General features: G+C 42.8%; 4 protein-coding genes and 2 pseudogenes across 6 annotated transcripts; 3 read left to right on the top strand and 3 right to left on the bottom strand.

Annotated features, from left to right (window-relative positions):
* Positions 1-28,027: 28,027 nt before the first annotated feature.
* On the top strand, positions 28,028-31,415 carry LOC147462699 (aquaporin PIP2-1-like). Its single transcript, XM_086484987.1, has 4 exons — positions 28,028-28,421; positions 29,998-30,293; positions 30,447-30,587; positions 31,021-31,415. Exons 1-4 carry the CDS (start codon positions 28,157-28,159, stop codon positions 31,138-31,140), a joined length of 822 nt encoding a protein of 273 aa, XP_086341113.1. The 5' UTR covers positions 28,028-28,156; the 3' UTR covers positions 31,141-31,415.
* A 528-nt stretch (positions 31,416-31,943) lies between these two features.
* On the bottom strand, positions 31,944-33,349 carry LOC147462698 (PRA1 family protein B5 pseudogene; annotated as a pseudogene). 2 transcript variants are annotated; one of them, XR_015184545.1, is made up of 2 exons: positions 33,210-33,349; positions 31,944-32,746 (listed from the first exon to the last, which is right to left on the bottom strand). The product of XR_015184545.1 is annotated as a PRA1 family protein B5 pseudogene, transcript variant X1 (transcript). The 2 variants fall into 2 exon arrangements; XR_015184547.1 differs by lacking the exon at positions 33,210-33,349 and adding an exon at positions 32,853-33,126.
* Positions 33,350-33,638: 289 nt separating this feature from the next.
* On the top strand, positions 33,639-35,616 carry LOC147462697 (uncharacterized). Its single transcript, XM_086485013.1, has one exon. It carries the CDS (start codon positions 33,948-33,950, stop codon positions 34,314-34,316), a length of 369 nt encoding a protein of 122 aa, XP_086341139.1. The 5' UTR covers positions 33,639-33,947; the 3' UTR covers positions 34,317-35,616.
* A 17-nt stretch (positions 35,617-35,633) lies between these two features.
* Positions 35,634-37,513, top strand: LOC147462696 (uncharacterized). Its single transcript, XM_086485025.1, has 4 exons — positions 35,634-35,955; positions 36,395-36,811; positions 36,923-37,062; positions 37,112-37,513. Exons 1-4 carry the CDS (start codon positions 35,953-35,955, stop codon positions 37,440-37,442), a joined length of 891 nt encoding a protein of 296 aa, XP_086341151.1. The 5' UTR covers positions 35,634-35,952; the 3' UTR covers positions 37,443-37,513.
* A 4,157-nt stretch (positions 37,514-41,670) lies between these two features.
* Positions 41,671-43,005, bottom strand: LOC147462695 (uncharacterized). Its single transcript, XM_086494454.1, has one exon. It carries the CDS (start codon positions 42,736-42,738, stop codon positions 41,671-41,673), a length of 1,068 nt encoding a protein of 355 aa, XP_086350580.1. The 5' UTR covers positions 42,739-43,005.
* A 17,546-nt stretch (positions 43,006-60,551) lies between these two features.
* LOC147462694 (uncharacterized) lies at positions 60,552-62,276 on the bottom strand (annotated as a pseudogene).
* Positions 62,277-71,692: the final 9,416 nt, after the last annotated feature.

Raw genomic sequence — 71,692 nt, 5'->3', positions numbered from 1 at the left:
GGAATTCCCCCCCTTAGAAATCCAACAACGTGCACTAGTCCCACTTTAGAATGCCTAGTCCTTCTCATTGAAAAGGGGAGACCCACCGGTCCCCACAATGTAAAACCACCCTAGATAGGGTGCCAATAGTCTCCCAGAGAGTGCCACCAAACCACCCACATGCCAGCCATTTGTGAATGCCAATTGTGCAATCACATTCACATTGTGTGTCCACGTGCACATGTAAGCAACGCCCGCCATGGGGAGGGAGGGAGGGGGGGAGGACGCCATGGCTCCTCCCTCTCTCCATGTGGATACTAACACAATGTTCATAATGTTTTAAATATACCCCTACTTATTAGGTTACTTTACTCCATGTGGGATAATAGGCTACCACGTGGCGTATCCTTGTGTCTTGAACCCCCAAGGGGTTTGAAAACCTCAAAAAAACTTTTTTACCTTGCCACTTTCAATAACTCCCATTCTCTGCTCGAGTGTTGGATGGTTAACTTGCAAAGCCCCATCAAAAGTTCATATTCTTCACTTCAAACACCTAGGCTCCTACTGACACAAACTCTCGATCCAAAAAACAAGGAAAATCATCTTGCACCACCCCGGTTACAACTGCTCCCAACTTCCAATGGACATATCTTCTCACTTTGAGCTTTGATTGATGCTTTGTAACTTTTTGTAGGCTTCATGCACTGGACACCATCTGCCAATCGATATTGTGATATCTAGGTAGATGCCAATGGAGGCCTCATGAGTAGAGAGGAAAAGAGTGACCTGTGGAGTGGTGGGCCACGGTGTGTTCAACGAGGCACTATAAATGGATGTGTACCTAAGGGTGGATAGAACAGTAGAATAGTCAGACGGGGGTGCGATGGCTACAATGTGGGTGATCGTGTCTTCATGGATTGCCACACATCACAAAAATTTAGAGTTGACCCAAGCTCATGAAAAATCTGCTGCTATGGAAACACGCATGCTCTAAGAACATTCCGCTATCACTCGACAATGATGCATTGCCATACTAGACTTTTACACTCCATTGCGGCCAACAATATAGTCAAGGACTACATCACCAACCCACATGAATTTCCATAAATGGCACCTTAAGAATGACACATACATCATTGGATATTGTATCGACAACTATAGTTCGTAGTTTGAATAACTCCATGACTTAATAAGGCAAGAACTTGCTCTTCTCCACACCGTGCCAAAAGGGTGATCCACAATGAGTGTCCATGGCACCTCTCATAAATAATTTTTGAATTATATCACTATCAGCATCAAAACCATCACAGTTAATTGAAATATCTTTGGAATGATGATCATAGAATAGAACCACTAGGAGCCCGTCACAATCGCGTACAAACATGGTTAGAACCAAAGTCTCAATATGGGATATGGTTTGGGGTCACAAAGAAAACAAAAATATAACTATCATTAGACACATAAAGAAATGATTTAGGGCTTACTGAATTCTTGAGATCATTGATAATAGCATATGCAGGTGAGAACATCCAAAGGAAAATGGTGTAGAGATAGCAAAAGTGGCACTTGTGAGCCTCTTGGATTTTCATCCACATTGTTGGAGGAGCACCCAATTCATAGCCTCTCTAGCACATTCAATGCTATACATGCGAATATTGGAGCAACTATTTTTTCACACCTTTGCCCAACCAAATTGGTTCAATGAAGAGTTTTCTTCTATTCTCACTCCTATACTGTGACTACTTGTACACAAGGGTATGGGAAGCTTGAACCCATCAAAGTATCTTCCTTATTAATTATGGAGTGGCCACAACCATATTTGTGGTTGATAGCATCTTTCAAGCAAAAGATGATAATAGATGTCCAAAACTCCTTGAAATTCTAAAGCCTTTAGGTCTGTGGACTTGAGTTGGTTTTTTCCTACTCACTGTTTCGTGCATATCTTCAAAGAGTTTGGATTTGTGGAGGCTACCACAATGCTTGTATGTAAAGATGTGCATTATGAGGATTTAGGGAGGCTTTTAGAAGAGGGCTAGGGTTTTGTGGAGGGAATGCACAATAGGGATAGGTATCTTGTAAGGTTGGAGCATCATGTGTTTGAATGTGCTATTTAAAATCCCACACCTCCTTGTACATACGATTTCACTATTATCATTGGATGTGCAAGCTTCGAGTGTGGACTCCCTTACAGAGTGTAGATGGCACTATTGCAAGCTTTGACATTGTAGTGAGGATGCCCAATGATGCTTTGGAGGCTATCCAAGTGAACAAGCAATAGACTCTCAGTAATGTGCGAGAAAATTTGGCTATTATGGGTTTTGAGCACCTTCAACAAGCACAATTCTGTCTACAAGGTGACAAAGTGAGAATCCTTCCACCAAATTTTCACTCCATCAGAGTTTGACGATCATTGCCTACTTATTGTTAAGAATGTATGCAGATTGGAAAGAGAATGGAAGATAAAATGAAGGTCTAGGAGGATTGGGGTATGGATGGAACTATGATATCATTGTTATAGCTTTGTAACTCTTGCATTTTTGGAAACAATCCCCTCTATAATCAATTTGCTTTTCTTCGGCAAATTTAAGACTTTGACTATAATTTTTCATTCTACAATAGTTGTCTTGTGTACAACTTGTTTTAGAACTAATTTTAGTTATTATTGAAATCTACCCATCACATTGAGAGGAAATTTCATTTTTGGTAATAGTGCCCTTTTTTTATATATAAAATTTGGGAAAAGTGCCTTCTTTAAAATAGCACCATTATAAAAGGGGGGCTGCATAATCATTCTAACCTTTCACTTTTGCAACCCTTCAGCTCTTCCACTCTCTGTATACACCCCGAACTAGATATGGGTGCCTCCACAGCCTCTACATCTGCATCCACGTCCACCCCTTTGTCACGTTTCACCCTCTTCCTCAAGGACACCAACTACAAGGGGAAGTTGGATCTCTACACCTTCTTCACTCGTCTCTCCGACCTTGACACCATAGTTTCCCTCCACATGGATGCATTTGCCAAGATTTTAGTGTTCATGGAGGAGCACATCATAAATTATGTCATATCTATCCCCCCACATGTAGGGATCTAGGTGCCTTGCAATCTCTTTTTCTACATACACAAAGGTGATCACCCATTCTCCAAGTGATTGAGACAGTTCCAAGAAATTGACACCAATGCAGGTCATTTCTTGGACAAGCACGCGCTAGGGGTGCAAGCTCTTAAGAAGCGCAAATTGGGAGTGGAGTACCTTTTTTGGCTACCAACATTCATCTTCTTTGTAAGCAAGGAACTTGATTTGGAGGAGCTCCACCTTCCACACCTTTAGGTTGGGTTCATCATCAAGGACGCCAAGGAGAAGGACGATGTCCCCATGAACCCTGCAGCGGCAGAACGCCATGCACTTCGCCTTGAGTACCCTAGGGGGCTCAGATAGGTGGTTGAAAAATCCGTCATTGTGGCTGGCACTAGTGATTCTTTAGACGATGCACCACTAATAGATAAGGCTATCCCAAAAGTAGAAATTAGCTGCTTTTCCTTAGTGGTAGTGGATGGGGAGGAGTATGTCTTTTTGCATGACTTGGAGAAAGCATTTGGCATGCGCATGGATGAGTGCCTGAGCATGCTATGCACCAATGCCCAATTCTTCTTAGATAGTGTGTCAGATGCCCTTGAAAGCAAGCTCTTGCCACTTGGTAACTGTGTTATTGACACTATTGCATTTGTGTGTGCGATGTCCTAGCAGTAGAACAGTTGCATGTGGTCAAGGAAGATTTCTAGGCCACGCAACCTAAGGTTGTGGTAGCTAGGATGCCTAATCCACTGCATAACCCCCCTCTGATGAGCCAAATCTTGTGGATGCAATGAAATCAAACATTGACTTGGATGGCAAGGGCAATAGGGAGGAGGAGGACAAAGAGCAAGAGGTAAACTCTACTTCACTTTGAAGGTTGTTTTTACTAACCTTAACTGTCGTTTTCTTACCCTTGATTGGTTTATGAAAGGATTTCTTGGAGCTTGATGAGTTTGCAGCACGGATGGGCGGCAAGCGGACGGCCTTTGGACCTCAGAGAAAACTCCCCCCTAGCGATGTTTCCATTGTACACAATGAGTTTACTCCCCAAGGCCATTTCATGACATGGTCATTGAAAGCTCTAACCAAGGTTTTATGTTTATGCACCATTGCCTATACTGCGCATCTTGTGTTCCTAGTGCATAGATCCCTTGTATGCACAGTATTTGGCACTAGCTTCCGTGGAAAAGTGCTTGCCCAGATATGGATACATGCTTCCATTGGCTCAATTGACCCTCAAGCGATAGCACACACCCTCCTGGCCAAGGAGTTTCCTTACGTACAAGAGAGGCTCCAGGAAATGACAAAGAAAATTATGGGCTCCTCAGACGTATGATGTAAATTACTATCTTTCAAAAGTAACAAAATATATGGAATTGCCTCACATTATTTTCAATGTGGTCTCTCTGTCTTGTAAATTACTAATATTAGTGTTGTAATTTAATAAGTGGTGTCCTTTTTGCTTTAAGCAACAACTCAGTGTAAGTGGAGCCATTGTCAAGGGGGTGGGGGGGTGGGGGGGAGGGGTCAAAACTAGCTCCTTGAAATACCCTTGTCCCCTTAATCCTACAAAACATTAGCCTTAATCCCTAAAAATTAGGATTCCTTGCAAGGCCCATGCAAAGTTCATATTTCTCCTAACGGATCATGTTAGGAGTACATTGAGCAACAACAAGTACCATGTACAATCTCTCCAAGCATCTTTACCATGGAGCTTATCTATCCACTCATTTGAATAGATCCTAGCCTCCTCTTTCTCAGGCTCGACCTACAAATTACTGGGATACTTAGGGTTCATATACTGGAGATATTTTTGAGAAATCTTGATCAACCTTAAGATAGCACATGACATCATGCATAATATTGATGTAGCGACATGTCATAAGATATTAGAGAGTTTCACATGGTCACAACGATCTCGGTTATCCAACAAGTCTATATATGTGTACCCTTTCGGGTCCTTTGATGCCTTATGGACATGCATACCAAATCAGGCCATGATACTCTTGCATGTGTGATGTGAGATGTGTTGCTCTCTTGAGGTGATTCCTATTGATTCTTCTTATTTGTTATTAAGAAGATAGTTGCTATTGACCATGGCTTTTTTTCATACTCTATTTATGTGTGATTACAACAATTTGATGCTATGGTCATTTTTGTCGGTTTATGGTATGGTTATGATGATTGTGGTATGTTTATGCTTCCGACATGAGATGGTTGTCCTTTCCTTTTGTGTGCCAATTTATGGCAAGTTGTGCCACCATATGGAAGTGAGGTTTTTTGAAGCCGAAAATTGGGGGATGGGTTACCCAGTGTGAGTTGGATTAGGTCAGCGGGGATCCCCTATTGAAGCCTCATCATAGGACATGTATAGATGGGAATAGATGCTCGATACTTGAGTTGGCTTGACACAGGTTTTGAGGTTATAATTAATTCAAATTAAGTCCAAATATTGATACTATCTACTCACTATTTATGGCGGTCATAATTTGAGGTCTATGTCAACACACTGTTACAATTTTTCCGAAATCTTTTCATAGTTTTGATTCAGTTTATGTGTCTTTTTTTCATTTTTGTTTGCCAAATTATTGTCTACTTTATGTCAAAACTCTGTCCAATTTTAGCCAGGCTATCTTACCATAGTTTTGACATTGGTTTATGAGTTTTCTTTTGCAATTTTTTGTTTGAAATATTGCCCAATTATTATTGAAATTCTCTCAAAAATTACTTGTGAGTTCTTCATAGTATCGTACCGATAATGATAGCCTCCACATCAAACAAAGGGCTTTACAATATACGTAAGTTTGATGGTAGCAACAAGTTATCTTTATGGAAAGAGCAAATTCAAAATTTTCTTGTCCAAAAGAAGTAGCTAAAGCCATTTTTTGGCATTGAGTCCAAGCTTGCTACTATGTTCGGATTGAGTTATATGCATTGGTTAATTCTACAATTACAATTCAATTGGTAGATTCTTTCACTTTATTGTGATCAATCAAAAGACTACTGCGTCTTTATGAATAAAGTTATGCAACTTATGAGAAGAAACTGCTGCAAATAAATATTTTCTTATGAAGAAACTCTTTGATATGAGTTTAAAGAAGGAACTTTGGTGTGCTTTTCATTTGAATGAATTCAATTTCATTTTTAGTCATTTATAGGCCAAAAATTGAACCTCGATGAGGAACTAAAAGCCATTTATATTTTACGTTCCTTGGCTTCATCATGGGACACATACGCATCTATTGTTAGTAATACTACTATGGCTACTAGTGCCCTAAAGCATTTTTAGTCAATTTCAGGCCAAAAATTGAACCTAGATGAGAACTAAAATCCATGGGACTCATATGCATCTATTGTTAGTAATTATACTATGGCTACTATTTGATGATGTAGTTGGTAGCTTGCTTTTTGAGGAGATAAGATGAAAGTATGTGTATCAAGTCAAGCAATGTACCACACTCACTATTGACAGAGGGACAAATCGGTTTAGGGGGAAGTCCCATGTAGCAATAAATCCCATGGAGTACTTTGCAAATCAATCTAGAGATAAGAAATATTTTGAATGCTATCATTGTGACAAGAAGGGTCACATCAAGAAAAACTATTGTTAAGTGGAAAGACAATTTAAGAAGGAAAAGTTTGAGGATGGCAAGAAAGAGAATAAGGGAAAACAAAGATAGAGGAGATCAATGCTAGCAGTAGTGATGACGGTGACATTTTATTTGCTTCTTCTTTACCTATATGTTATTTGACAAGCAAATATGGCTCATTTAGCTATGATTGGATCTTAAATTCTGGTGCATCCTTTCATGTTACTCCTTATAGTAGAGAGTAGTCTTCAACTTATGATGTTGTCAAACATAGATGCGCACATTTGGGCAATAACTTTGCTCATGATATTGCCAATAAGTGTGACATATATTTGAAGCTTGATATGGTTTCTCCATTTGTGCTGAAAAATTTGAGATGCATACAAATTTTCACCAAGAGCTTAATTTTCATTGGGATTGGACAAATAGATGATATATTGTGGCTATCATACATGCTTTGGCAATGGCACTCGGAAGATTTAGAACAGATTTTTGGTCCAAGCTAGAGGAGATAAATTTTGTGCTCTTTACCATTTATTTGTGTTTATAATCAAAGATACTTTTTCAAACATAACCAAGCAACCAAATACCTTTTTGTGGCATAGACCGGTAGGCCATTTGAGCCAAATGGAATGAAAGCTCTTTTTTGTTTGGAGTATTTACCTGCCTTCAAGTTTTCAAGTCTTGAACTTTTTTAATAGTGTACTAGATCTATTGCATTTGGATTTGTATGGGCCTATGCCTACCATTTCGGTGCGTATTTTATAACTTTCACACATAATGCAACTCGAAAGGTTTGGGTATATCCGGTGAAACATAAAGACATTGAGGCCTTTGTAACACGTAGGGATGGATCTCATTTAATCATCCAAACAAGAATATTTTAAGTGAATAAGGATTTATAACGGTGGAGAATATGTCTGTAATAATTTTTTAGGATTTTGTGATACACATTTGCTATGGAGAAAGTGGTAAGATGGTTTATCGCTTGTGAGATCTAGTTTATCATGAAATTATTTGTAGTAGTGACCTAGCAATGAAATATTCAATGGGAGAAACTCCTCCCAAAGAGGTGGTAGGTACACGGCCTATGATAGGTCATAGCATGGGACAACTATGGTAGGGAGAGAGAGAAATAGTAGAGAATGAGCAAGAGAGAGATCAAAGAAGTCGTTAAAAAAGAACACGCTTCTTTTATTCAATATAAGCTTCATACATAGATGTTATACTAGAATTAGCCATACTAATATTATTGGCCCCTTTACCATGCATGTACTAGACAAAAAAGGGTGGTGTGTGTCAGTCTTTGATAGAATAGTTTCCCACAGGATAGACTAAACCAAGCTTGATCCCAAAAAATACCCCCTCAAGCCCAACCACTGATAATATGTTGAGTTCAATCACTTGAAACAATGAATAGAAGCCTCCCCATTGAAAAAAACATCCGGGTGTGTGTACTTTCCTTGGACAACAATTAGAGCAAAGACAATAATAACTCAAACCAATAGACAAATATGGGAAGTCTTACCACCTTTTGTGTGGCACTGTTTATACCCGTACAATTTTGACACTATAATAATTGATAATTGACAAACTAAGACAAGGCTTTGACAAAAAAATAGATGATGGTGTTTATAACAAACTAGACCATAACAATCTTATGACCTAGAAAAGGTAAAAACAATTTTGAAATTTGTGTTGATGTACTGAGTGCTCAAAACAAATTGTCTAATGAGTCATAATTTTCTTTCTTTATTGATGAGCTTATGATTATGGAGTCATCCTTTTTCTCTTCTTTGGAATCACAAATAAAACATTGCATAGAAAAAGAATTTTCTACATAAGAAAATAAGCTTGACATTGTAGCCCAAATGAAAGAGGGGTCTGTGTGTATTTGCTCCACTTTCATAGCAAGCTTTGTTGAGCTTCGAGTTGGAATTGCCTCTTAGTAAGAGGAGGGCCAAAAACTTTCAAAAAACACCTTTTGGTCAAGTTTAATATGTAAACTAATAAAGCTTAAAGCCTAAGCTTTCATGGAAACCTTAAACTTGACAATCTACACACAGCACCGTAGATTTTTAGCTCGTAGCATTGCTTTGTACCACGAAGTGCGTTTTGATATGCTGCAAACATGCAAAGCTTGTGTACTTTTCCTAGATGGTGTTTCAAAATGCCCCTCTTGCCGATGCCACTAGTGCAATGTGGAAATTTCTTGCCACCTTGGGTGACTGCAGTGTTTTAAAACGCTAGAAGATGCTTTCTTGACCTCAACCCTTGCTATGCACTACAAACGGTAGACAACGTTTGAAAACGCTCTACAGGCTTTTTTCCGACGGGACCTAGTGACCTAGAGTGTTGCCTTCTTCTCTTGTATTTTGAAAATGCATTGACCAAAACTGCTTGTTTGTCTTTTCACATACTGATGACATCATGCCCACCACACATGTGCTTGCAATTTCATTTTGAGATGCCATCTAGAGACACCACCTGGGAGAATCTGGGGCTCTGATACCACTCTTAGGTACATGGCTATTCTCCTTCACCTTCTATCTCTTCCGACAAAAGCTATGGCTATTCTCCTAGAGAATACAAGAGGGGAGGACATCGTAAATCATACCCTGCATAGCGAATGTCACAAAATCTCAAGAAGTTCAAAGAGGGAGGAAAGAGGATCCCTTTTCTCACCTATGATGGCACCTTTGGTGCCACCGACAAAGTATTGGCCTTCATCCAACAATTTGATGTGGCCTTTGGAGATGAGGGCTTCATGGAATCCTCCAAGCTACACCATGTAGCTATGCACTTCCAAAAATTGGCTCCTCAATGGTGGGATAGCCTTCGTGACAATGACGAAGCCCCAAAGACATGGAAAACTCTACAAGTTTCCATCATGAAGCAACTCCCTTGATTGGGAAGTTGAGGCTTCATGTCCAAAGCTATGTTGACAAAGAAGACTTTTTCATCTCTCCTCTCCAACATGAGGATGCTATCCTAGGGGCACCATGGCTCAATCACATGGCTGCCAACATGAAGTTCCCTGAAAGGAGAATCTACTTCACCTATAGGGGAAAGAGCATGTACATAGATTCTAGTGAGTCTGGTCTTACTATACCACTTGTAAAAACTCCTGCTTTTGATAAATCAATGAAGGAGAATCTACTTCACCTATAGGGGAAAGAGCATGTACATAGATTCTAGTGAGTCTGGTCTTACTATACCACTTGTAAAAACTCCTGCTTTTGATAAATCAATGAAGAGCTACATTTTTGCAAACATGATTTTTATCAAAGAGTCCCTAAAAGGTCCAAATGTTTCATTAAATTTAAATGGTAGGAATCAAGAAGAGTTAGACTTGTCTAATTTTCTAAAAGGTTTCCAAGGTGTGTTTATCGATGATATCCCTAGGGACTTGCCTCCAAAACAAGGGGATGATGACCATCAAATTGAGCTCCTACCAAGAAGCTCACCACCTAACAAGCCTCCTTATTGAGGTTCCCAAGCTCAACAAGAGGAGATCATGAGGCAAGTATAAGAATTGGTAGACAAAGGGATGGTGAGGCTTAGCTCCTCTCCCTTTTGTTCTCTAGTCCTTTTAGTGAAAAAGAAAGATGGTACATAACATATGAGTGTGGATTATCGAGCACTAAACCATATCACTATCAAATAAAAATATCCCGTGCCTCACGTAGAAGATCTATTTGATAAGCTACAAGGCTCTACCTACTTCAGTAGGATTGACCTTAAAAGTGGCTATCATCAAATAAGGATAGAGGATGAAGATATCTTAAAGACCATGTTTCATACGACGTTCGGCTTGACTAATGCACCAGCCACGTCTAATAGTCTAGTGGAAAAAATCTTTAGACCCTACCACAAATTCACTGGAGTGTTCTTTGATGATATCATCATCTACTCCAAGTCCTTGGAGGAACAAAAGCAACATCTCCAAGTGATTTTTCAAGCATTGAGGGAGAACAAGCTTTTTCTCAACCAAAAGAAAAGTAAATTTTTCCTTCAAGAGATTCAATACTTATGTCATATTATCTCTCAAGATGGTATCTGTATGGATCCATCAAAGTTAGAGGTAATAAAAGCATGGCCTAATCCAAGGAATCTACATGAGCTAAGAAGCTTTATTGGTGTGTGTGAATACTATAAACGCTTCATAGCAAAATTTTCTCAAATAGCAAGACCATTACATGACTTAACAAAGAAGAACGTTAAGTATTCATGGACTGCTAAGGAGAAAAATGCATTTGACAAGCTCAACGAGAGTCTTAGCTCCCAACCAGTCTCCTCATGATTCCGTATCTCTCAAAGCCATTTGAGGTCCAATGTGATGCTTGCGGTGATTGCCTTGGAGCAGTTTTGCTTCAAGAAGGGCATGCCATAGCATATGAGAGCCAAAGGCTCAATTCGGATGAACAAGTCTTGGACATTTATGAGAAAGAGCTTTTAGCTTTTCTACATGCCCTAGACACATGGAAGCACTATTTATCAGAGACTCCATTCATTTTACAAACAGACCACCAAAGTCTCAAGTACTTCATGATGCAAACCAAGATTTCCGACAAACAAATGAGGTGGGCAAATTTTCTTTCGCAATTTAATTTTCATATTGCTCACATTGCTGGTAAGCACAATCAAGTGGCCGCTGCACTTTCACGACGGCCAAAAGTTAATGCCGTGTCTATAGCAACTCACAATGATCTATCTTCTATGATAGATGAGTATACTATTGACCCTAACTTTAGAGACATAATGTTAGCCCTTGCTTTGGGGAATAAAGACAAACCATTGACCTTGCAGGATGGCTATCTTCTCCACTGAAATAGGCTATATGTTACCCACTCCCTTCGTGAGAAATTCATGTACGAATCCCATGCTCCTCCCTATGCCAGGCATAGAGGCATTCAACCTCCTCTCCGAGGAGTATAAATGTACTTCTATTGGCCTACCATGAAAGTGGATATACAACCTCCTCTCCGAGGAGTATAAATGTACTTCTAGTGGCCTACCATGAAAGTGGATATACAAGAGTATGTTTCAAAATGTGTAGTATGCCAAAAGACCAAGTATGATAGAGGGAAGCAACCTAGATAATTCCAGCCATTGCCTATCCCACATTCACCATGGGAGAGTATATCCATGTATTTCATCTTTGGATTACCCAACTCTATCCATGGGAATACGGGAATATAGACAATAGTCGACAGGTTAAGCAAGCAAGCACACTTTATTCCTGTCAAAAAGACTATTAAGACGCAACTCTCTTCATATCTCAAATTTTCAAACACCATGGATTACCAACATCCATCATGTCAAGATAGAGATCCTAGAATGACTAGTAATTTTTGGAAAGGTCTCTTTGAAAATCTAGGTACAATATTGAATTTCTCTTTGGCCTATCACCCACAAACGGATGGCCAAAGTGAGATAGACAATCTTACAATTCTCGATCTACTAAAGGCTTATGCTACAGAAGTACATCAACACTCACAATGGGAAAAGCACTTACCTCTTTTAGAGTATGCATATAATAATATTGTACATACTTTTACAAGAAAAGTACAGTTTGAAATCTTTGAAGGAAGACCTAAAAGTCCCTTGCTACTTAAATTACATGAGAAGATCTTTGTTGCCGATGAGTATAGCTATGACCTACAAGAATCTTTTCAAAAGATTAAGGAGACTATATCCATCTCTCAACAAAGGCAAAAAGCTGCTGTTGACAAGCACAGAAGGTCTTTAACGTTCAAAGAAAATGATTGGGTCCTACTTAAGTTTCCCGAGGCTCGATTGAGGCAAACAACGGGCAAAAATCTTACGGACCATCATAAGTATTATGCTAAACTAGAAAAAAGATACTATGGTCCTTTTCAAAAGCTCCTCTTGGATCTTCTTCTCATGCTCTTGGAGCGAGTTGATGACATCCTCCAAGTTTGGTACAAACTCTTTTTCTTTCAACACTGTGACAATCTAACCATAGTCTGCATCTGGTACCACTTTGAGTAGAATGGCTACTTGGTCTTCTTTCTCCATCGCGCATTTAATGTATGCCGACTGAGTGTATATGCTCTTCAGTTGGTTGATAAGAGAAGAAATATCTTCTTCTAGTTCCATGGTAAGTCCATAGAGCTATACTTTGAGAGAGATTTTGGAGTGTTTGGCTATAGCTCCAAAGTGTCTCTCAAGCGTGGCCCATGCATCATATGAAGTAGTGCATTCGTCTAGGTAGTGGATGTGATTATCCCCTATAGCAGTGAGAAGGATCCCCAATGCTCGCTCATCCCATGCTATGAATTGTGCATGAGAACCTCTAGTCTTGATTCTTTATCCCTCTCCCAATGGCTTGATCGTGGACGATAGTTGTTTTTTCATTGGGTAGCCCTTGGTCTTTATCTGCCATGTATGGAAGCCTTGGCCATCAGAAATCATGAGATTATCCTAGCCCATAGTGCACCCCAAGTGTCGTGTGGGAAAGCTCTTCCCCTTGGTGTAGGGCAGTGTCTAATTTCCTTGTGAATTTACGAAAGACTTTGTGAAGTCATTCTCCACTTTATGGATCACCTCTTCAAAAATTACAAAGACTTTGAAGACCGTGGTTTACAAAAAAGAGTGTTACAAAATGAAAAAGGATATAATTATGAGCAAGTGTTGTTGTGAAATATCCACCACGAGAAGCCTTGAAATTTTGGGGGTTTTTAAGCCTTAATAAGGGAGATACAAAAGAGAGGCTTGAGTGGCCGTGGAAAAACCTTCTTGTGTGAGGTTTTTGGGATCACTTGAAGAGAGTGTGTATGAGTCTCTGTTCTACAAGCCTGCGAGAAAGTCACCTGAGTTGAGCTAAGGCTAGGTTTGCATAGGCCAAGTTTCAAGCCATGGGAATGGGCTCTTAATGTGAGGTTGGTTTGGAGTTCGAGCGCGAGGCTAGGAGCACATGAGCAGCCTCTTGTAGATCCAACAACGGCTATGAATGGAGCTAAATGCAGTGCGGCATTCAGATGCAAGAGGAAGCAGCAAAATGACGTGGGATCTTTTGCTTCCGGACCCGACCATGCATAGACAGCTTTGAAGAGATCACTCACGTCTGCCATCAAATTCCACCCAAACTAAGGCGTGCACATTGACCTTGCGACCCCATCGCGACAAATATAGTTCATTACCTGTAAGCCAAGGGACCTTGGGAGTTTGCTTGTCCATCTCTCCAATCTCGCAGGTGATAAGCCTTTTGCAGCAAAAAAGCGAGGGCTAAAAGCCTCCAAAAATCTCCAAATTGAGAATAATTGGGCTCATTTGAGAGCTATGGTTGAGAGGCCAGCAGACACACATCAATTGAGGAACCTTGAGACTATAATGAGTTCAAATGTGAAGTGCAAAAGCGGGATTTGTGCTAACACACGTACACATACAAGTGAACTAACAATCCAAGTTTATTGTGCAATAAAATGGGGTATAGGAGGGCCTCTTTATTTGGCAGTTTAAGGGAATGCTTAAATCTTAAGCCAAGTTTGACCAAGCCTAAAAGAGAGGGCAAAAAGGCCTATGCTGAGATTTTAAAAAAATCCATTTCCATATTTTGAATTTGAAAATAGTTTATTTAGTAATCCAAAAGACAGGGGGGTAAATGAATTTTCAAATGTCTTTTTCCCACCCCTCTTCTCTCTCTAACATATAAATCACTCTCTCTCACTTAGAACTCACTAAAGGAGGCACTTTTTAGCCCCCCTGCTAGAAAAAGCAAATTTTTCACATTGTCTCTCTAAAACGTGAGCCAACTCTCTCTCTCTGTCTCTCTCTCTCTCTCTTTCTCTCTCTCTCTCTCTCTCTCTCTCTCTCTCTCTCTCTCTCTCTCTCTCTCTCTCTCTCTCTCTCTCCCCTTTTCTCTCATGTCACTTTCTCTTCCAATCATTAAGGAACATTCTTGGCTGTCTCTTTCTGAAAAAGTGCAGATCCTCCAAGGTTGCAGATCTGTCCTCTCTCCCACTCTCTCTTCCTCTCTCTCTCTCTCTCTCTCTCTCTCTCTCTCTCTCTCTCTCATGCTTCTCCCACTCTAGCTCCAGCTGAGTACAATGGAAAACTCCATTACCTCTCTGTACTACAGCATTTCTCTCTTTATAGTCATGATCAACAATTCGAATTCAAAGGAGATTGAGCTGCACTCCCTCTCTTTCTTCCCTCCACAACATAATCTTTTTCTCTTAACTCTGAGTACTCTCCACTTATTTCCTCCATAGCCACCTTCACCTGCTTGTAGCAGTCACCATTACACATTCTCACTAATTTGCTTGATTAACTAACACAATGTCCTTCAATTCCCCACCACTGCAAGACATTACTAACAAATCAAAACGATATTGATTAAACACTAATTTAAAGCAGGAGTATGCAACTGTGTGACTTGGCACATTTAATCCCAATGTTGGAGACCAGCTACGGAACCATGGATGCAAGGCAATCAACTTATTGTGATCCAATGACCAATGCATCACCGCCTTTGTGTAATGTCACTCAGCTACTGCGATTTATTGGAGATGGGAGAGACGGACTGTTTGGCTACTGCTCGAGATTACATTCAACTTTTTCCAATGAAAGGAAAGCAAAAAAACATCTCTGTACTGCCTATTCTTCATTGTAAGAGAAGTACGTGAAAGACATTCAGCAAGTCAGAGAGGAAGCCAATGAGAAGACGAAGAAGCTTAATGACGATATGTCAAAGCTTATTACAAAGGCAAAGCATCAAAAAATGGAGCAAGAGCGTCGTCTAGACAATTATGTTCAGCTACAACACAGTGCACGTAATATGCGCCGGCGAACCAATCATCTCACACACATTCCATTGGGCTATCACATTCACAACCGCAAGAGACATGCGATGTCTATACTATCTTCAAGAGGTGGAGCTCAAAAGAAACGTATCCATCAAACTCGGTAGGAATACAAACGCAAGCTTCTAATTTCGTACATTTTTTGTAGGTTGTTGTAATATTATTTCAATATGTAGGAACTTGGCTCGGACGATGATGGGAATCGAGTCCAATGCTGAAACGATCGGACATACTCTGCTGTAGCATATCATCAAACCAAAGGGGTTGGTGGAGCTATTGGATGAGCCATCTAATGCTGGCATTGCTAAAGTTTTGCACCATAAGTATTTCAGTGAGCTGAAGAACATTGTTTCACCTCAGGAGATGATGCAGGTGTGTGACAGCGCAAGAATAATTTTCAAGGCCTACAAAGCTTTGTATAGGCTTGTCAAACTAGGTCACAAAGAAAAAGGTTTGTTTAGGTTGCTGACAACACCTTACAGTGTTAGCGTCGCAAAAAGGTGCGCCAATAATGATGTTGCAAGCTTGTTGGGTGGATTTCAATATGTGGAGGATGTCCTGCCACTAGAAGAGAACAAATATTTTCGTTACAACGAGTTCAATAATGTCTATGTTGACTTGTTGAAGCTCCAGGAGTCAATGATCAGATTTTTTTGGGTTGACACAGGAAGAGTGTGATAGCAAAGTTATATTTGTCATGAAACTTGATGAGTGCCAGATTGTCAAAGGTCAACGGCTCGAAAGGGTAAACGTTACGCTTATGAATAGAGCCTTGGTGGGCATTGATGTTGAGCTAAATGCGAGCGAGAAGGAAAACACCTGTTTAGGTGTTCAATCTGAGAAGAATATTTGGTGGTTGGCAGCTTTGAATCTCCCACATGAGACACACAAGTCTCTCAAATGGTATTTTAATCACACCCCAATCGTTGACGTCATTCGGTAACAACAAGAAGGACAACGATTGCAGGTTTCAGGTCTGGGTACGTTCCAAGTGGAGTGGCATTTGGCAGGAGACTTGAAAACTCTCAAGTGTATGTTAGGATGCAAGCAAGGTGCAATGACCCTCTTTCCATGCATTTATTGATGCCACATTAAAGTCTCATTAAGAACTGAGGGCAAGGGTAAGGGTAAGGGTGGCAAAGCTGCAGTCAATTCTGTGAAATGTGTGACCACTACACAAACAATGGGTAAAGCACTCCAACAATGGTTCCAAGGTATCCTCAATTGTAACCAGAGTGTACCCCCTAATCGAGACATGGATGATCCAAATTGGGATCCTATTCTACCAATTCCTCAGATAAATGTGCATGTGTGCACTCTTCATGCCCGTCTACGAATTCTTGACAAGTTGCTGATGCTCCATATTAATTATGCTTGGAATATGGAGCCTACAAAAAGAAGGGAAGAGTGTATCAGAGAACTTGAATCTATTCTATTAAGTGTTGGCCTTCATGGTGGTGCAGTAGAGCTATCAAAGGATAGGAAGGCATCTGGAAGTGCAGAGGATCGTCCTAATAAAATATGTATGGGTGGTAGTAAAGCGAGGCATATGCTTTCAGACTATTCTAACTCTCAAAGTCCCAAAGAGTTTCAATTGTGGAAAAAGGTGTGTGACATTACCACCTACAGAGGTAACCAAGCAGCCCTAGGAAGTAAGCGTGCTAGTGTATGGCAGTCTGTAGATGATATTTTTTATTTGCTTGAAAAGGCAAATCTAACTTCTACTAAGATATCCACTTTAAAATTTGCAATCAATAGTTTCACAGCGCAAATGGTGGATGCCTGGGGGGAGACACACATAACACATTACATGGTGAGTTAAACACTTTGTCTTTGGATTAAAAAAAACATCAGTGTTTGAACTAAAGGTTTATATTTTTGCAGCATATTCTTTTTGCTCATAGCTCATTTTTTCTTGACACATTCGGCTCATTGGGCATCTGGAGTAGCCAAGGAATGGAGTGCTCACACTATCAAGAAAAAGCATTGTATTTTAAAAATACAAGGCATGGAGGTGGGAGGAAAAAGAGCAATGCCCTGCACGAAATGTTCAATTGGTTCTACAGAGTTTTAGCGCGAAGAGAAAGGAAGAAGACTAGAGTGCAAAGAAGCTTGAAATGCAGAATAGAGAAAGTGGTTAGCGTGAGGCGATCGCAATCATATCATGCTTCTAGTGCAAAAGATCGATTTCGACGGTGGTTGGCCACAAGGCGAAGAAATGGCAGACATTGGGTGGAAAATCAATAAATTTCTGACACTAACCATTCCTATATTAAGCTTACATTGTAATGCCACATGATTTGTTGACACCCCAATCAGTGGTTTCATGTAACAAATTTCGACAATTTTGGAGTTATTTTGGATTTTTAATGGTATTATTGAGTTTTTAAGTTTGTTTAAATAAAATTAGTACTATATAAGTCAAAACTCACAACTTGAAGTTCATTTTTTGTTTGCACATTCTAAAAGATCCACTCGAGCACAAACACACACGCACTCAAATCTTGCACCACATGGACGATTCACATGAGCAGGCTGCCACTACGCACAATACCACCACAACCACTCACACCGTAGAAAATCCGCAGCCGAAAATCCATGCAAAATCCACGACTTCAAATCCACATCCTCAACCACAAGTGGATAACCCAGTACCCCAGCTTGCTCCAAACACCCAAGAGCCTCCCCAACCATCAAATCCAGATGATCAAAGCAACATGCGACACATATTTGGAGGTCTCGATGATTTCACCCATGCCACTCGCACACCTCTTCCAGATCCCCCACCGATTTCACCTCTTCGTAGAGCAACGCAAGAAACAGAGGAATATCGAGGTCCGCTTCAAAATCCACCACCATCGCCTCCTGCCACAACCAGTGGTGCTCAGGCCACCCCACATACTATGCCGCGGAAGTTTCCACTGCGAATCAAAGAAACCCTAATCAAGGTAATACCAGGCGACCCGGTATCTAAAGCAAAAGAGGCCAAGAGGAGGAAAAGACAAAGGGAGAGGGAAAAGAAAGAGGCAGCTAAAAAGAAAGCCCTGGCAGCACAAGAAGAGCAGAGAAGACAGAGAGAAAGAGAAAAGGCAGAGAGATGAGGCCGAGAGAGCTCATTTGGCCAACTTACAAGCACGAGCAGAGGCAGAGAAGAAGGCGGTAGAAGATAGAGCTCAAGCCACCCAACAAGCAAAGGTTGGGAGCTCAAAGCCTTCAAAAATCCCTCAGAGAGCCAAGCAATGTACAAAAAGAAAAAGGGACAAGGTGACACCAGAAGAGCAGCAAACCAAGAGGAGAGGAGAAAAAAATACAAAGATGATCCTCCTCAATGGGCTAGGCAGGCGGCTCCTCCACCACCACCAACAACACAGAAAAAGCGGAGATGGAGTCTAGGAACAGCGGCTCTGGGTAAGATCAGGAAATACCAAAAGAGCACTGAGCCAATCATACCCAAAGCGGCCTTCTCTCGGGTGGTGAGAGAGATGATAGATGAATACAGTGATTCCGTTACAAGAATACAATGCCAGCTTTATTGGCCTTACAGGATGTCGCTGAAGACATTTTGGTGCAACTTTTTCAAGATGGCATCTCCTGTATGGCGCATGCAAAGCGTGTAACTTTAAAAAATACGGATTTAGCCTTAGCACTAAATTTAAGAAATGAAGGATGCCTTCATAAGATATAGTTTATCCCATGTACTCTCTCTTCATGAGATTTGTAATCTTTCTCTATAATATCAAGTGATGAATTTCTACCATTCGGAGCAATTGTTCAATTTTAATTTGTACATTGTTTTTTATATGTATTTGATTTGCTGGATATGTTAAATTTAAGTTAACCACCATGGCTTTATTTTCGCCCGCCAAGGCACACACGTGCACAGAACCTCGAACATGCAGGCACGGGGCGGTCGGGGGGAGCGTCTCAAAGATAATTTTGCAAAACGGGGCGACAGGGGGGGCGTACGAGCTCAAGAAGGGCATGTGACGCATCGACGACGTCGGGTGGGGTCGGAGGGTGCAAAAAAAGCCCCTGTGCGCCACGGCACGCAGGGAGTAAATCTGCCAGTGGGTGCAAAAAAAGCCCTCGTGTGCCACAGGACGCAGGGAGCAAATCTGCCAGTGGCGCACATGGGCTTTTTTTGCACCCTCCGACCTCGCCTGGCGCCGCCGATGCGTCACATGTCCTTCTTGGCCCCGTACGCCCCGCCCGTTACCCCATTTTGCAAAATTATCTTCGAGACGCTCCCGTCGGTCGCCTGGTGCCTACATGTTCGAGGTTTTGTGCACATGTGTGCCTCGGCAGGCGAAAATGGAAATTATTGGACAATATGAATTAAAAAAAGTACTGAATGGTGATAAAAATCATTGACAAAAACATTTATTCTTTATTGATTCAAATATTACATCATGGTCGATTGGTTTTTCTACGAATTACATCTTTGGGTGATGGGCGAATGGCTGACTTGACACCAAGGGAATTTACAATTTCCTCTAGGTTTGTCAACCCTTGACCTAGGCTCAAGGTGCAGTGGGAGGGGACCGAGCCTGGGTGTTTGCCTGTAAAAGTATACAATGCTGCCTCTCGATCCACCAATATACATTTATGAGCGTTTAAGGTGAGAGAATCTTCAGCGAGTATGCCACTTAATGCTTTACACTTTAGCAGCTCTGCATAACCATTCTTGGAGAACTCTGTCTGAGCAACTCTAAGAATCGATGGCCCCAGATGGCTCAGGTAGTTCCAAAGAGAACTATCTCTACCCGTGGAGACATTGCGCGAACCTCCAGTACACATTGCGAATTTATCAACATGATAAGCCGTCTGCAAAGCATTTTAATTGATATTAACACTTGTAGTAAGGAATACTAGAAATTCTACCAGCTTTAGATTTATTTACCTCAGTTTCTTCATCCCTCTCTTCAAGATTTTTCTTTGTAAGATCGATGCTCGATTGATCATCTCTACCAATTGCAATCAGTGGTTTGTGTGGATGAAATGCGCTCTCTGGTACGCTTTCATAGAAAGAGGCACATTATTTTATTTCTACTAGTGTACTTGCTACTGCTTGCACCAACTGTTGCTCATTTTCACTAGGGAGGAAGGAGAGGCTTGCTGGGAGATCTTGGTCTTCGAAATCAATTTGAAAATTGACTTTCTCTTCCTTCCCACTGGGATCCTTCATGCCCACATAGATAGCAAGCACTGCAAGTGACTCATCTTCTCTGAGTCCTAACGTTTTGGCAATGTCGTCAAGTAACAGAAACTGACGATCATCCACCACCACTAGATGCAAAGTGAGAATTTGGAGGTCCGGGATCTCTTCCAGCACCTCATCTCCCTCTATCATTCGATCTTCCTCCTCAGCGGCGTTGGGATCTTGCATGAGTACAAGTGCCATAGATGCTTCAGCCTGCTCATCTATCTCTTCGATAACTTCATTTGATTCCTCCACAATGGTCACAGGAGGTCTCTAGTTGACCTTTTCCTTTGATTTCCCTTGTCCATGCCCTCAAGCACAAGTAACCATGTCCCATGAAATAAATTGGGTGCCTATGCACCCCATGCCCAAATCCATCAGATCATCCTCATCCTCTGTCTTGAAGTCCCATTTCGTGAGGCCTTTAATAAACCTCAACAAGCGAAACCGGAAGTTTTTGTCAGCCGCATAGAGATGCTTCAAGAAATCCACTGGCAACCACGCCGTGTCGGATCCCTCAAAGATTATGGCATATTCCTCCATGTGTTGCGCCATGTAGCTAGTCAAGAAAGCTTCTGAATGCCTCTGCATGAAGGTTGGCAGTGGCCTGCATGTCAATTGTCCCCTCGAACACATTGAGTAGTTCATGTGCTCGATCTGCAAGTCCTACCCTTTCTAATTGTGTGAGAAGTGCATCAGTAGACGTTGCCATGGGTTCGTTCGCGAAGAAGATGCAAAGAGAGCTTAGACCTAGAGTTTGTGAATGTGACAAATGAAGTTTAAAAACTAGAAATTCACTTATATACACAAAGTCACTTTTTTAAAAGCACTTAAATTAATGTCAAAATAACTTAAAACTTTTATTTTAAACAAAATCACGCGAAAAAGCATTGAAAGACACCAACATTGAAGACATTTGTGCTCCACGACAAATAAATTGCACATTTCAAAAGAAAACTTGAACAAGGTGAGAATAAACAAGAATGCGCAGAAACGAGATTCAAAACACCGTATGTATTAATGTGGACAAAATCCATGTCAATTACAAGATTTTACAAAAATACATCGCGGAAACGGAATGTTCTCACACAGAACGCTCTTCTCTTTCCTGGAGCGAACAATCTTTTCAGTGATTACAAAGAGATATTGTTTGGGCAAGGTATATCTGAGATTAAGATACTCGCGAAGGTGATTAAGATGCCAGTCATTGTTCACTGTAATGTGGTGCACTGCATCATCGTGGAGATGTATTTGCGGGTCAACTGATTCTCTAGCAGCAACCTCAGAGTCTAGTGCCTCCCATTCTCCCATCGTTAGCTTCCATCTTCTATAGGGAAAGACCATCGACAAGCTTTGCTTTGCAATATGGTATCTGAACACCACCTTGTCAGCAATAACTACAGAGGACTTGATCTATCTCCCTGGCAGTTGACCACCTTAGTTTCCCATCCAGCTGCAACAAACCCGTTGATCGCATTTCCCCCTTTGCAAGTCCACATTGTTGGTGTCATGTGAACACTCTGAAGTCGAAATATAAACACAAACACATGAAGAGACATAAACCATGTTACCATGGTTTTATGGGAACCATAGGTGCACTTCATTGCTGCTTGCACATCCACCTCGATTCTCCTTTTGGTTGCTGCGATCAAGGCACTGTCTGGCTTATGCCATTCCAAACTCTCCAAGGTTGGTGAGTGAACCAGAGATAGATTACCATATCCATTTCGCCTAGGTGTGACATAAGTATGATCATATAAAAAAATGTCACGTGAGGCAATCTCGGAGGACTGACAACCAACATAGAGCAATTTGCCAAGCTCAGTGTGGATGGCCTCAAAAGTTCCAGTGAAGGACTCTATTGGCTCCCACTCTACAAAATCGGATGGAAAACATCTGTAAACATGAACTCCATGATTCTTCCCTTCCAATGGTGTGCACCTCTTGAGCTGGGCTGCATTGTCACCCACATCATTCTTTTTAACTCCATCGTCACCCAATATCCATTGTCGTTTTGTACATTGCTGCATGAAATGGAGTCAATGACACTCCTAGGTCGTCGAGTACCTGATGATGCCATGGGAAATAGTGGCACAACCTGCACACAAACACTCATGATTAGACATTGCACATCCATGTTCTCAGCTGTATAAAGAGCAAGAATCTTGATGGTACACAAAGGTGAAGGATGCCACTTACTTCTATACTGTTCCACCTGCTTGTTATCTTAATGTGGAAGAAATGTTGCAAAGCTTGAGAGGGGAGTAGATCCTCTCTAGAGAGCTTAATGGAGAAGGAGCAAGAAACTTGTTGCGGAAAGAAAGAAGGATGATGTAGCAGAAGGATATGCTGTAGACTTCAGCTTTAGCTAGAGGTGTTTAGTGAAGCCCATGGAGTAATGGAGAACTTCAGTCTGAGGAGAATGTAGCCCTCAAGAATGCAGTAAGCTTGAGGAGGGAAAGGAGGTTCAAACTTCTGTTGTTGTAGATATTTTGGGAGGGAAAACTGAAAGGAAGGAAAGAGAAACAAGGTGAAGTGAAGATAAGTGAGAGATGGTACAGTAGAGAGAGAGGGAGGGAATGATCAGCACGTTTCTGGAGGGGACCCCTTTTAGGAGAGAGGTGGGGAGAAACTGGCAGCCAGTAGAGAGAGAAAGGATTGGTTTTTACTCAACTATTTAGAGAAAAGTTCATTTTTTGAATTTATAAGAGATTTTCTCTTTGTATTTTATAAAAGAGTACAAGTTTGACCACTTACTTTTAGGCCCTGCCATACCCACCATTTCAGTCCACATGGCATCCACCCATTTGCCCCTTCCATAATCTCCTTTTTAATCCCATGGCAAATAAAGAGGCCCCCTTAGACCCCATTCCCTCATGCCTATCCATGGGTGTGTGGGTAGGTGGGTGTGTGTAGCATGTGGAGTCAATGCAACCATCAACTAAATCAAGTAGGCAAGTCTAGTAGACAAACACATAAAACCTAGACAAGGTAGAGTAAGGCCCAGAGCTCCATGGTGTGGGCTTAGGCACAACTTCCTAACAATAAGAAGCATTGGAAGGCAAAGATACATTCGTAGTTGGTTGCACACATAAATTATGCAGAGAATATGGACAACAAAAGGTCTATGATAGATTATATCTTTACAATCACTAGTGGTGTAGTTTCATGGCAATCTTGTCTATAGGTCTGTACATCTCAGTCTACCATGGAAGTTGCAACGTTAGATGCCAGAATGAAGCTATAAGGATTACTCATCTAGTGGAAAATTTGGGCATCAATGTAGAGGTTTCAGTTTTGCATTGTGATAGTCACAGTGCTACCCAACTAGCAGGGAATCCAGTGTTTCACACAAAGATAAAGCACATTGATGTGAGGTATCCCTTCATTTGTGAGGTGTTGTATAGAACTTGTCAAAATTCACATAGATGATAACCCTATTAAAGTTTAGGCATCTCAAGTGAATTGCCCAATGTGATCCCATTATTTAGTTTGGCTTTTAGGTATTTATTTTAGTTATTTGTCAAAGTCTTGGGTAGGGCAATTTACTGGGATTGCTATATAAGCAACCCCTTGCCTCCATTGTATACACATTCAGTTATTCATTGCCAAGGTTGATTGGTTCAGGAGACTCTCTCTCTCTCTCTCTCTCTCTCTCTCTCTCTCTCTCTCTCTCTCTCTCTCTCGTGCTCACTCCCCTTGGTCTCTACGCTTAGCATTGTCGACTTTGACATGGTATCAGAGCCACTTGGTGTAGCTCGTGCTTGAAGGTCTTGGACGTGGAGGAGCAGCCGGCAAGAGAAGAGAAGAGCATACCCGTCACCGGCACCCTCACCATTCCCCTCCTGTAGTTTCCTTGCGTTGCAAAACACTATCCCAAAGAGCCCCACTAGACACCACTAGCGTTTTGACGTGGATCACCTCCAACCAGCACCAATTTCCCCCCATCCCAACAGCGTTTTGGAATGCAGCAGCTATCAACGCCCTTGGCGAGCTTGTGCCCTTGCGTTTTGAAATGCTGCTAGTCGACAGTGCCCCTTTGGAGACGACATCCGACCCCGCTTCTCTTGCATTTTGATATGCAGTGAGACAGATTGGGAAGGTGTGGCTTTGTGCCTAATTTACGAATGTTGTGGAACGGCATGAGAGAAGCAAAACTTAGAGCTCTAGAGAGGGACAACAAGAGCAGTTCGGGAGCATTTTGAAGCTCAAAATTTTGGGCAAAGCTCCGTGGATCGGCTTGGGAGAACAAAAAGGCGGGAATTTGGAGTTGAAGGGAGGAAGTTTCTCGGAGTGGCTTGGGAGACGGAAAGGCAAGCAAATTAAGAGAGGGACAGCTTGGAGTTCTTGTGGCTTGGGATTTTTTGTGGCCCTTGGAGTGCGAGAAGGAGTACAAGTTTCCAATTCTTGCAAATTCAAATTGTCCTCCCCTTGCTTGAGCACCCACGACAACAACAACCACAAGCAACAAGTGGCTATGGATAACGGATCGTTAACCATCCATTTAGCGGCCTATGCACCGGCACAGTTCTCAAGGAACCCGGAAAATTGTTTGGCTCGAGTTTGTGAAGTCAAAAGCAAATGGAGGAGTTCGCTAGAGGACAGCAACAAAGGTCAGTTGGACAAGGATGGCAGTACCAGTACTTAGATAGTTGCCTTGGTACCTACGAGGTACGACTAGAGTTGTTATAAATGCGACTTGACGCTTTGTTTGGCTCGGGAGTTTGAAGCCAAAGGCAAAAGCAGGAACTCACAGGAAGACAAGGATAAAGGCAAGCTTGATAGAGATTATGTTAAGAAAGATTTGACAATGGAGATCGACATGGCACACGTGGCGGTGGCCACACTGGCCTCGACGTCAGAGTTCTAGTCAAATGGCAGGTGTCACCACTAGCTTCAGCTAGAGAGAGGCTTGTGAGTGGCAGAGAGGGGCAAGCAGTGCTCCCTACAATTAATTTGGACCCTTGTGTTGGAGTTCAAGGTATTGGTGTTTGGACCCATAGGTCGGAGTTCAATGCACATGCATCTGGCAGAGAACCAATCAGACGTCTAAAACACTATGGATGGGCGCACCAATTCATTGTTGTTGGTCATATTATGGACAAGATGTGTTCCAATATTTCATTATCTTGGAGTTTTATATTTTGGACGTGATGTGTTCACAATTCACGAATGGGGATTATTGGACGTAGTGTGGACTACAGTTCAAAGTTACTACGAAGGCAACCGATGCTCAAGATGGCATTACTTTCAGGTACAAAGTTGAGGAGAGCAACACCGAGGTGTATCCAGTATCCCGGCCGGTGTTGGGGTGTCCATGGTAGCATCTTCATCGACTTGGTCTCACTATTGATGTCCACTATGAGCTGCAGAGAGGGTGTTAAAGTTTAGGCATCTTAAGTGAACTGCCCAATGTGATCCCCTTATTTAGTTTGGCTTTTAGGTATTTATTTTACTTATTTGTCAAATTCTTGGGTAGGGCAATTTACTCGGATTGCTATATAAGCAACCCCTTGCCTCCATTGTATACACATTCAGTTATTCATTGCCAAGGTTGATTGGTTCAGGAGACTCTCTCTCGTCCTCTCTCTCTCTATCTCGTTCTCACTCCCCTTGGTCTCTGGGCTTCCGCATCGTCGACTTTGACAAACCCTTCTCACCTTCTAAGCAAAGTTAACATTGTCTAGTTATGGGAAATGGGTAGAGAACCAAAATCTGCATACCTTGTACAAATGTCCATACCGTTCTTTAAGTGGGTAATGGTTGGGGTTGAAGGGTCACTATGCCCACTTGGCCGTGTTTGATTGCCCTCTAGCCCTTTACTAATTCACTTATTCTTATCAAATAGTAGACAAATAAGGATCTACAGCAATATGTGTCGTTGCATCGAGGCTTTGTCCACAACCTATGTGTCCTCTCCTCTCTCTTGCCCTTCGTCTATACGCATAGGCTCGCCTTCACCTGCTAACAAAAGATCTCTTTTGATATGATTGGTATTTTATTATATGGATTGCACTTACCTTTTTTATAATCCTCTTCTTAGGATTTCATAATGAACAATGAGATATTTTCATAATGAACAATGAACAATGAGATATTTTCTCTAGGTAGTTCAACTTGTCTTACAGGAGATCCGTCTCATCACCATTCAAATTTTGAAGGTTACTAGTTTCTCTCTTATTTTTGCAATTGAGGGCAATTGCTTCTTGAGGAGGATTGTTATCGATGCGCACACCATATGTGATCAAACTTACTACCAAAGGCCAATTATTAGCTCAATTGTAGCCCAACATGAGAGTATGCCCCCCCTCCCCCTCTCTCTTTCTCTCTTCCATTTAAAATCCTCAAGAAAATGAACAAATTATGGACCAACATGATATGCCCATTCACCCACTATGAGAGAATGTCCAACAAACGGAACCAATAGGTGAACCTCTCTGAGTGTGTTGAGCACTCTTGATAGTGCATACAGGAATTATCTTTAAAGGGGTGTTCCTGTATCTTTAAAGGGGTGTAGGGACTTCAATATCAATGAAAGGGAGGCCTCTCTTTCTTATTCTTGAGCTACAAGAGAATAGAATTAGGCACTCTCCATAGGATCCATGAATGGGGGTCAAACAACATAGCTTTCGTTAATGTAATCAAGATAAAGTTCCTCCCTTTCACGTGTGGCTAGAAAATGCAAGAAGAAGTAAAAGGTCGGCAATGTGAGGCCACCGCCCCACAAGCTTTCATGGGGTCCTCCCTTTGTCTAAAAGCCTGAAGTGACCCTTACACCCCCAAAAAGTGTAACAATTATTTCTCAAAATTGTCATGATTTTAGACATCCATTTCCACCCTCATTTTCTTTCCTTTTCATCTTCTCAAAAGGTGGAAGAGTGTGAGGGGGCTGTGGATTCCCTCTTTGTCCTTTCCGTTTTAGAAAAATAGGGGTGGTTTTTTTTCCAAATTTTAGGGCTAGCATGCCAACCCCAATGCTCGACGGCGGAACTCTCGAGGGTCGAGGGATTGCCGAATCGTAAACTTGATATCGGCTACGCTATCGCTTGTTGGTGTCCTTTCCTTGTACATAAGCTGACATATGAACTTTGCATTGTTAAAGTGACATGGTGCATCTTAGAGACATAATGTGGTGGGTTGAACTCGTGATAATTTTGTTAAGTGGGGAAAATTGAGTATTTTAGCAAAGAAGGATGTCATTGCGTGTAGCAACTTCTAGAGTTAAGCAATGGTAGTCTATTTTCAACACCAAATGATTCCTTTGTGAGTTTATAATAAATTGAGTTCTTTATGTGGCATCTTACTCACTATAAGTTGAAGGGGGAGCTCATCATCATTTGTGGGGAGGGAGGACAGAAGAGTAGTGAAGGCTCTTTGAAAGGCAGGGGCAGGGGCAGGGGCAGGGGCAGAAATGGAAAGCTTCTGAGGAGTTAGAGAGAGAAGAGGGGGAGAGAGAGAGAGAGAGAGAGAGAGAGAGAGAAATATGAGTAAGGAGCAGGGCAGCATGAAGGACTACGAGGACCCGCCACCAGCAGCGCTGGTTGATGGGAAGGAGCTGGTGCTTTGGTCCTTCTACCGTGCAATTATTGCCGAATTCGTGGCAACGCTGCTCTTCCTTTACATCTGTGTCGCCACTGTCATCGGTGCCGTACACGCTGCCTCCTGCGGTGGCGTTGGCCTGCTGGGCATTTCGTGGGCCTTTGGCGGCATGATCTTCGTCCTCGTCTACTGCACTGCTGGCATCTCAGGTCATCTCTCTCTCTCTCTCTCTTCTGTTGGATTTGGGTGCTGATAACACTAATTTTTTGCTCTTCCAGAAAGCTTAATCATTCAACCAATTTGGGGGGCAGGGGGAGGAGGAGGGGGGTGTGTGAAGAGAGAGAGAGAGAGAGAGAGAGAGAGAGGGTCAGTTCACATTGGAGTTCTCGGAATCTAGCAGGGTTTTTGCAATTCTAGCTGGTTATAAATATAGTAAACCTCAGTCTTTTGCCTGAAAACCTTGGTCTTTTCCCTGTTGCGAATTTTTTTAGTGCCCATGCAGGATTCAAAAAAAGAGAGAACGGTCCCTAAGGACTTAGATCATGTCTTTGGGTGTGATGGGATGCCTCTCTTCCTACCTGTGAGGCCGTTGTACATAGGGTGTGTGCGTGTGTTTCAAAGTTCTTGTACTCTCTTTTTTAAAAAAAGAGAGAGAGAACAAAAAAACCACCAATTAGTTTGCAACTAGTTCCCTCTCGGGTTCCTGTGGGTGGGGAGAAGCAACTGTAGAAAGGACAAGCGACTTAAATAGGGTGTGCCATGTTTTCTTCAGTAAAAATCTTGAAGCATGAGATGAAAGCCTGGAAAAAGCTCACTTCACTTGGCATTGAGGCCTCCACGTGAACAAGTAAATCATCAGTTGAAGGCTGCCTACAAGTTTGCAACTTGCTCCCTTGAACACGATAAGCACCAGAAGGTATACAAACATTGCAATCGAAAATACGAGGGAAAGTATCATTCACTTTGCCATATGGTACTAATCTACTAGCTTAATTCAACGGTTCACAATTGCTCACAAGAGTTCAAGCTTAATCCCAATGATTTACAACCGCCCCAAAGCAGAGTTTGGGCAAAAGATCGTGGCTTACAATTGTGCCACTTTGAAATTCAAAAACGCTCTTTGAGCGGAAGAGCAAAAGGAAAAAATCCCATCTAGGATTTGACTGATTTGAGGAAAACGATGTAAAATCAGTCAAAGTTAGCTCTGACAGTAAAATTTTCCTCTTGGAAAATTGATTAAAAGGAATTGTGTTTGGTTGCATAGATGTTTCTTCCTGAACACTGCTCCTAAGGCCAAAGAACAATAAATGCTATATTCTCGAGAAATTGTATGAAGAAACAAAGCTCATGCCAGGGGGTGAGTGGAGAGTCAAGACCTTACTACCCTACAACTATCTTTAGCCTTGAAGAACAAGTTCCATGCAAGAAAGACCCCAAACACAATTCTCTTTCCGCATAGAGAGAGAGAGAGAGAGAGGATTTGCGCATGTAAAGAATTTGCCACAAGGCATCCAAGGGGTGCACCTCAAAATTCCTCGCCGTACTCTCGTCTGTCTAGCTTACAAGTGTGGCACCCAAGGGCTGGACCTCAAAATTCATCCCTGTACTCTCGTCTGTCTAGCTTACAAGTGTGGTATTGAGTGCTGGTTCATGTATTTTGAGCGAATTCAAGTTCTACAGATTTTGTCAATCATTTTAAAAGCATCGAGCTTAATTTGTATGCTACAAATTTCCAATAGTTTTGCTATCATCTGTCTATTAAATCACTTGCTTTCATGATTGTAGGGGGCCATATCAACCCTGCTGTAACATTTGGACTGTTCCTTGCACGAAAAGTGTCACTGCCGAGGGCTTTCTGCTATATAGTGGCACAATGCCTAGGAGCAATATGCGGAGTGGGCCTAGTAAAGTCATTCCAGCATTCTTACTACATCCAATCAGGCGGCGGTGCCAATGTTGTAAATCCTAACTACTCCAAGGGGACAGGACTAGCAGCCGAGATCATAGGCACTTTTGTCCTTGTCTATACCGTCTTCTCTGCCACCGATCCTAAACGCAATGCCCGAGATTCCCATGTACCGGTATGTTTTCATCCACGCAATCCACATTAAAAATGTACTCTTAGAATACTTGAATAATTAGGATTTTACGATCCTGACAATATTTTCAATCCACAAATGGCATTCAAATAATTGTTTTCACCAACTCAACAAATCCGTCCTTTTTTGCTGCAGGTTCTCGCACCTTTGCCCATTGGCTTTGCTGTTTTCATGGTCCATTTAGCAACTATACCCATTACTGGGACAGGCATAAACCCTGCTCGAAGCTTTGGAGCTGCTGTCATATATGGCCACAAGCAATCTTGGGATGATCATGTATTTTGTGCTTTCCTTCAACCTAGTAGTTTAGATGGCACCAGCATTCAATCGTAAAATGTCACAAAAACCATCTTAAATTAATACTTCCATTCCCACTTCACCACACATGATTTCTGCTGGTAACTCACCATGAAAAATCCTATTCAACTTGGCTCTTAATGGTATAAAAGCCTTCAAACAATACCTCACATGCAGAAACACTTACCGTGACCATGCCAATTCACATTCAACATAACAACAAATCAAGCTTATGAGAATGCATGAACACATCACCAACAGCATCCAAGATGCATGCATTGATCTGCATCCACCACGATGATCTGCAAAACACAAAATGTTCAGGTGTCGGGTAAGCCAATGGGAAGCCCGCTCGTAATTAAGAGTGCATTTTGGGCGACTACAAGATTCATGATTTGTTGTGTGTGTGCAGTGGATCTTTTGGGTGGGACCTTTCCTTGGAGCTGCTCTTGCTGCAGCCTATCATCAATATATTTTGCGAGCAGGAGTATTCAAAAACATGGGCTCTTTTCGAAGCCAATCGACTATATAAAGAACCCAAAGCATGACAAGAAGATGGACAACCTTTACACTTTTCCAAAAACCAAATTTGCATAAATAAGTGCCAACACCCACACATGCCATGTTTTCAACCAGCAAGGCATGTCATGTGTGGTTGTATAGCACTTCCTCCTTTTATGGTCTTGTTCCACAAAGTACAATCATCTCTTTTCTGGCCTGCCAATCTCACATGCAACATACCACCCATGGAATAATGTAGACAGTTTCAGCTTTAGAGACAAGTAATATAACTTTCATGCCCAAAAAGGCTCTCTCTCTCTCTCTCTCTCTCTCTCTCTCTCTCTCTCTCTCTCTCTCTCTCGTATATTTACACATTTAGATGAAATTTGACAGAGTTCCACCACAAAACTAAAGTAGAGCTTAAAGATAACTTGAAGAAGCATGCATATACCCAATCAAACCCAGAGAAAGCTCACATTCACCTTCAAAAAGGATCACAAGTACCGCATACACGCGTGTATACAACACCCCCCCCCCCCCCCCCGGGGGGCCCCACAGGCTGCCTTTAAGCTCAAGGATGCCTTGCCAAACCAGACATATTCATATTCATCCAATAAGCATACACTCAATACCAACAAACAGATTAGTTTTCAAAATATTTTGTGCTAGCAACCCTCTTGAAGAATGCTACAAGCAGGATCAAAGACGACCAGAAATAACCAGGCAACTACATGAGTGGGCATGCACATGCCCATTAATTACAACACAAGATAGCCCTAGAATGCTCCACCCAAAAATGAATAAATTGGCAATAAGGAATACAGGCACAGGATCCACGTAGCATCGAAATCAAAACCCTCCAAGTCACAAACTTGAATGACCGTGTGACAAAATGAATGGTGCCAAACCAAAACAGTATAAACAAGGGAAGATAATGAATCGCTCAAACATGCGTGCTGGGAGGAATGCGTGCATATCCGGAAGCGAGATTCTCTTGCTCATCAAGAAAGAGGTCATCCGGACGTCGAAATGAAGCGTGAACGAGGACGACGACAAGGCCAATAACAATTGCAGAGGTGAGAGTAGAACCTGCTTTGGTGAGAAAGAGACCGACAATCGTGGCAATCGCCAGAACAATAAGCACTTGATTCTCACTGCATGCCCGGTTGAACACGACTAGTGGCTCTGTCCGCCCAAAGTACAAGTAGATCCATGCGGCCACAAGGACAGCAAGCACCACAAGAGAGACAGGGTGCCAAAGAAGGCTCAGGCCAATCACCACAAGCATGAAGATGATGTAATTCACGCGAAAATACATTATATTCTTCAATACTCTGCTCATAGCATCAGCAAAAGACTCCGGTTTGTTGAATGCTTTGCGATCCATGAGCTCGGACCATGGTCGTTGCCGACTCATTACTGCTTGAGTTCTCTCGGCGACTTGGTGTATAACGGCTCGAGCACCTGATCCATGAGATGTGGGTGTTGTACTTGCTGGTTTCCCATTTGAAGACACTCCTTGACTAACCATTGCAAGGTCGAGATCACAATTCCGAGCAACCAAAAGCTCGGAATGTTGAGAATCTATTGACCCTTTAGCCTAGAGATGTTGAGGACCTGCGTCGGAGAGGGTTAATCTACAACAAAGAAGCCAAAGTCAGATCAACACAATGTAGGCAATTTCGAACGTGCATGCATGTGTGTGTTGACGGGTTACACATCTTTTAGAGCACACCTACATACAGCTTTCGTATCGTTTCACATTATGCACACGGCATTGCCCACAAAATGCTGCTTCAGTTGCAAAATGAGCACCATTGACTCGTAGATCTCTCTCTCTCTCTCTCTCTCTCTCTCTCTCTCTCTCTCTCTCTCTCTCTCTCTCTCTCTCTCTCTGTGTGTGTGTGTGTGTGTGTGCGCGTGCGTGCGTGCGTGCAGCAGCGACGACACGGGATACATGCTTGCAGACAAATTCGAAGAGAAAGCCAACGGCAGCGTCTCCCTCTCTCTCTCTCTCTCTCTCTCTCTCTCTCTCTCTCACACACACACACACACACACGCACACACAGACAAGGTTCATTGAGCGAAGTGCCACCATACCTGCGTGAAGACCAAATGCGACGAGGAGGGGAAGATGAGGAGTGTCTCTTTCACATAGGCCGAACTTCGAAGGCCGTTGAATCCATCGAATGTACTTTGTCATTTCCTACTTACAACATGCTGGCGGGACCCCACCCGCCTTAGGACTATATACACATGCACATTTAAAAAGCTCGTTCATGGGATCGACGAAGCAGAATTGGGGCACGATCGGCGAGGCGATCTGGATCGTCTGCGTGGCGGGGCCGGGCTCGGGTAGGAGTTAAACCCGGGCAACAAATGGCGGGATGATGTGGCGCCGGGCGGGTGACGTGGCCTCTGGACGTGGGTGAGATGGCGACATACGATCCACGTCGGCACGAATTATGACGGGGGGAAATCCGACAGGATCACCCGCCATGATTTTGAAGTGGGGTGTGTCACCTCACCTCACCTCAGGCAGTGAGGGGAGCCTCCAGGTCGTCCCGCCATGTCGCCCGCGTAGAACAGCTTGCAAGATGGGCGTTCAACATTGCCACCTCTGTTTTGGGGTTTGAGGGGGTGTTTCAGGGCATCGCGCGGGTCTGTCCAGGGGGTTTCAAGGGCATAGCGGGCAAGGGGGAGCTCTGTCCAGGTTTGCGCAGAGATGGCGGGCAAGGCGAAGAAGGGAGGGAGGACGGGAATGAGGAGCGCCTACTCTACACCTCCGCCAAAGAAGCCTGGTGGAAGGGCTGGGGGGGGAGCCAAAAAGCCGCTACGATGAGAGCCACGTGGTCGAGGGCGGGGCCAACCCCGATTGAGGAGGTCAAAGAGGTGGGGGGGGAGCTCCTTCTTGCAGTGTCTCAGCCCGATGTTGTTCCGGAGCCTTCGCCGGTCAAGACTACTGCTGTGACCGCGGAAAGGAAGAAGAAAGCGGAGAAAGGACCAAACAATGATGATGTTCCTCCATTGGCGGTTGTAGAACCGGAGCCATGCAAGCCTGCTGCTGTTGTGACCAAGGAAGGGAAGAAGGGGGCTTTAAAGGCCCAACAACCAGAACAAGTAAGACAGTTCCCGGTTTTACCTATGAATGTCCGGGTTTATCTGTGGACGTTTGGGTTTATTTGTTCCAATGTGTGCAGGGTTTGAAGATTGCAACGCCTCAGGGCCAAGATGCTCCTCTGTCGGCGGATGTATCTCGAGAGGCGTGCCAAGGTGCTGCTTCAAAGAAAGCTCCAAAGGCCCCAAAGGAGATCCAACGCACAAAACAGATAGGACTCTTCCTGTAGATGCCCGGGTTTATCTGTCATTGCTCGTAGATTTGTGTGGTTTAAGGGAAATTTCTGCCTGTTGTTAAGTGTTCACATGTGCAAGGTTTGAAGAGGGCAACGCCTTTGAAGATTGATGCTCCTCTGTCGGCGGATGTACCTCGAGAGCCATGCCAAGGTGTTGCTTCAAAGAAGGCTCCAAAGGCCCCAAAGATTGCAACGCCTTTGAAGATTGCAATGCCACCGGGCCAAGATGCTCCTTTGTCGGCAGATGTACCTCGAGAGCAAGGCCAAGGCTCTATTTTGAAGAAGGCCCCAAAGGCCCCAAAGGTCCCAAAGGAGGCCCAACCGGCAAAACAAGTAAGATTTGTGCAGGGTCAAGATGCTCCTTTGTCATCGGATGTACCGCAGGAGCCATGCCAAGATGCTAGTATGAAGAAGGCCCTAGCCCCAAAGGCCCCAAAGGAGATCCAACCAACAAAACAGGTAGGAGAAATGCCTGGGTTTATCTGTCAGTGCCCGAGTTGCCTGGGAATATCTTTCAGTGCCTGGGTTTCGCTAGCTGTTAAGTGCTTAGGTGTTTAAGATGTGCAGGGTTTGAATCTGGTTAAAGGATCAGGCGCGTTGAAGAGTCAAAAAAGCGGCCAGTCAAAGGAGGTGAGTAGCACAGCAGGCACCCGACCAGGGGCTCCAAAGGCTCCTAAGGCTGCAAAGGAGGACCAACAAACTAAAATGGTAGGACTGTGCCCGGGTATACCTGTCAGTGCCCGGGTTTACCTGTCAGTGCCCGAGTATTGTGCAATTTTTTTGAAAATTGTGTCGGCTGTAAGGTTTTCACGGGTGGCAATGTGTGTAGGATATAATTGTGCTTGAAGGATCAAGTCCCTTGAAGGTTCATAAGAGTGGTCAAGCAAAGAAGTTGAGTGGCACAGCAGGCTCCGAGCCACCCAAGACACACGTATACAACAAACGGCCCTAGGCAGACTATTGCAATGAAAGTGTGCCTTGCAAGTGTTTTTGGTCCTTGCACCCGGGTTTATGTCTGAGTGCATTGTCATAGGTGAACAAGAGAAAGGCCAAGGCCGATGTGAAAGAGAAAGAAGGTACGGCGGTCCCCAAGCAACAAAATGTGAAGAGGTTGAAGAGGATGAAAGAGGTGGAAGTCCGTGATCCCGTCGAGCGGAAACTTGCTGTTGACGAGGTAAGCCCCTCAAGTGTTGTGCAAGACGCCAATGAATTGTCTTTTTTTATCTTATGGTTTTCCTTTTCTTTGATAAAATGGTTAGGTCAAGGTGAAAGGGCACACAGGCAAGGGGCAGTTGGAGAAGGTGCCGGAGGTTAAGATTACTGTAAAGAGGGATGGTGTGAAGAATAAGGCTAAAAATCATGTGGAGACAGGGCAAGAGGATGAAGGGCCGGTGGATCAGGCTCTTGCCCTTGTCGGCTCTTCAAAGCGGCCCAAGCTTCAAGTAAAGAGAGCAAAACAATCAGGGGCAAGTTGTACTACCTCCACAACTATGGTAAGAAGTCCCTAGGTTTATCTGTCACGGCATGGTGTGCAACTTTCTCTCTCTCTCTCTCTAGTATTCTTGTTGCCCGGGTTTTATCTGTCACGGCATGGTGTGCAACTCTCTCTCTCTCTCTCTTTCTCTCTAGTATTCTTATTGCCCGGGTTTATTTGTCACAGCATGGTGTGCAAATCTCTCTGTCTCTTTCTCTCTAGTATTCTTATTGCCTGGGTTTATCTGTCACGGCATGGTGTGCAACTCTCTCTCTCTGTCTAGTATTCTTATTGCCCGGGTTTACCTGTCACGTCATGGTGTGCAACTCTCTCTCTGTCTAGTATTTTTATTGCCCGGGTTTATCTGTCACTGGCTTGCTTTGCCTTTTGTATTGTATTGGATGTAGACGCCTTATGTTGAGGTTATCAATGGGGGTAATTTGGTGAGGATTTGTCAGGCTGAACCACCATGTGCGAGTCGGAACACTCTCATGGAGAAGCGATCACGGATGATTCAACACTTAAAGAAAGTACATGGGCTGGATGTCTTCATCCCTCAAAGGCTCGGAGGGCGGCCTCGAGGGAGTGTCAACAACGACGTGCCCAAGTCAAGTATACGAGATCAGGTACGGGCCCAGCAGCGCTTTAAGGATGTGAGTCGAAAGTTTGCAGTAAATCGCAAGAGGATTGAGGAGAGAGCAAAGAATAGGGCAGCCCTCACTTGGGACGTTCTTCCGCGCAAGGCTCAAACGGCCATGAAGAAAGATACTTTTATCATGCAGTTTGTGGCCAACCACATGAAAACGATCGATCAAAGGGAAGAGGCAATGAAAAAGGAGATCAAGAGTCACGTGGAGGAAGGCTACGAATCTAGGGTAAGTTCTATGGTCATAGAAGCCAACTTTACTATTTTAATCGGGTTTGTGTTTTTGTAAGTGCCCGGGTTTATTGTATGTCTGAGTTTAAATTAATCTGTTTTAATGCAGCGCCGGATCAAAGTGGGGACCTTGATTGCTCGTAGTGACGAGGATAAAAGCAGCGGGGGGAGTAGCGGAGGGAGTGATGACGAGTCTAACCAGGATGGGAGTGGGGATGATGATCCCGATTATGGTAGCGATGGGGATTAGTGACACAAGAGGTGGCGGTGATGACATAAGTGGTGGGAGTGACATAAGTGTTGCCGATGATGACGATGCTGGGAGTGACACAAGTGGTGGCGGTGATGACATAAGTGGTGGGAGTGACATAAGTGTTGCCGATGATGACGATGGTGGGGGTGACACAATTGGTGGCGGTGACGACATAAGTGGTGGGAGTGACATCAGTGGTGGCGGTGATGACGATGGTGGGGGTGACATAAGTGGTGGCGGTGATGACGGTGAGAATGATGGGACTGATGATGAGGATGAAGGCGGTGGAAGTGGCAAAGGGGACAGTGAGGATGGCGCCCAAGATGTTAGTAGTGACAAGGATGAGGCGCAAGAGATTTTATCTTCACCTGCTTGAGATTGTTTTGAGTGACTATGTCGTTTGTATGATTTTGTTCCACATACTTATCAGCTCTAACATGGAATGTGAACTTTTCATTCTCTCCTTGGCTTATGCTAGGTGGTTACAACAAATTTTTTGGTTTGACATGTTATCCACGTTTACATGTTCGGATGTTAAATTACGTCTGAGTTTATGGATTGACTGGGTTGATACGTGTAACGGGTTTACTTTATCGGTTATCAAAATGCTGTTTGTATGAACTTGCATCACATACTCATCAGCTCTAGCATGCAATGTGTTGGCTTTCCCTTCTCTCTCTTGGCTTAAGCTATGAAATTAAGTTGCTTCATAGTTTGAATAGTGTGCCTTGGGTAGACATCCATGGTATGTGTGAAAGCTGTGTTTGCAAGCTGTGTTGTTTGGTATCATGGAAAATTTCACCATATGGTTTGAAAGCCTCTCTCCCTCTCCCTCTCTCTGTCTCACACACACACACACACGAAAACTCATCCAATGTTTTATGAGGCCTCATCGTGTTTTATGTTTTGGTGCATTAGTCATGCATTTGGTTTTCCTTGGACAAGTTTCAAAAAAAACATTGACATTGCCATTGTGCCTAAGCTATTAGTAGTGGTAGTAGTATTAGTGCTTGTAGTGAAAATCCACAATGATGATGGTAGAAAGAGGAAAGGAAGATGCTGCCAAGAGTATAAGACAATCATACTAGAAGGACAAATCTCTTCTCCACTTGCATCACGTACATTTCTACAACTAAACTATGTTGATAGTCTCTCTCTCTCTCTCTCTCTCTCTCTCTCTCTCTCTCTCTCTCTCTCTCTCTCTCTCTCTCTCTGTGTGTGTGTGTGTGTGTGTGTGTGTGTGTGTGTGTGTGTGTGTGTGTGTGTGTTTTTGAACCTAATTAGTTTAATATTAACATAAAAAATTATTATTGTATAACTTAAATCTAACTATATAGACACTGCAATCTCTATCAAAGTTGAGAAAAACTATACACCTAATAGTTGCACAAGAAATACAATCCTAAGAGGGCATCGAAAATGAACTGCCACATAAAGAGGTAGCTCATGGTCAATTAAAATAGGTATGGAATTAAGTGTATAAAGCAGAGGTATTGAAAATTATTTTAGGGAAGGTAATGAGTCAAAATTCTCCATCACAAGACAAGAAGTAGTGCCGATAGGTTGAGAAAAACCCAAAACAGGTATAAGGTTGATTGAAAGAAAAACAAAAATCCTATCAAGTTGTACAAAGTAAGAATCGTCCACTCCTTTACCACCATAATAATAAGTTTAAAACTTGCCTTATTCAGGTGAAAAGAGATGGTAGGTGATTGAGAGGTCCAAGAATAGTACAAATAACCAAACATGAGATACAGATAAACCAGGGCAAAACAGCAAGACAAGAGGCAGATGTTTACTGCTCAGTTTCAGGTGAAAAGATATGGTAGGTGATTGAGAGGTCCAAAAATAGTACAAATAACCAAACATGGGATACAGATAAACCCGGGCAAAACAAAAAGGCAAGAGGAAGATGTTTACTACAGGGTTTTACAAAAGTACAATTCGATGAGCTGATGCCAATACTCCATGCATGGTTTCCCCATCATTGAACTTTAGATCAAACAAACGCTCATCGTCATTGTTTGGTCCGAATACCACGAATGTAACAAGGCATTCATAAGCATCAGACCCATGAAACAACAAGGCTTGTCGGCCTATCAATGCTCCTAGCTTTTCTTGAGCTCTTAGCCGTGGAGTCATAGGCAACAATGCATTGCAAGTGTGGCATGTATCGACCCCCTCGTCCACCAATAAAGTCTTTGTGCAACAATGATGACAGTAAACTCGCCTTTGCGAAGCAAACCGAACTCGCTTATGGCCCCTTTCATGCTTATGTCGCAAGGCACTCGTTTGTCTAGCAGGCCGTGTGGGCACCGTGATTTGCATATTTACTCCTTCTAACCTAGGTTGGCCATGCCCAAGTCGAGTGGCAGTTACATGTGCCTGTACTTGTGTTACACTTCCCTTCTTAGGCAAATCAATCTCCATGGGTGCTCTTTGAGCAAAGAGGCCAACATATGCTGCTCGCACTTGCCCCACCAATGACAAGATCTTTGAGTCACTATATGATGGAATGCCCTCTTCAATGTTGTGCAAGAGTGATTTTAGCTCGTCAATGCATTGGGTCAAAACTTGTGTTGGAGGAGGCTCTACATCGATGGTAGTATCCTCAAATTGTTCAGGATCGTGCTCCATGACTAGCTCTCGGGCTGTGTCAATGATGGGTAGAATATGTATATATGAGAAAAGAAGTCCCTTAAGATGAGTCGCATTCCATACAGATGCTTGCAGTTGCTAAACCAATCTGGGCAGTCACAATATGCCGACTGTATACTAACTTGATACCATGTCCCTGTGGATGACATGCTCAAGACCTTAAATAAGAGTGCAGCTTCATCGATAACTTGAATCGTCGATGGGTCATTTGCATATCTCCTTAAGATTTCTTCACCTCGTGCAAGTCTTGTGGTCTGCAGCCGATCATTTCCATAAATGTTGTGCTTTCCAGAGTCAACTACACAAAATATACAGTGATCAGCTTCAGAAGCAATCTAGCCACAGATAAACCCAGTCAACCATATAAACCTATACCATACTATAAACCCCGGCACAAAGGCAAGTCTTCATGCAAACGAATAATCCTACTAGGCAGTCATAGAAAAACCCATTTCCTTTGCTTTGATTAATATGAAAAAAAAATATTATACCAATCTCTTGCTTCTGACGAAATAACTCGATAGCAGTGCCACCCATTCGTGTCCCGGTGTTGGAGTCACCCACCAAGGCATGCAATAAATCCAAGGCTGATCGATTGATCCTTGCATCTAGAAGCGTGTATTTCACATACTGCCATAGTCGCTCAACCAAATTGGTAGTGTCCACATGCCCATGTGGAAATAAACGATCGTATTTTGGCCACATTCGTCGCCAGATGCATGTCTTTGTGGCCCAACCATTGCAGATATACCTTACAATATTAGGGTGGCCTTCACATTCTATCAACAACTAGGCATACCGAGTCTCGAAGTTGTCCTTTGTACCACATTGCATTAGATTTTCCATTGATGCATATAGGGTTTCACACATCTCCTTAGGAGCCTGCAAAAAAAGTGGGCAGGCATATCAAGAAACATATACGAGATAATCTATAGTTTACCCATATCAGCCCAGGTCCACACAGATAAGCTCTCACACACAGAAAAACCAAGGCACTCACAGATAAACCCTGACACTGACAGATAAACCCAGGCACCATCAAATAAATCCAGTCATTGACAGATAAACCTAGGCACAAACAAATAAATCCAAGCATAGACAGATAAAACAAGGCACTGACAAATAAACCTAGGCACTAACAGATAAACCCAAGCACTAAGAGATAAACCTCTAACATGCAGATAAACCCACGTACACATATACAAAACCATATTACAAACCTGTGGAAGCAAGTGCTCCACCCATGCTTTCTTGGTATGGAACCAACATAGCAAGACAGTACATGCAACTTGTTGAGTTGTCCCATCTTTGTCCACCTCCCAACAAGATTGATCAGCATGAACAACTTTATTGATGGCCAATAATGAAGTCATACACTTGTCAATCACCAATGCTCGAGGGCGAATGTTGTTCATTCTGTGGAACACAAGCCTTAGTGTCACTTGCAAAGCAATGCTTTCTTGAGATGTTCCTACATCATGTGTGCACAACATAAACCACAAGGGTAAACCAATTCCATTTTGATTTGGCAATACGGCTGCATAGAGTGGCATCCCAAAAAAACATTTGTTTTGAATGTGGAGTCTATTGCCCAAGCATTGTTTGTTGAGAAACGCAAGCACATGCTGAGCATCCAATCATCCTAAATAATGAGTATGAATGGCCTTTCCATCTCATCGAAGGCATCCGGGTTGTAGGGTTGACAATAGAGAACTTTGTTTTGCTCTTTTAATTTTAGAGCCTCCTGGTACATTGAAGACCAATCATCGCTTCCTAGCCTCCCTAAACAAAAGCAGTCAATTAAACTCAAGTCTTAAATGAATCTGACATATAAACCCAGGCAAAATAATAAATACACCCAGGCACTACCCCAAATAAACCCAGGCACCATGACAGATAAGCCCATACAAACCTATGATTATCCCAGCAAGGAGACATTCAGGGCTTTATTTATCTTCGGACCGGAGGTGATATGCCATCATTTGAATTTCCTTTGGTATCATGAAGAATCTATGTGACACTTGCTCTATCGGCAATGCCATATTGAAGTGAAATAGCTCCTTGGAGACACTCATCTTTGCGACATGCCGACATGTTCCAACGTCAAACAAATCTTCCATGCATCGTTTCTTCACAGTAGGATGCACCGGCAAGTGATAAAGATCCTCGCGTGATCCCGGCACATGACCTTTGTGCCCAACATGAACCCTTATCCTTACACTTTCCTTTATATCATAGACGCGTTGAATGACGATAGTAAACGGGCATCCACACTTCTTTGATGTGCGCAATCTTCGATGATCGTGGCCCTTTCTTCGTGCCTCCCCATTGCGATGACACACAAGTTGAATGAAGCCCCTCGACAACGATGATTGCCGCTCTACCAATCTAGCCTTGTGCTTGATGGCAATAGCGTTGATCACATTTTGAATATCATCCATCAGCGTTGTATGTTCCTCAACACCACCTTCATCCTTGCCAGGACTCTTTTGTCTGTCTTGTAAACCCGGGCAATTTTCTGTGGAAGTGGTGTCATGGCTCTCCAATTCCCCCAACCCGGGCAACGATGCACAAACACACAAGTCCAAAAACTCCTTCACATAAGCAAGTGGGATTCCATGATGTCTAATACTTGTGCACCATGTACATGCAATGGATGCCATAGTTGCCCGCAAGCATAAATGGTCGTTTGAGTGGCATGCGGAAAAAATGCTTTCCCAATCTTCTATACATGCAATCAACTTTCCATTCCCAATAACAAGACACGAAGATCCACCTTGGTCAACCATTATGTGGAGTGAATCCCTCATTCTTTCCCATTTTTTCAAGTCTAGCACACCTCTCTTGTCATGGGCTTTGAGAGCACTTATGGTAACCGTTTGGCCACTTTTGATAGAAGCTATCATAAGCCCGTATGTTTGTCTATCAAAAGCAAAGTACCTAGTTGATGCAAAAGCAAATGCATCCAAACACCCACTTTGATGCTCTTCAAAGAACTCTTCCACCTCATCCATATCACTTGAGTTTCCATCCGAAGCGCCAACCGCTCCCCCCTCGGACTCGTTCCAAGCACCATCAAGCTCCCCGAAGCTCTCATTGCCTTGTAGCTGCAAGAGCAACCCATTCAGATCCCACCCCCAAGCCCCCCAACCGCTGCCCCTCCACTGGCGGAGGCGTGCATCTTCGTCAACACAAAACACCCGCCTGCGCCCCCTGTTCAGAAGCCCGGGTTTACCCCTACACCTACTCTGTTGCACGACCTTCCCCAATTCAAATATGAAACTGGCCGCCCCCCCTGCCACCCCACTTTCCATGAAGCAATCCCTTTTGGCGCCCTAACTGACAATCGTTGTCCGCGCACGGAAAGCCGCCCCGGCCACCCACCTGTCCCTTTATCCACCTGGCACCTCGTCGCCTGAGGCCACGTCACCCGCCCGGCGCCACGTCGTCCCGCCATTCGTTGCCCGGGTTTACCTCCTACCCGAGCCCGGCCCTGCCATGCAGACGATCCAGATCGCCTCGCCGATCACGCCCCAATTCTGCGCCGTCGATCCCATGAACGAGCTTCTTAAATGTGCATGTGTATATAGTCCTGAGGCCCCACCCGGATGGTGCCGACGGGATCTTCCACCTCTTCTTTAGGCTCGTGTCACACTAGTCCAGCGATCATGTCTGAGTTGGCACTACCCATGAGATTATAGATACTTGAGGTGCTTGATGATTGAGAAGCTTGAGGTGCTTGTCATGCTTAAGATGCTAGGGTTGTACTTGAGGTGGGAACCCGGCCCAAGCTTGACGGGCTTAAGGGCCAAGATTGGGGTGGGAACCAAGCCCAAGTTGAGTGGATTGAGGTGTGCAAAAGGTCATTGTCAATCCCTACAAGGAGGGGGCAAGCCCTACATGAGGGGGGATGAGAGAGAACACTTACACACTCACACAAAGCATGCCTAGTACAAACAAAGCAAAGGGGACACTTGTCAAGTTAGTCCTCATGTTGCCCTCACGGTGTGCCTGAAGCCTATTGGTTGGCCACCCAAGGGGTCCAATGACAATTTAGAAGATTTAATTAATTGTCTTTGCATTTATCAATTCCTCTCTCTCAAAAGGGAAAGGGGGACACTTGTCCCAAGGCTACCCTTGTTGCTTGTAATGCCTCATGTTTGTGATTGGCTAGGCATGGAGGGGTCCAATGAGCTTCAAGCATGAGCTACAAGGGGGGGGGTCGACCAAAGCAAGCTAGGGGGTTGCTTAGGGGGTATACTCTCCCACACACACTCATTATGCATTGTGCAAGATGCAAGAGCTCCCTCTCCTTCTCCAAGCAAGTACAGAATGAGAGCCTACACCAACACTCTTGGCTATGGAGTGCAAATCCAACCAAGAGCCATGCTTCAATGCTTACGCTTGCCATCTTCTCCATCTTCATTACTATACTATTATGTATGCTAGCAAGAAGAGTTATGATAAGTGAGGGACTAATTCTTTCTCCGATGAAATGTTTCTTCTTCCTCTTCCCTACCCTCATTCCCTGCTAGCTCTCTCCACCTTCGAATGTGTTTGAGGTCTTGGGACTGAGGCTTAGGATAGTTAAAGCTTTCTTCAAATTTTATGTTATGCTTGTGATGTATGAAGCTTTCCATGTTCATTGCATCATCTAGGTCACGAGGAACACAAAGATTGTATTGTAACAAGTCTCTCTTAATGGGAGAAATCATAATACAAATGCCTATTGGAGGGGGGACTGGCTCCACATAAATCCGGCCCTCAATTTTTGTCATATGTTCTCTAAACTCTCTCTCTTGCAAAAGTATTGTTCATGCCAAGTTAACTAATTGCTATGATTTTGTTGCTATCTTCAATTATGTTCACCCGCTATGTTCACAAAGTAATTTCTCAAAAGTACTCTCATTAATTTCTGCTACTCTTAAGTTAAATAGGCCAATTCCATTACATTGGTATCATAGCATTTGGTTTCTTTTTTCTTGCTTAAGAAGAGAGGTCCTTAAGCAGCCTATAAATGGTTAATTATATTAGGGTAAGTGGAACTGGGATCTATTATCAGTTTTGTTGAGCCTACTATGTGGGATATGGTGCACACCTCGGGAGCTTTGGAGTTAATAATGGAGTCTTTTTAGACTTCCCTATGGCTTTACCATTATTGAGCCATAAGAAGTCCGAAAGGAGATAGCCCTTGGCAACTCTGCTATGTTAGACCTACTCCACTACTCTCTATAATTAACCACTTCGAGCCGTGGGTGTGATACTTAAGAGCCGATTTTCAAAGGCTAAGAGGAGTGGCAACTAAGGGTTTTGAATTGCCAAAGCATACATTAATTACATACATAAATTTTGTTAACATGGTTGACAATAATCAAGAGAGAAGAATGAACATTGATAGCTTTGATTTTGCACATGAATGTGCTAATGATAATGCCCCCATGTTTGTGAATTATCTCGTTACCAGGTTGCAGCAAGCTATGGGCAACCCTGCTTTGCAAGCCAAAGTTACTCAACAACTTCGTGCTTATGGAATTTCCCTTCCTCTCCAAGAGGAGAGAGAGCTTAGGAGGCCTCTTTAAGAGACCTCCAAAAGAAGATTCTCTCCCATACGAGAGGAGGAATCCAAAGAGCAAGAAAGCTATGAAAGTTTAAGTTCCTCTAAAGATGTGCCTCCACGAAGACGGCGATCTAGACGATCGCCCACTCCTCCCAAGAGGAAAAGATCAACCCACAGTCCTTCTCCGCATCACTCCGAAAGGGAAGAGAGGAAACAAAGGAAGAAAAGGGCAAGACAGAGGTCACCCTCTTCTCCTTCTTCTTCACCTTCCTCCTCTTCCGACGAAAGTTATGGCTATTCTCCTAGAGAATACGGGAGGGGAGGACATCACAAATCATGACCTGCATGGCGAAGGTCAAAAAAGCTAAAGAATTTCAAGGAGGGAGGAAAGAATTTCAAGGAGGCCTGAATAACTTCTCCATCAAGCGGTTGAATGTGGCTGGAGCATTGGTCAAGCCAAAGGGCATGACAATGTATTCGTAAAGACCAAACGTAATGCAAAATGCGGTCTTTACAATGTCTTTATCAACTATCCTTATTTGATGATAGCCACTTTTTAGGTCAATCCTACTGAAGTAGGTGGACCCTTGTAGCTTATCAAATAGGTCTTCTACCCGTGGAACGGGAAACCTATTCTTGATAGTGATCCTATTTAGTGCTCTATAGTCGACACACATACGATATGTGCCGTCTTTCTTTTGCACTAGTAGCACAGGAGAACAAAATGGAGATGAGCTAGGACTAACCATGCCCTTCTCAACTAACTCATGCACTCGCCGCATAATCTCCTCCTGTTGAGCTTGAGAAACTCTATAAGGAGATTTTTTAGGCGGTGAACTTCCTGGAAGAAGTTCAATTGCATGGTCACCATTGCTTCGTTTAGGAGGTAGCTCACAAGGGATGTCGTCAATAAAGACATCTTGATACCCCTTGAGAAAATTGGATAACGCTAATTCCTTTTGATTGTGTATATTTTCTTTTGCTAAAACATTAGGTTCATTTTGAGAATCTTTAACAAAAATCATGTACACGGAAATAGAGCTCTTTATAGACTTGTTGAAAGCTTGTGTATGTACAATGGGTATAGTGTTACCCATTTCCTTAGCATCTATATACATATCGTTTTTCCTGACCTTATAGGAGATTCTCCTTTCAGGGAATTTAACATTGACAGCCATGCAGCAAACCATGGTGCCCCTAGGATTACATACTCATGCTTGAGAGGAGAGATAAAGAAGTCCTCTTTGTCCACATAGCTTTGGACATAGAGCCTCAATTTCCCGATTAAGGGAGTGACTGAAGCTTCTTGCCCCTTGAAAGCACTGTCTTCGGGTAGGATGTCTCCCATCTCATAGGCTTGTATGCCTAGCTTGGTGGCCAATTCTATAGATATTAAATTGTGAGTAGAACCAGGGTCAAAGAGAATAAAAGAATCATGTTCTCTTACCTTTCCCCAAGCATGGCACTGAGGAGATCCTTTGTGGTGAATTTCCTCCTCTTGGATTTCTACCAAGGTAGCTCTAGGAAGCTCATGGCGGGTGCTCTTTTGGGGACAAGTGCGGTACGCATGCCCTTGCTCGCCGCACTTGAAACAACGGTTATCCTTGCAATAACGCTCAAGCTCTTCAGGAGAGAGTTTATTTTTGCCTTTATAAACTCCCTTCTCTTTAGCTTTGTTGGGGTTGCCCTTAAGAGACTTTTGGACATTGTCCTTCCCCTTAGGCTCATTGGAACGCTTGTTTTCCGTGGTCTTAGAATTTCTTTTAGCCCCCTTTTGGAAATTGATTCGAGAGGCCACCATAGTATGGTGTATAACCACCGATATGGTGCGTGGCCTTTGGGAGTTGACATACTCCGCCATTTCTTCAGTTAAGCCCGCACAAAATTGTTGCCTTTGCTCTCCAAAATCCAACTTTTTGAAGACAATGGATTTGAGTTGTAGGTCCCAAAACTTGTCTACATATTTGTGAAGGAGAGAGCTTTAAGCTTCGCCATTCGGTCAGTACTTTGTCTTTGGCATCGATGGCCAAAAACTGCTTCATAATGGAAGCTCTTAAATCTTTCCATGTTCGTGGAGCTTCACCATTGGCCCGTAGGCTAGACCACCATTGCCTAGCGGACTTTTGAAAGTGCATAGTTACATGGCATAGCTTAGAGGACTCCGTGAAGCCCTTATCTCCAAACGCCGCATCGAATTGTTGGATAAAGGCCAAGACTTTGTCCGTAGCACCAAAAGTGCCATCGTAGGTAAGGAAAGAGATGCTCTTCCCTCCCTCTTTGAACTTCTTGAGCTTGGATGACCTCTTCCACGCGGCATAGAATTTCCTATGGCCTCTTCTTTTTGATGGTTCAAAGGTTGCACCATCACTTTCTTCAGAAGATGAGGAATTTGAGGAAGATGGAGAAGAGGGTGACCTCTTTCTCGCCTTTTTCTTGCCTTGATCTTTGTTGTCTTCACCATCACTTTCATAAGAGGAAGAGGATGAAGAAGATGGAGAAGAGGGTGTCCTCTTTCTCGCCTTTTTCTTCTCTTGCTTTTTGTCATCCCTCTTTGAAGTATGGTGTGGAGAAGTATGCGATGGTCTTCTCCATTTTGGAGGCGATGGAAAGTGTTTAGCCCGCCGTCTTCATGGAGCCATCTCCGCCGAGGTGGCGGGAGACACACTTCTTTCTTGTTCCTTCGGTGGAGGCTCTTGAGTTATCCTTTGAGAAGGAGATGCGTCATCAAGGAGAAAATTTCTGAGCCCTTCATAGGGATCCTCTTCTTCTTCCCGAATCGGAGAGAGACCTCTTTTGGAAGTCTCGCAAGGAGGCTTCCTAGGTGTTCTCTCGTCATGGTGGGGAGCTTGAAGAATCCCATGAGCACGAAGCTGCCGTTGCACTTCACTTTGGAGGGATGGATTGCCCATGGCTATTTGAAGCCTAGAAACAAGATAGTAAACAAGCATCAGGGCATCATTAGTAGCTTTCTCATTAGCAAAATCAAAGTTATCAACATTAATTTCACTCTCTTTACTATTGTCAGCCATTCTAATAACTTTTAGGTGTACTTTGGCACTTCAAGCCCTAGTTGCTACTCCTCTTTACCCCTTTAGAAAAAGCACTCAAGCTACTGTACCCTTTGCTCGAATACCATTAATTGCAAGGAATAGAAGAGAGGGTCGTTCAACACCAAAACAACACTAGCTCCTGTCAAGCTTCTAATAGCTCAATAGTGGTTAAGCCGTACGCAAGCCCCGTAGAACTCCACTATTAAGACCATAGCTTGTAAGAAACTAGGCAACTAGGCTCTGGTAGATCCTCCTCCCAACCTCCCTTTACAGGGTGGGCTCCTAGCCCCTTGCCCTCGACGGATCCCCTGTCCACACTGCCTAGCCCGGCCCTTGGCCTTAGTCCTTGCCTAGCCTAGCTCTTAGGGTACAGGACCCGTGTCCTGATATTACTTCCCCCTTAAGGAAGAGTTTTCGTCCTCGAAAACACAAGTAGTAACATCTTCTTAAGAATACTGGTGTTTTATTGACGTCCCATAAGTGAGCCAGTTGTCTGTATGACCGATAATTGGTGTAGTGAGGAGGTTCAATGAAACCAAGAGGAATATCTTGATTTTCAACATTGTTGTCCGTTTGCAACCACTTGGGTTAAATGGTAACTCCATTTAGAACTCACTTGAGTGTTGTAAAGGAGTAACCACAACTAAGAGTCACTTGGGTTTAAATTGTGACTCCATTTATAACTCACTTGAGTACTGTAAAGGAGTAACCACAACTAAGAGTTGTCCAAAGGCATAACCAATTTTCAGATCTTCTGAAGGTACCGGAATAATGCAAGGAAACCTTGGCGTAACTTTCCATGCAGTTGTGAGCCAGATTTTCTACTCACTTGAGTATCTTGAACAGTCCGTTACATGTTCATCCCTAATGAAGGTGACTTGCCAACATGCTCTGTCGGCACACCTGGTAAGTGCTTGACGTATGAAAGTATTGACACAATCTCCAACCCCACCACAAGAGGTGTTCAAAGTCGAAAATCGTACTTAAGCAAATTCTAGAATAGGGAGAAACTCATCTATTTAGAAATGCGTTGTGTCAACGTATGCTCTTAGCAGATCCTTTAGCCCAAGATTACTCTTTGTAATCTTTGTAATCTGCCAATCCCCTTGGATAACTGACAGTACTGAGGTGTGTTTTCCTCACGGTTTACAGACAGTCGTCCCAGATGACTGGTAAACGGGAAATCACAGTAGTGTTTAACATTGGTGAAGAATCAACAATGTTCGAAATAACCGTCGTGGTTAACTTGAAAAAATCCACAAATGCCCAAACCGAGCCATGACCTCTATTGGTGATTTATAGACTCAAAGGTGATCTCATAGAGATAGTGCACATAAAGTGCAAAATGCTTCATAAGCAACAACTTGAGGAATATGCATGCCGTTCCAAATCAGCCTTTGCTAAACACTAGGACCCATAACACCTAGTGTGCATGCATTTAGCAAAAAACAGATCTGAACCTGTATTTCCATGGTAATTCTTGCCAATACTTATGGCAAATGTGATGCGCCTAGCACACATTAACAGGAATTTAAATAGTTCTGAAAAGAAACTAAATACTTTCATTTGCAATCTTTTGCAAGCTTTGCTTAAACGTCTGAATCATAATAGAAGGTGAAACAGTGATCACTTCTAGATACAAACAATGAAACTTTTTCATTTGCTATATGTATAAACAACCATCTGTGATGTTGTTTAGCAATACTTGTACCTTAATAAGTCATTCTAAGTATCCAGCAATTTCTGTCCACGAAATTGCTCCTGATACGTCGTGCTAAAAATGGTCTAGAAAACAGATGCAACCAGCACTTAGGGACTTTGTCGTGACACATATGTGAAATAGGGGGCGCCAGTGTCAGTCCGAGAGACTCATATTCGCCACATGTGGAATATGTCTCAACTAAGGATGTCTGAAAAAGAACATCCTACAAGTACAAGATGTACTTGTGTGTGGAAGAACTGCAAAACACTCCGCGACAAGAGTGAGAGGGACCCTCATTATCTTGCTCCACACTGGCTAAACCGAACTCCTTGAGTTCCTAGACCATGTTGTATCCCATGTGACAACATGTGCCAAATTGAACCCTACGAGTAGGTTCGTAACAGCATAAGACAGAAAGATAGATTGGACACTTGGCCCAAAACACTTTGTGCCGACATGCCCTTGGCATGGCTCTGAAACAGTCAAGCGTACCTAGACGTTTTGAAAAACCAAACAAAGCATACTAAAAATGAAATAACACCAAATCAATAGATGCGTACCTGGAGAGTTGAACGTAATGTACACTTACATGTATTCAAATGGAAAGGAGCATGTCCCCTACCTGAAGAAAACAAACAGCATTGCACTGGGAACCCTGGGTGTTGCCTTTGCAATCCAAGCCCTTGGATGAGAATCTACATAGTCAAACCGCTTGGTAAGACTCTTTGTAGAAACTGCTCAACTAGCAGATAACGGTAAACAACAAAGTCAACCGTGTGGTAGATTGCGGAATTCTTTTCTTGAAAGTATAACTGGGAGAGATCAACTGTGATTCTCAATGCAGATCAACCTGTGATCCTAAATGCCTATGGGGTGATGTAACAATCACCTGCCGGGTCTTTATCTCAAAAACAGTATGTCCCTAGACACGCCTTAGTGCTATAGTGAGAGCAAGAAATCCACATAAGTCAGATGTCTAGCTCGTATTAACAGCCATGCTGTCTCAACTATGTGCTGCCTCTAGACTCCATGGTATAGATCAGCTGATGTAAGTGCAAGAGTATCAAAAACTCAACTTGAGCATCGCACTAGAAACAAATAGGGCAAAAATGACACCCTAAACAGCCGTAATGACAAGACTCTTGCTTGTCCATTAACGGCAATGTGTACTTCCTTGGGTATATCTTGAAAACAATCACCCAAAGAATGCCAATAGTTGGGTCTTACCCTTCTCCTGACATCGGCTCTTAGCCTGTTTGGCTCATAGCCCTTATGCAAAATAGTAGTCAATCGACGAACCAATGAAGACTAATTTGAGTAGCATCGTAGCCACGTGCTAGCTGTGAGTTAGAGCACCTTGGCTCAAGCTGACTCAAGAGTAGAATATGTAGCAAAAGCTTCTTAGAAGAGTTTCGTTATTCTTGAAAGAAATAAGAAAAAGAGAGAAAAGAAGAGCATGCTGGGCTGAGGAACTTTCCTTAAATTTGTAGAGTGTGTGCCCAGAATGTGTGCTCTGAGACATCTTATGCCTGAATTGTAGCTTATCCTGTAAGCATTCCACAATCTGTCTGTATGACGCTCTCATCGAGAGAGGCAACAGAACACAGTTAAATCTTGATCGTCTACCGTGTAGGGTCGTGACTGTATGAGGATGACTTGAAAGGGGCTCCTTGCCGGTGAATCTAGACAAAATTGTAGGTTCTTTTTAGTAATGTTGAGTGTTGATAGCAACCATGCAACAATCCATCCGTACTCTGTCCTTGACAGAGTTGCTGGGTTAGAGTAAAAACCTATTTTATACCCCCTGGGTAACATGCCTTGCATACAAAAGTGGAAGCCCTTTGGCTACCGTGAAGGCCTTAAACATAAAAACCAACACATAAGTGTCATGCAGGAGCGAAACTGGGAGGGGTTCGGTGAGATGACAACAACTGAAGCAGCTCTAGTGTTGCAGCTTACAACTCCCTACATGCCTTGTATGTGGTGCATACATAGCATGCAAACTCTGCTTGATGAGAGGTTATCTTATAGACAAAAGAGTTGAACACAACTCTTTTTTCCCACACAAAAGAGAGACCGTGTCTCACCAAAAAAAAGGCTCAACTGGACAAACATTGGGATTATGCCTTGCATATTCCCTGTTGAAATCTCTAACACACGCTCGTAGTAGTGTTTTATGTAGCTCTGGAGCAAGTAAACCGTAGTACATGCAATCATAAGGGAGCGAGCATCTCCATGAATCAAAAAGGTGTACCCTCACTCAACATACGAGGTCATGCTCAACTCGCAGAGTATGCCTTGTCATGCGAGTAGGGTGGATACCAATTCGGGCAAGCAAGAGAGTCCCAAGCAACATGTAATGAGTCTCAACCATATCATGCGAGTGACATGATGGTTAACTTCGGACCCTCATGCATGCCTTGCATGCCATGCATGCTAAGCTTTGCCAAGCCTTCATGCTTTGACAAGCGACTTTACCTGCATGTTATTACGGCATGCTATCACGACCGGCCTTGCCGTCATGGTAGTAGGATTTGCGTTATCTTGGGATATCACTCAAATCTTCATGGATTCAGAAACCGGCCTTGCTTTACCCGTACAACCTTGTAAGGGAATACCATCAAGAGCTTGTATATGCCTTGCATATATGGCTCATTGGCACACATGAAAAATTCATAAAGAGTATGAGCGAGTAAACCATGGCTCATGCAATAACCAGGGACATGCCCGTATCATGAATCCCAATGCATACTTGCCTCAAGGATACAAGATTATGCCCAATCCGTGAGGGCATGTCCTCGCCATGCATGCAGAGTAGGTCAAAGTAACCTTCCACATACAAGAGTTTACTCTGACTCGAACAAATAGTGCACCTGGTGCCACAAGGATAACATACGGACACTCACAACCATGCCGTAGACACTTATTGATGAGGTCCAAATCCCTTGGAAGCAAAAACATGCCTTGTATGCATGGATCATACCTTGTGAAAGCTTGCTTAATCAACTCAATCAACATACGAACATGCCATGCATGCCATAAGTTGCCTATAATCCTCCTAGGAATGGACTTCTTCCTTATAGGGGGGTTGCCATAGAAAAATTGTAGGTACACATGTACACCAAGGCGTGTCGTACATGTTGTCTAGACATGTCTTACATGCCTGACACACGGAGTCCTACTCTAAGGTATGCATAATAGAACTCGTAAAGAAAATGATTCCTGCATGAAATTAAGGAATCCGCTCGCATGTCGACATACTTATGTGACATCTCGTCGTCATGCGCCTTTGTGTGGTAGTCTTTGCCGGAATGGTGGGTGCTCCCTTGATCTGGAAAATTGTATAGACAAGGCGCGGGGCCAATAGCATGGTCTTGCTTCACATGAAGGGTTTATGATGCAAACGTGCCATGCATGTATAGAAAACGAGGATTTCTCATGTTGCATGCAGTAAAAACCGTCCTCTTGGTGGCTTGTCAAAGCACGTGAGCGATGGCTTTCGGAGGTCGGAGACTTGGCACTACTTTTATATTGTGAAGCAGGTGGAAAGGCACCCTTGCAAACCTTATAGGGTTTTTTTTTTAATTAAAAAAAACTAAAAATAAATAAATAACGAAACCTGCAGCGATGGCGGAACTGCGCCTTGACAGAGTGGACGACACCGTGCCTTGCGTGCAGAATTGGGAGATGAGCAGGTGTCGAAAAAGATGCAGCTCCGCCTTGCGATCCTACAGAGACCAACTCCGCCCGTTTCGATGCAGGTCAGCCGACGACCCTCCTCGTGTTAGCCGCCCCTCACACGGAGTAACGAGATTCCCTGCTTGTACTCAAGGGTTCATGCCCGCCCTGCAGAATCGAGGAGAGGACATCCTCATGGAGCTTGCCCACGACCCACCTCCATGGAACTGAGAGAGAGAGAGAGAGAGAGAGAGAGAGAGAGATCATGCGAGTCTTGCAAGGCCTGCCTCTTCCCTTCACCCCTCCTCCATGGCTGCCTTCGACCCTCAGCTCTGATACCATTGTAAGAAACTAGGAAACTAGGCTCTGGTAGATCCTCCTCCCAGCCTCCCTTTATAGGGTGGGCTCCTAGCCCCTTGCCCTAGACGGATCCCCTGTCCACATTGCCTAGCCCGGCCCTTGGCCGTAGTCCTTGCCTAGCCTAGTTCTAGGGTACAGGACCCGTGTCCTGACATAGCTCTCGACGGTGATGCCTCGTTAACTGCACAAAGGCAGGCGCACTGCAAGCCTGGAAAATCCCTATTCTACTTACTCACATGCAATTAATAGTACCAACCATTTATAGCTAGCTTGAGGACCTCCCTTCTTGAGCAAGAAAAGAGAAACCTTGTACTCTGATACCAATGTAACATTTAATGGCCTAGTAGCGGAAAATAGCATGAACATAGTAAGCATTTCATTAGAATAGCTTCCTAATGAGAATAACAAGAGTGCTTGGGTGGAGAGAGCAACAAAAATCATAACACCTAGTTAGATAGCATGAACAATACTTCAAAAGAGAGAGAAATTAAGCAATTGACAACAGTTGAGGACCAGATTTGCATGGAGCCGGTCCCCCCTCCAAAAGGCTTTGTATTATGGTTTCTCCCATATCAAGAAAGACATTTTACAATACAATTCTTTGTGTTCCTTCAATACTAGCTAGTGCAATGATGATGGACACTTCATGCACTAAGTAAAACACTTATCAAACACAACATCAATTCCCTCACGGTCTCGGACTCAAGACCTCACACACCTTCGAAGATGGTGAGAGCTAGCGGGGTATGAGAGTAGATTGAGAGAAAGAAGGAGAGAGATTCTTATTTGCTTCACACATGAGATTGTGTGAGTGTGTGTGTGTGTGATAATGCCTTGCAAAAATCAGTCCCCCTCTCTCTCTTGGTCGACCCCCTTGCTAAATGCTCATGCTACAGCCCTATTGGACCTCCCCAGGCCTAGCTAATGGAAATTAAGCAGCATATGTGATAGCCTTCTGACATGTGTCCCCCTTTTCCCTTTTGTGAGAGCTTTAGGTAATTAATAAATGCAACTTAACTCTCATTGGACCCCTTTGCCTCCTGGCCAATAGGAATCAGGCAAGCCATTGGGCTGTTGAATGCTCATTGGTCACCTTGGGGGACTATCCAATAGTCTTCTAGAGAGCTTAATTCTTATTGGTTCTTTTATTAAGTGTTTTTAAATTAATTAAACTAGATTTACTCTAGCCTAATTCTCATTGGTCCACCTCCATGGCCATCCAATAGGATTTGAGTACACCTTGTGGGCATCTGGCCTAGGGAGCTGACATGTGTCCCTCTTTCCCCTTGTGTACAAATGAAGCTTGTGAGTTTGTGTGGGTGTTTCTCTCTCATCCCCTACTTCTTGGGCTCGCCCCCTCCTATGTAGGGCTTGACGAAGACTTTTTGGGACACACACAAAGCATCCAATCCCCCTAATGTTTGACCTTTGGACTCAACCTTAGCATTTTGGAAGTCTTAATGGGCTGAACCTAAGGTTCTTTTGAGCCCATTGTTGCACATAGTTCTTTTGCAGATGGCCGCCCCTTTGAATCCCGATTTTCCCTCCTTTGGATCCCTACTCTAGTCGGTCTGCTAGCTTAACCAATATTCTAGCTTTTTCTCCCCTGGCCCTTCCCCATACTAAATGATCAGTTTAACATGAGAAAATCATTTAAGAGAATTAGATATTTATTATTATGACATTACCTCTCTCTTGAAATCATAGTCGTCCTCGACTATGGGATAGACAAGATAAAGCATATTCATTAGTCCTTTTCGTAGCGGGTAGAGGATCCCTATGTTACCCTACGACATCGTTCCAGAATGGATGACTAGTCCATTTGGCGCTTGAGAGCCTAAGCTTCCGCAAGCATGTCTGCACATTAGTCCTATTACTCTTCCATAGTAGAGTGACAAGCTCTACTTGGTGTTTGGGAGACGTCGTCTCCACAAACTTGATCTAAGCATGCATACTACTTCATTTTCATTTTTGTGCACAATAAAGAAAAAGAGAGTCTTATAAAACAAAAACTTTGTTCATTTTAAACATTTGTACATTTGCTTACTCTAGGGAAGCATTGTAAGCATTGACAAGGTTTAGGTTATCCTTTAATTGTATGCCTTGCATCCATCTAGCATCTTCAAAAGGATAATTCTTAAACTTAATAAGATATCGGCGGATAGTCTTACCGCCTCTTAGTACCTTGTCTTCATGTCGGAGAATGGACTCGGGCTGCAGCACCTCTTCTTGTTCCTCGATCTCTGGTGGGTCTTCAATACTGAGCATTGTAAGCATTGACAAGGTTTAGGTTATCCTTTAATTGTATGCCTTGCATCCATCTAGCATCTTCAAAAGGATAATTCTTAAACTTAATAAGATATCGGCGGATAGTCTTACCGTCTCTTAGTACCTTGTCTTCATGTCGGAGAATGGACTCGGGCTGCAGCACCTCTTCTTGGTCCTCGATCTCTGGTGGGTCTTCAATAGTTGTTCCTTGAGGTGGCTCTCCTTTGTAAGGCTTTAATAGGCTCACATGGAAAGCATTGTGTATGACCCAATGGGTGGGCAACTTGAGTTGATAGGCCATCTCATTGATTGGCCTAAGAATCTGGAAGGGACCATAGTACCTTTTTGCTAACTTAGCATAGTACTTTTGGTGTCTCGTAGGATTCTTGCCTGTCGTGTGCCTTAATCGAGCCTTGGGAAATTTTAATAAGACCCAATCATTTTCTTTAAAGGCTTGTGCTCTTCTGTGCTTGTCAGCAGCAGCCTTTTGCCTTTGCTCTGAGATAGAGATAGCATCCTTAATCTTTTGGAAAGATTCTTGTAGGTCTCGGCTATACTCATATGCAGAGAAGATCTTCCCGTGTACCTTAAGTAGCAAGGGACTTTTTGATCTTCCTTCAATTACCTCAAAAGGTGCTTTTCCCGTAGAAGTATGTACAGTGTTATTGTAGGCATACTCCACTAAGGGTAAGTACTTCTCCCATTGGGATCTTTGATCTACTTCCGTTACATAGGCTTTTAGTAGATCGAGAATTGTTAGGTTAGCTATTTCACTTTTGCCATCCGTTTGCGGGTGATAGGCCGAAGAAAAATTTAGCCTTGTTCCTAAATTCTCAAAGAGACCCTTCCAAAAATTACTGGTCATTCTAGGATCTCTATCCGACACTATGGACATTGGCAAGCCATGGTACTTGAAAATTTGTGAAATGAAGAGGGTTGCCATTTGATGGGCTTTGATAGTCTTTTTGACAGGTATAAAATGAGCTTGTTTACTGAACCTGTCTACTATCATCCATATTCCCATGGATAGACTTAGGCAATCCAAAGATAAAATCCATGGATATGCTCTCCCATGGTGAATTAGGGATTGGCAAAGGTTGAAGCAATCCAAGTTTCTTCCCTCTATCAAACTTTGTCTTTTGGGATACCACACATTTAGAAACATACTCTTGTATGTTTACTTTCATGGTAGGCCAATAGAAATATGTTTCAATCCCCTTTAGGGTAGACTGAATCCCTCTATGCCATGCATAAGGAGGAGCATGAGATTCATACATTACTTTCTCACGTAGTGAGCTAGTAACACATAGTCTATTGCCGTAGAGAAGATAACCATCTTGTAAAGTAGATGGTTCCCCTAGTGCAAGGGCTGAAATCACATCTCTAAAATCAAGATCAATAGCATACTCATCTATCATAGAAGATAGATCATTGTGAGTTGCTATGGAAACCACATTCACTCTCAGCCGTCTTGAGAGTGCATCGGCTACTTGATTATGCTTGCCAGCAATGTGAGCAATATGAAAATGAAATTGTGGAAGGAAATTTGCCCACCTCATTTGTTGGTCGGAGAGCTTGGTCTGCGTCATGAAGTACTTAAGACTTTGGTGATCCGTTCGCACAATGAAAGGAGTCCCCAATAAATAGTGCTTCCATGAGTCTAAGGCATGTAGAACTGCAAGGAGTTCCTTTTCATATATGCCTAGAGCTTGCTCAATAGGGTCGAGCCCTCGACTTTCATAGCCTATGGTGTGCCCTTCTTGAAGCAAAACAGCTCCAAGGCAATCACCACAAGCATCACATTGGACCTCAAATGGTTTTGAGAGATCCAGTAGTGTAAGCACAGGTTGAGAGATAAGATTTTCGTTCTCCTTGGCAGACCATGTGTACCTAACGTTTTTCTTTGTTAGGTCATGTAATGGTCCTGCTATTAGTGAGAACTTTTCTATGAAGCATCTATAGTATGCACATATACCTATAAAGCTTCTTAACTCATGAAGATTCCTTGGTTTAGGCCATCCTTTTATTACCTCTAACTTCGATGGATCCATTTGGATGCCATCTTGAGAGATAATGTGACCTAAATATTGAATCTCTTGTAAGAAAAATTCACTTTTCTTTCGATTAACATAAAGTTTATTCTCTCTTAGAACTTGAAATATTACCTGGAGGTGTTGCTTGTGTTCGTCTAATGAATTAGAGTAGATGATGATATCATCAAAGAACACTCCAGTAAAGGTTCGGTGAGGCCTAAATAGCTTCTCCATCAAGCGGTTGAATGTGGCTAGTGCATTGGTCAAGCCAAAAGGCATGACAATATATTCGTAAAGACCAAACGTAGTGCGAAATGCAGTCTTTACAATGTCTTGATCAACTATCCTTATTTCATAAGAGCCACTTTTTAGGTCAATCCTACTGAAGTAGGTGGACCCTTGTAGCTTATCAAATAGGTCTTCTACCCGTGGAACGGGAAACCTATTCTTGATAGTGATCCTATTTAGTGCTCTATAGTTGACACACATACGATATGTGTCGTCTTTCTTTTGCACTAGTAGCATAGGAGAACAAAATGAAGATGAGCTAGGCCTAACCATGCCCTTCTCAAATAACTCGTGCAAGTGCTGCATAATCTCCTCTTGTTGAGCTTGAGAAACTCTATAAGGAGGTTTGTTAGGCAGTGAACTTCTTGGAAGAAGTTCAAATGCATGGTCATCATTGCCTCATTTAGACCAAGTCTATGGCCATGGCTCACTTTTGTAACAGTCTTTTATGGCATGAAACTTTTATGTATGACCAAGTTTATGGAGAGGTTTTGTACTGGCCTACATACATTGGTGTGGTTTTGTATCGGATGCCTATGTGCAATGTTCCCAATGGTGCAATGTCCTCAGTTTGTGTCGACTAAAGTATTTGTGGTGAGTTTTTGGTGCAATGTTCCACGTTTATGGTCTATGTGCTCGGTTTTGGGTTGGTTTATGGCTATGTACGAGAGCCATGTATAAACGTCTAGGTGCTCAATTTTGGGCTTGTTTATTATGGCTATGTCCAAGATACGGTCGTGTGTTGTCCAGGTTTACTGGCTAAGTGCATGTTTAGGGCTATGTCCGGGTTTAGTTTTGGATGTATGGTCAGCGGCCATGTTTATTTTTGTTTGCAGGTTTATGGTTACGTCCGGGTTTAGTGATCGGCTGCCATGTTCATTTATGTTTGCAGGTTTATGGCGAGGTCCAGGTTTAGTTATTATATATATGTGGTACTCTTTGATAAGCCAATGTTTATGTGTATATTAGTGATCCAGCAACCTTTGTTTATATTGATGCATTCCGACCAAAATTTATCCTTTTTTATATGGTACTCATGTACATAAGACTTATGGCGAGTTTGGACAGTGAAGGTTTCATCTTTTGGTTTCGAGTTTGGCTCCAAGTTTAATAAGGTTGCAGTCCATTTCGAGTCTCCTATAACTGATCATGTAACATAGATGGCTCACTCAATTTGATGTTTATGGCAAGGTTCGATATTACTTTCTCCTGAGTTTATGGCAAGTCTTGTATATGGTGTTATGGTGAGATCGATTGGTGTTGTTATGGCATGATGTCGAGCTTATGGGCGAGGCCAAGTTGTTACCATGCCTTTGTCGAGTTTATGGGCACGGCCCATTGGAATTATGACAAGGTTCAATTGGTGTTTGTGATGACTCTACATTTATGGTATTATGGCAAGGTTTGTTTTTAGTGTCATGCTGAATGTGTATGTGTTTATGGTGAAGTCGTGATAGGTGTGTGTGAGCTTTTGGCAATCAGTTTATGGTCATGTCTGAGACTATAGCAAGCTCTCATTGTGTATGGAAACTATAAGGACCATTCCAAGGCTGATATGGAAGATGCAAGGCCTGGAAAAGGCGAGAGCAAAATCAGAATCCCAGAATTGGTAAAAGCATATGTACATGGCTGATGTGCACGCATCCAAAACCTAGCAAAATCCCCATCAAGATCAGTTGAATCATGATCCTTTTGGGGTCAACCTACAGCCCTATATATGGAGATGCAAGACCTGGGGAAAGCCAAAGAAAACTCATCCCATGAGCTTGTTGTCAACCACCTGGAAAAAGCCTTGTGTTGATGCGTTATGGTTTCATTTTGCTGGTGATATTGAAGAGACAACACTTCATTGTTGCAACCACTTAAGAGTGATAAAGAACAAACAACCAGATTAAGACAAGTCTGGTCCAATGCCATTCATATCAGTATCCAGTGCTTTGTCCTCACATGCACTCCATGTTTCCAAGACTTGGGAGCATTGTTGCATTCCATCGCTGGTTGCAAGGTCAGCCATTGCATGCACGCTATCCATAATAGGTAAAATTGCATGAAGCATTGGAAAATAGCTTTGAAGTATTAACCAAAGCCCATATAGATGCTTGCATTGGGAGGACCAATTTGGGCAATCACAGTACGAGGATTGCATGCTCACTTGGTACCAAGAGTCCGATGTCATGCTTTGAATCTTGAAGAGTAATGTAGATTCGTTCACTACTTGAAGAGTTTCAGGATTAGTCTTGTATCGTTGACATAGCTTCTCCCCAGCAGCTAGTGCCTTTGTTGGACTCTTACTTGAACCATACATAGCAAATCGTCCAGAATCCACTCTCAATGAACATGCCATGAACTTTACTAAGAGGTAGATCAAAGAGAAAGTCCAAGGAGTGGGACAATAGCTCACCTAGCTCTTGCTTTTGCTTGAAGAACTCCAAGAGAGTTCCTCCCTCCAGCTTCCACTCCTTGCATTGCCAGCAAGTGCATGTAGTAGATCCAAGGCTAACCTATTTATCCTCGCATCCAAGAGAGTATACTCGACATATTGCCATAGTCTTTCCACCAGATTTGTTGTGTCCACATTTCCATGGGGAAAAAAGACGTCCAAACTTCGGCCAGCATTCATGCCATACACATGATTTCGAGCACCAATCATTGGAGACATAACGTTGAATATTTGCATGATTGGAGTAGTCCAGCAAGAGGTGCTAAAAGCGCGCTCCAAAGTCGTCCTCGGAACTGGAGTGCATCAAGTTACACATTGAAGAATAAACATGGTCTTGCATGTGTCTTGGCACTTGCGGCAAAAGGTTCTCCACCCAAGCCTTTTTGACATGAAACCAACAAACTAGGACATACATGCTACTTGGACTCGTTGTCCTTCACTGTGTTCAACCCAACAAGCAGGATCATCTTTGATGGCTCTCAAGATGGCACTCAATTCTTGGGGACATTTGTCTATCACAATTGCATTTGGTCGTATGCTGCCCATTCTCGAGAATATCATCCGGATGGTCAATTCAAGGGCAACGCTCTCCTGACATGTCCCAGGGTCACTTGTGCACATCATCAACCACAGTGGAATCCCTGTACCACTTTGATTCGGCAAAACAGCTACATACAATGGAAACCCATAAACATTTGTCTTGAATGTGATGTCCACGGCCCATGCATTGTGTTGTGAGAACCGAATACACATCTGAAGCATCCAATCATCTTGAATGATGACAACAAATGGCTTGTTGAGGTCTTGCAAAGCATTTGGATTGTATGGTTGCACATATGCGACCTTTCAAAAGCAACAAGCAACTAAATAAGGACACAAGAAAAAGGAAAACATAAAAATGAAGGTAAGGCACTCCAAAGTACATTCCCTACGGCTTGTAACTTCAAAGCCTCCATGTACATCGCAGACCAATCATTCCCAGACGCACGTCCTAGAGAAAAAAAAAATGGTTAAGTAATTAAAGGGGTAACAGGAGAAGAAAATTATCTTACTACGTTCATGCCGTAGGCTATATGCCAACTGTTGGACCTCCTTTGAGATCATGAAGAATTGAGAAGTTGTGCGATCTAACAAGGATGTTCCTTGCATGTGCAAGTTTTCTTTTGAAACTGACATTTTGGCAACATGGCGACATGTTCCAACATCAAAATAATCCTCCATGCAACATTGAAGCACACTTGGATGAACAGGTAGATGATATAAATCAGTCCAAGATCCAGGAACATGGCCCACATGCGTAGCACGAAGCAAAATGGTGACCTCATGAACTCCCTCACTGAATTGCACATGTGCCTTGAAAGGACAACCGCACTTCTTCGTTTTCCTCTCTCTACGCTTGTTTTCTCCATGATGCCTTCTTGAACCACCACGAGAACAGACATAGTAGTCCTATACCTTACCTTCGCCTACCTTGGCTGATCTTATCTTAACAAGCCTGACTTTATGGTTTATCATAATACTCTCCAGCACATCACACACATGAAATCTATCTGTAATAATTTTTTCACTCGGAGTTTTCTCACCAGCATTGCCCTTCCCTGCAACCTTCCGAAACATAAGCGATTCACATTCGAGGACAGGATCCTTTTTACATACTTGACAATTTCTAATCGCATCTCTAATGAATGAAGTAGGTATACCATGCCTTTTGATATCTGTGCACCATGCAGTTTTCACTTGATTCATAGTTTCCAACATGCTCAAGTGAGCCCCTTGCTGGTTGAGTGACATTGTTTTGTAATGGTTGTCCGCTCCTCCTTTTGTGCAATGGCTTTGGGAGAGACACCCTTCGAGAAGATCCTAATTGATCCATGCCAAGGGGATCCTTGCATCACAAGATTGTACTTCATCTTGTTCACATCATGCATGCCGACATTGTGTAGCATACCCAATGTTGGCTTACAAATCCCTTGAAGATCTAATAGCATAAGGTCATAGCTCTCCCGAGAAAAGCTAAAGAAATGGTGAGAAGCATGCAACTCTGGGTCAAAAGATTCGGCCATGGGTTTCCTCCTATGGATTGAATCTGCAAGGAAGATTGAAGGGGATTTGGTAAACTCCTTTACCTGGTCACCACCACTAGAATGGGATCCTGATTCCATGGAAGTACTACTTGAGCCTGTTGTTGATGACGAGTTACCTTCCTCCAACTCCTCATTCAAATCAAATATACGATATTGCTTTTTTTTCTCCCCATCCTTGAAAGCATCCAATCGTGTCTCCATCCTACCCTGCATCCCTCAATCTCCCTCTACCTCCCAGGTTACATTTAGGTCAATGGACTGCATAACTTGTTTTACCTCCCAAGGAACATTGAAGTCCAGTATTTGTCTGCTCTCCATACCTGTTGTGGCTTCTTCCCTCTACCTCATGCCTCTCAGAGATAATGTGTGGCCTCTCTGCCCAAATCCCAATAGCGTGGCCTCTCCGCCTATTGACCCCCCTCAAAAGCATCCCAAATTCAAATTACCCAGCCCCCCTTTCACCCTGCTGACATGGCACCCCCCTTAGCTTTATCCCGCTTGAATTTTGCCAGCATGCCCAGGTCTCCCCCCCCCCCCCCCCTGTCTAGGTTTAGTTTTTAAAGGTATGCACAGCCCAGATCCCCTCGATAAGCCTCCATCCAGTTCCCTACCCTTGATCCCCTTACCTCCCCCCCCCCCCCTTAAAAGTCCTGAGGGGCTCCCACTCGCGTAAAACTGTGAGACATTCAAGTGCATAGAGCTTAGAAGTCTGCTTCTCAGAACTCCATGATAACGCACTACAACCACCAGGTTACAACAACCTCTCTGATCTCATGGTTTGCTTCAAACCTCCCTCGTGCTCCCTTGATTCTGTATTTGTGCTCTCAACCTCCCTTGATCCATCGCATGCTTGCTGCTCTCCGCTCCTCCTCGCACAACCTTTTCTGCCCTGATGCTCCCATGAATATTCAATATCTACACCCTCAACCTCCCTTCATCCATCCATGATTATTGCTCTTAGCTCCTCCTGGCACGACCTTGCTGCAGGTGTGTATTTGTCGACATGGGGGCAATGGTGGGAGATCGACAGTGTCCACTCCAAGAGGTGGAGAGAGAGAGAGAGAGAGAGAGAGAGAGAGAGAGAGAGAGAGAGAGAGAGAGAGAGAGAGAGAGAGAGATGAAATGATATATTTAAGGCTCCCACTCCTACTATTGCTCTCTTTTTAAAAAAATAGGTATATTACTAGAAAGATTCTAGATTCTTTGCACTTCCTCCCCTACTCCGTTCTCCGCGTCTGCATTTCCCCACCCCTTTTGTCCTCTAACTCCTACAATCCCCACCCCTCTTTCAAAGCCTTTCTCTCTTAGTTCTTCCTCATTGTCATCCTTGCTCTGATCCTAGATTGCTTTGAGATGGAAGGAGCTTGTCACCTACCTGAGTTGCCTCGGGAGCTTGAAAAAAAGAAGTTAAAGTCTCCCTCTATGTGTTCAAAAGGCCTCCCTATGTGGAAACATGTGGTGCTAAACTGGCATCATGCATCAACATGTGCAAGCTGCACAACTGAAGTGCAAAGAGCTAAAGGGAGGGGAAGACAATGTGGAGAAGAAGAACCAAGCAACATAAGTAGGAGCATGAAGAAGAGAAGGGAGGGTTGGCAGTCCAGGTGGTTTCGTGGTTTGGTGCCTCTTATGTGCATCAAACAACTTCTCTTCATCGCAAACCCTTCAACTAACATGCAAATCCCTTGCAAACCCTTAGCATGGAGAGACAACATGAATGAAAAACGAATTATATATATAACACAGGAATGGGTTGCCATGTGGTAGCAAATTCTCCCTCGAGTCCATGATAGCTAAGCACCATCCAGCAAGGTCAGGCTATTTCCATCATGGACTCCCAACACCACAGCAAGTTGCCAGCTCAAAACCCTCTATCGACCTTTGGGATACGAGTGCCAACCACCATTTAGAGCGGCCCAACTCCGACGTACTCTCCACGACGTTTCAGCTTCCACACTTTCCTAGTTTTTTTCAGCTTCAACGGCACATACCGACACATACGGTTCTCATGGACCATTCCAGAGTGGGTTTTTCCCTTGAGCACACTCAGCTCTTGGCAGATGTTTCCGATCGATGAGTTTACCGATTGATGAGGTAGTGTGTGCCAGTTTCCCAGCGGTTTTGCTCACAGGTTGCACTGTCTTTGCAGTACAGCTTATGTGGCACATGTAGTACTCATGTACAACTGTGTGGAGCATTTCAGAGAGCTTTTTTGCATGGTTTTGTACAATTTCATGCTATGTATGCATTAAGCGGATACAGTTTTAGCTAGTTATAGCTCGCAGGTAGCAGGTTTGCAAGTTCACATGTGTTTTTGGACAGGTATACATCCATAGAGCCACTTAGTCACACGAGTGAGTTGTTTTGCTAGGGTTTTGATAGTGCTATGCATTTCATTTGTGTATTTTGCTACTGAGACATCGAGTCTCTGTTCTTTATGCGATTTGGTGAGATTTTTTGAGTTTTTGCTCAGTTTTCAGGGAAAACTCTATCGGATTTTTCCCCAATTCTCACCATGGTTTATGCATATTTGCAATTTACACTTTGATGGTTTAGTGGTCAAGTTTACTCCCACTCTGGCAGTTATGTGCAATTTTTTGGCTTGCGGTTTGCATTGAGTTTTGACTCATTTTGAAAAGGAAACTCTGTTTGTTTTTCCCCGTCTTCTCACCATAAAAGTTTGCAGTGTTATGCCATCTTGTACGGTGGTCGATATATTCCCACTTTGACAGTGATCGAGTGTTTACTCTCACTTTGACAGGTTTGTCAGCTTGGACACATTTTGGTGTTTAGTGTATGCTTGTGTGGCTACAAATAGACAATCACACGTATCATAGGGTTTTTTGCAGACAGGCAGTTTCTCTTGTGGGATGCGTTCTGAGTTAGTTTTCTCTCTACTTGCGTATATGGTTATATGCTTTATGCTTGGTTGAGCAATTTGTCCCAATTTATGCTTGCACATAGCATATTATTATGGAGTTGTTTTATGCATATGTGGGCATTGGTTTTGATGCGATTGGTCATGGTTTTCATGATTGTGTAGTGGCCAAGTGATCTTCCACTTTGTTGCCAGTTTGGCATGGTTTATGGTTGAGATTTTACTTGAGGTTTTGCTCAGTTTACAATGGAGACTCTGCCAGATTTCTCCCAAGTTTTCTCGCCATGGTTTTTTGGCATACACTTATGGTTGCAGATATATGTGACAATGAGAGACGGCAGTCTCATTCTTGCCGATACGTATGATGTTGGCATTTTGATCACACAGGGCACATTAGGCACCGTTGTTTCAGACGTATGAGACAGTAGCGGAGATGTATGCGAGATGCAGATACGACTTTGACACATGTTAGAGAGGCAGTTCCAGTGATAGTCTATGTCAGTGACGGTGATGTCATGCTTGCCTCGACTGTACCTCTTGCACATATATCTATGGTTAGCAAACTTTCTCCATAGTGGTAGTATGTATGTCAAGTGTGATGCATGTCTCAAGTGTGGTGAGGGTTAGGAAGTTATGGTTGTTTTTAGCAGATGCAAAGAGGGTTAGGAGGTTATGGGTTGTTTTTAGCAGATGCAAAGAGGGAATCTCTCCAAATGCAATCATGTACACTTGCACCTTGAAGGAATGTGGCATTACACAAGATGTTGATATGGGAAAAAGAATTCATGATGATATTGTTCGTCAGGGTTGTTGAAAGAAAACATCATGCTTGGCACTACCTTGGTCAACATTTATGCCAAATGTGGTGCACTCTATAAAGCACAAAAAGTACTTGAGGAGCTTCTTGTCGAGGATGTTGTCTCTTGGAATGCATTGTCTATGGGATATGCCCAACCTGGGTTGGGCCAAGAATCTTTGGGCTGTTTTCAAAGGATACGAAGCAAGGGTGTCTCTCCAAATGAAATCATGTACGCTTGCATCTCGAAGGCAAGGGTCATGGTCAGGAAGCTTTGGGCTGTTTTAAATACATGCAGCAAGAGGGCATCTCTTCAAATTCAATCACGTACACTTGCTCCTTGAAGGAATGTGGCACTACACCAGATGCTGATATGGGCAAAATAATTCACGATGATATTTTTAGTCAGGGGTTGCTAAAAGAAAACGTCGTGCTTGGTATTACCTTGGTCTACATGTATGCCAAATGTGGATGTGAAGCAAGGGTCTCTCTTCATATGCATCCACATAGTACCCTAGGAGGTGGTGCCTCCATTGAAGGCGGCGTCGTTGTACTAGTGGGCTTTATTTTCTAGGTAGCAATGTGCCCTAAGGCTCACACAGCAGGCTCTCTAGCTTAGAGTGCTTCCCCATATGCTCCCTAGAGGCATTTGTCCAGGGCCCTCTAGTCCTGCCATGGGAGCCCCATAACCAAGATGTTGTTGCACATATCGAGCATATCATCCGTGATTTCCCTTAAGAGCATATCATCCGTGATTTCACTTAAGAGCATGCTGCTTTTGACAACCCCTTGTAATGTCATCGAGTAGTTGTGGTTCATATCAAGCAAATCCTTGTGGACCTCTCCATCTACTATTGGCAAGTCCATGTCAATGTGGGTCACATCAATGGTGCCACAAGAGCTAGGGGCTCACTACTTTGATTCAAATCCATATTTACTTTTTTGTGTGCTAAAATGAATGTATTTTTGTGGTTTTCATTGCATTTTTGAATTTTTTGAACACTCAATTGATCGTGGCGTGACCCCGGCAGTATGTGTTTGCGACATTGTATATGTCCCCTCCGATGCCAAGTAGGTGAAGTGACAATGCCACCTTTTTCTCCACTATGAGAACATGAGTGGTAATCGCATCTGCACTTTTCTGAGGAGCACGCTTTTGCAATTTTTATTTAAAAAATCCCTTACAGAGCATCAATATCACAGTTGTTCATTATGTCCATCAATGTCACAGTTGATTGTCAGACCTAAGGTACGTTTGGGTAGTAGGCCAAGGGTTGGGATGCTCATGTGGTTTAGGGGGCTATATTTGGTAGGCCAAGGGCCTATATATAGCGTGGTTGGGTGGAGAGTTGCATGTGTCGGTTCCCTTTGTCCTCATATTGGTATTAGGGCTTGGGAAGAATGGCGGCATGGAGGAGGGGAAGAAGCATGGTCTCTCAATTTCTCTCTTCCTTTGGAGCATGTCTCTTCATCTCTCTCTTCCTCTCTATGAAGCATGATGAAGTAGGCAAGAATGTGGGATGTGTGTGTACAATGGCTCATGGCAATGGCCTCCTTATATAGATGTAAGGGAGACTCTAAGGGTTTCCGTCTCTCTCATGAGAGAGTGCAATCCATGTGCCCGTGTGTAGCCACCCTGTGTAACCAAGTCCAAGTAGAACTCAGCCACCTATCATTGAATTTTGGCCATCGTCGATTAAGATCCGACACTAGCCATTAACTTATCATCCATTGGCCTGGACATTTTTTGATCACTTTGCGACCGTCTTTGGGCCAAAGTATTCCAGTGAAAAGGAATATTCGGGTCCTTGAATTTGCTTCGTACCATCTATGATCATAAATAAAGACCTCATCAATGTGCAAGCTGGAATCCACCAAATATATGTGCACAATAGGCTTCTCCTTATATAAATTCCTTACAAGTTGTGCAACATACATTGTGGTGGGAAAAATTGACAAGTGCACATTGCAAGTATAGCACTAGTTTGGTAACCTAACATGACATAAAAGTGTCCTTTCAGGGTTTTGGAAAAAAATCAAATACTCCTATGATATGTATGTATTTGTAGATGTCCTTACTTTAGCTCAAAGCTAACACCACACTTCATGTGAAAAAAATAAGAAACACTCACAAATATTGATTGTATGGTCATGGAGGAGCTCTCAATGCCAAACGAGCACTCAATTTGACCAAAAATAGTATATTTGCTAGGTAGACCCCAATTTACACAAGGTTAAAAAATCTCTAGACAACGAGCCTATTTTTTTCGTAAACATCAATGAGTTATTGGTCAAATTCTATGGTTGTTGTAAGCCCAAATTTTTTCTTTTCAACATAGAATTAAGTACAAAAAAGGTGTAGTTTTTGCATTATGTTGACCTGTCATCATTATCTGTCTACAACCATGATTATCTTTATAAATGCTTACACTTTGCACAATTTAGTTCTTTACTTTCATGTTTAGGCATAGTAAGCATCAAAACATGTCTTCCTAAGACAATTTGAAACGCACCTAGGAAGTATAAGAATTGCACGGATGAAAGAAACTAGCTTCCAGAATGTGACCTTCTACATGGCATATATACCTATCAAATTGAAGCCAAATCGGAATTGTACACTTATATTTTTACCTAAGCTTGAAATGTGCCACGCTTGTTGAGTGAAACATAGCAGTTTGAATACAACATGGTATAAGCTCAAAATGAGTGTGATTTTGATAAGATGGAAAGTCAGTTCCGTCCTTGTGTTATTTGCTATTTAGGATATTAGATGCCCTAAAACTCAAGGAAGAAGAGTTACATAGTGAGAACTCCATAAACACACTCAAAATTGCCTTTTGATTACAAAGAAATTTCCAAAATATTCATCAAAGTGTGAGTTTTACTAGCAAATTAACACAAAGAATTTTTTGTAAATGGAGCCTAGATTTCAATAAACAGGCTTTCCACTTTAAAGAAGCACAAGAACCTTTAGAACTATTTATGCTATCTATGTAATACTTTAGAGGTCACTAAATTGTGTGTCAGGGCGATCTAATGCCAATTTCATGAAAATTGACCAAAAACAGCGCACATTTTTTTGCTCGAGTTAGGTTCAAAAAAGTTATTCAAACTCAAATCTAAAGGTGGAATTAGCAGCCCCAAAAAATTCAATGTTTTTTTCATGCCATAAGCTAGCTTTGTGGGTATATAGCACATTGATATCTCCTTTGCATCTCAAGCAATAATTCTAGGTAGTTGTTGAGTTAAGAGGACATAAAAGCGTCATGTTACCAATCTAGTGCTAATAGTATGATTGTTGTCCGTAGTATTCAGCTACCTACTAGCATAGTAGATTGGAAAATCCATGGTTGCCTCACGAGGTTGAGCTAAAACACAACCAATGGCAAAATTGGATACATCTACACATATGATCTATTTTCTTTTTGTTGTGCACCCAAATGACCTTGGTATTTGATTTTTGTTCAATCTCATTTTCCTTCGTAACATTGTATTTAGGGAACATTTCCTCTTCATCCAATTTAAAAACATAGGTGATCTTACTAGCAAGGAGTGCTCCAAGCTTTATATTTTAAGCCATGAAAAGTTCACTCAAGCTCCCATTCCCCCAAAGGTCAACTCCTAAGCTTCCACCATCAATTCTTACTCTTGAATGTGAAAGGACATATCCAATTAAAGGCCAATAGAGGTGTTTTCCAAGGACTTTCTCAATTTGTTTTGGCTTTGTTGAAACTATCAGTACTACTATCTATCTCCAAATATTAACAATGTTTATCTTAAGGAATCTAGTGCCCTTAGGGTCCACGTAATAGTCCCATTGGTCCCTAGTCAACAACAGTGACTCAAACTCAATGTCATGGTCATCTAATTAGATCATACTCATCCAAAGGGTCTAAGTAAATGTAAAATCCATGCTCATTCTTCATATAATACATCAAGCCACTTAGGTAACTAATGGTATATCTACAAGTTTGTTAAGTCAGATACCCCTCTTATGCTAGAAAGTTCAATATCGCCCTAAAGATCTAGGCTTGTTGTGAGAGATTTGATTTCATACACTTGTTTTGAATGTTTAGTTTAGTGCCTATGCAACATCTGGTTATTCCTAAATCACTTTAGCTTGACTAAAAGCCCAACTTTTAGTTTGGTAGACTATTTAGTCTTTGGTCTCTAGATGGTCACATTGTCCAAATTTTGTTCTAACTTCACCCACGGGCTATTTTTCACATGTATACAATGTATACCCAAAATTTGCAAAAGTGTCTAGTTTTGACCAAAAAGACGAATATAATGATAATCAACTATTTCCCCCCAAAAATTTCCAGACTCATTAGAGTGATTTTTGTACGCTTGACGGATCGGGCAATGGTGAGCAATGCTTGAAATCAAAATGCAATGTCATATGAGGAGGAAATGAGTAGATAAAGTCCATAGATGTACACATCTCAACAGAAACTTCTCTCGTTAGAAACCTAAAACTAAGGCTACAGAAAAATGACTTTATACTTGTTCAAAGTTTAGGATTTGGTCCTTGGCCCAAAGTAGTTCAGAACTTGGCAATCAAAGTGCTAATAAATGTGACAATTACAAAATGGAAGCTTGTAGCCCCAACTAAATGGTAATTGCTCATGTATACATGTGAAACAATCAAAATTACAAGTCAAGATGACAAATTAAATTGGGTGAATCATAGAAATGGGAAATTTTACAAGGTGGTGCCAAATAATCTCCAATTTGGGTATTCCTGTTAGCTTGATAGCTAACAATGTGAGCATGTGCAATCCCTTTCTTTTCTTGAGCCTGATTGAGAGCATCAATTTAGCCAATTGTGATT

The sequence above is a fragment of the Adiantum capillus-veneris genome, chromosome 2 (assembly GCF_014529385.1).
Source record: "Adiantum capillus-veneris isolate H3 chromosome 2, ASM1452938v2, whole genome shotgun sequence".
NCBI classification, from domain to species: Eukaryota; Viridiplantae; Streptophyta; class Polypodiopsida; order Polypodiales; family Pteridaceae; genus Adiantum; species Adiantum capillus-veneris.
This window is presented reverse-complemented; position numbering and strand designations above follow the sequence as displayed.

Excerpts from the sequence above, each read along its gene's own strand:
- LOC147462696 (XM_086485025.1), top strand. Across the intron at positions 36,812-36,922 it reads AGGAAGGCTACGAATCTAGG|CGCCGGATCAAAGTGGGGAC; the intron begins GTAAGTTCTATG and ends GTTTTAATGCAG. Across the intron at positions 37,063-37,111 it reads TATGGTAGCGATGGGGATTA|TGTTGCCGATGATGACGATG; the intron begins GTGACACAAGAG and ends GAGTGACATAAG.
- LOC147462695 (XM_086494454.1), bottom strand. The coding sequence starts at position 42,738 with ATGGATGAGGTGGAAGAGTTCTTTGAAGAGCATCAAAGTGGGTGTTTG.
- LOC147462697 (XM_086485013.1), top strand. The coding sequence starts at position 33,948 with ATGAGAGCCACGTGGTCGAGGGCGGGGCCAACCCCGATTGAGGAGGTC.
- LOC147462699 (XM_086484987.1), top strand. The coding sequence starts at position 28,157 with ATGAGTAAGGAGCAGGGCAGCATGAAGGACTACGAGGACCCGCCACCA. Across the intron at positions 30,294-30,446 it reads CCCGAGATTCCCATGTACCG|GTTCTCGCACCTTTGCCCAT; the intron begins GTATGTTTTCAT and ends TTTTTGCTGCAG. Across the intron at positions 30,588-31,020 it reads AGCAATCTTGGGATGATCAT|TGGATCTTTTGGGTGGGACC; the intron begins GTATTTTGTGCT and ends GTGTGTGTGCAG.